At 35.9% G+C, this 72089-nt stretch overlaps 1 protein-coding gene across 2 annotated transcripts; it reads left to right on the forward strand.

Moving 5' to 3' along the window:
- The first annotated feature begins 5480 nt into the window (after positions 1–5480).
- Positions 5481–58522, forward strand: LOC100892488 (protein sprint). 2 transcript variants are annotated; one of them, XM_011681774.2, is made up of 18 exons: positions 5481–5682; positions 13207–13350; positions 22664–22791; positions 23645–23693; positions 29457–29714; positions 34473–34587; positions 35121–35285; positions 37836–39353; positions 41242–41341; positions 44785–44968; positions 45108–45226; positions 47601–47676; positions 48911–49042; positions 51017–51068; positions 53207–53350; positions 54439–54582; positions 56403–56477; positions 57735–58522. In XM_011681774.2, the coding sequence occupies exons 2-18, from the start codon at positions 13276–13278 to the stop codon at positions 57869–57871; spliced, it is 3471 nt and encodes a 1156-aa protein (XP_011680076.1). In that variant the 5' UTR covers positions 5481–5682; positions 13207–13275; the 3' UTR covers positions 57872–58522. The 2 variants fall into 2 exon arrangements, with proteins under 2 accessions (XP_011680076.1, XP_011680074.1); XM_011681772.2 differs by having other exon boundaries at positions 5481–5666.
- The last annotated feature ends 13567 nt before the right edge of the window (positions 58523–72089 follow it).

Genomic DNA, 72089 nt, shown 5'->3' on the forward strand with positions numbered 1-72089 from the left:
TTTTGACGGGGGGGGGGGGGGGGGGGCGTTTTTTCCCGGCGTCTATGGGTCCTGGGGCGGAGACCCCAGAAGCTCAGGGTTTTAGGCATTTAATTACGGTCAGATGAGCATATTTTGATACATTATTTGTGACACTGGCAGGTCACTAATTGGTGTGGGGTCCATGAGCGGAGCGGCCGGAGCCCCCAGGAACTCAGGGGTTTTAGGCATTAAATTACCGTCAGATGAGCATCCAGGTGCCCGCCTTAGGGCCCTAGGTGGAATCCAGGAGGCAGAGCCCCGGCAGCTCAGGGATCTTAGGCATTTAATCACGGTCAGATGAGGAAATGTTGACACCTCATTGTTTTGTGACAAAGGCAGGTCACTATTCTTTCTGCTTTTTTTTTTTAGGAATTTGCCATTTTCCAACAAACGCATACAAAAGTATAATTTACTAAAGATTGAGGAAAAATCTCGGAAAATTATGTCATTTCAGCAACGTTAATCACCGGTATCGAATTAAAAATTAACCATGTTTGAATAATATTTAGGGGCATCTGTTTCCCCATCGGTACGCCAGTGCCCCCACCCCTGATCTACACCTTGTACTGATCTCCCCTACCTTTCCTCTTTCTCTTTTTGTTCTTTCCCTTTCTCTCCTCTTTTCCTTTTACTTCCCTTCCTTCTCTCTGTTTTAGGTGTGCTGGGGGGGGGGGGGGGGGGCAAGGGCCTTTCGGCCCCCCCGATCAACTCGTTGTTGGCGGGAAAATTGCAACTGATATCCCCTTCTTTTCTTTTCTTCTTCCTCTCTTATTTTTGATGGGGGGGGGGGTGGAAGTAACATTTGGGAGGCAAGGCCCTTTCGCCCCCCCCCCCCGATTTCCTTCTTCCCCCTTTTCTTTTCTTCTTCCTCTTCTTTCTTTCCCTTCTCTCCTCTTTCCCTTTCCCTTCTTTTCCTTCCTTCTCTCTCTCTTTTTTTTGCCGGGGGGGGGGGGGGGCAAGGCCCGCTCGCCCCCTGGACCCGCGCCTGATCAGGACTACTCTCATGGAGGGTTCAAAATGTTGAATTTTAAATTATTTGTAAAGGCGCGACGTTTGATGTGGCTACAGTATTTAGATAGGGATGCTGGTTGGAAACTGTATTTTGAATTTGTTTTAGAACAGTTGAAGGAAAATTTCTGTTTCTATGCGACTTTGACACGTCTAAATTAACATTTAAATACCACAATTTTGTTTTAGAAATGCTAAAGGCTTGGCAAGATATGAGGAAATATAGATTGTCTGAAGAGGAGGTCGATCCAGATATATTTAATGATCATAATATATGTATAAGAGATTAAATGATTTTTGATTGTGATCTATTTAATAAAGGTATACGCACTGTAAACCAAATTTTCGAAAATGGATATAATAAAGCCCTTGGCTTATTTTAAAAATCCTGGGATTAATGCAAATCAATTGCTCCAAATAATCGATATTGCTCATACCATACTCATTCCAACTCATTCCAACTATAGCTGGAAAAATGAAAAATGCTACCCCTTCGGTTAAATCAAATCAACAACAAAAAAGAAGAAGACTTTGTAGCATAGGCGCCGGAAGTGGGGGGGGGGGGGGGGGTAGGTGGGAGTGCCCCCAACCAAAAAAGTGTGTGTGTGTGTGGAGGGGGTGCATTTTGCCCCCCCCCCCAAAAAAAAAAAAAAAAAAAAAAAAAAAAAAAAAAAAACGTAAAGGAGTAAAGATGGTTTGTATTTTTAACCCAAAAGAACTAACAATAAATAAAAACCTGAATTAAATCACATATAAAATTCCATTCAAAGAGAAGGAAAGTTAACAGGAATTAAATCTCATAAACATTCAGCAGGCCACCTAAATTCATCAATGGAGGTTTTTATAATACTTATAGCGATACGCGCATATCGTGGAAATATTGTGAGTGGATGGGAAAGCGCGTGTTTTTTGTTGTTATAGGTGTGAGAAGACATGAGCCCCTGAACGCTGCCGTACTGATGAGAGGAGGGGGGGGGGGGGGGGGGGTATTTCTTATTCGATATCAGTGATTTACAAATGTTGCTGAAATGACATGATTTTCCGATATTTTTTTCTCAATTTTGTTGTAAGTCATACCTTTTAACGCGTTTGTTGGAAAATTAGAAATTCCCAAATCTTTACACTCGGGCGAAAAATATGCTTATTTAGAAGCTTTCATGTCAGGGCCTGCAGAACGGCTGGGCTCGGGGGCTCGAACCCCCCTCACTTTTTGAAAAAGTTAGTTACAGAGAAAAAGAAAGAAAGAGAGAGAGAAGAAATAAGTGACCTGCCAATGTCACAAATGAGGTATCAAAATATGCTCATCTGACGGTAATTAAATGCCTAAAACCCCAGAGCTTACGGGGGCTCTGCCCCCCGGACCCCACCAAGGGCCCTATGGCGGGCCCCTGGATGCTCATCTGACCGTAGTTAAATATCTAAAAGCCTCTGAGCTTCAGGGGGCTTTGCCCCCTGGACCACATCAATGGCCTTATAAAGAGGGCCCCTGCATGGATGCTAATCTGACCGTAGTTAAATATCTAAAACCCCTGAGCTTCCGGGGGCTCTGCCCCCTAGACTCCCCGCCAATTAGCGACCTGCCAGTGTCACAAATAAGGTATCTAAATATGCTTATCTGACCGTAACTTAATGCCGAAAAGCTTCCGGGGGCTCAGCCCCTGGACCCCACGTCAATTTACGATCTACCTGATCGTTAATACTCCACTTTGAAAAACGTTCCGCGGGGCCTGCATGTAACGTGTAAGAGTGGTGGTGATGCAGATTTTTCTTTTGCACCCCCCCCCCCTTCCAAACGTTTTTGCTCATTACGCCACTGCCCCTGGAAGGTGAGCCCCCTAGAACGTTTGCTCCACCAATTCAAACTGCTTCCGGCGCGCCTGCTTTGTAGAAAAACTTAACATATACATGAATATTGCTGGGCAGGAAACAGCTTTCCAGTAGTTAAATCTAGAACTATTTATAACTGGGAATTCAGTAGAAGAAGGGATGGTAATCAGGAGTGGGGGGGGGGGGGGGGATTGACACGCCCCCCTCAATTTGTTTAGGGGGTTCGTCCCTCCTGAAATTTGAACTTAAGTGCACTCACAAAAATTTATATCAAATACTGACTAAAGACTGAAACCCACTTTTAGGCTCTGGGGGGCCCAAGAGTGCAGCGTTTAGACAAATAAAAATGCAAAAATCTTCTCGCTCGGTAGCTGCGCTCCCTCGCATAATATCCTTCAAAGTGTACATGAAAATATTGTAGAAAAATGAAGTGTGAAAAAATTATATTGCTTTTTTTTTTTTTACTATACTTTTGCTAAGGACAAAACTTCAAAAACATTTTGATCCATAGATAATAAAATGAGAAATTTACAATTTAAACTTATTCATAGAAAAATTGCAACACAAAGTTTCCTTTAAAAGAAAAGTACTTCTTCAATGTGTACTTTTTGTGAAAATCATGAACAGACGTTGTCTCATTCATTTGTAAATTGTGAAAAAGTACGATCTTTCTACAATGTTATATTTGCATGGTTAAAAGAAAAGATCTTACGAAATGTTTTGTTCACAGATGAAGAATATTTTTTTGGTACTCTCATAATCAATAATTTTTATTTCGTCAATACAGTTACTATTTTTGCAAAATATTGTATATTCACTTGTAAAATGCAAAACGTTATTCCATTATTTCCTTCTTTTCAACGAGCTCTCAAACATTTAGAAAATATGGAACGTATAATTTCTTTCAAGAAAAATCGTCTCGATCTTTATAAAAAGAAATGGCAGATATTTTGTTAACTTTTTCTTTTATTGCTGATGAGTTAACTATTACACTATATTTTTATTATACATATTCTATGTCTATACGAACATGTTATTATTATTATTATTATCATTATTATCATGTACTATTATTATTAAGAATGAGATTTGTTTTCAATAAATATTTTGGAAAAAAAAGACAAAAAAAAACTTCAAAAACCTGTGAGGGGGTAGTCACTTCCGTCACCTTCATCCCTCTCGTTCACTATGCTCCCTCGAACTGGCGTACTGATAAGGGGGGGGGGGGCTTGGGGGTAGTTGCCCCCTGAAATGGCATGGTTTTCCCTGAGCTTCCGGGGACTGTGCCCCCTGGACCCCACCAAGGGCCCTAAGGCAGCCCCTGGATGCGCATCTGATCGTAATTTAATGCTTAAAACCCCTTAGATTCTAGCCCCTTTACCCCACTCCAATTAGTGACCTGCATTCCAGTGTCACAAAAATATTATCATCCGACCGTAATTAAATGCCTAAAATCCCTGAGGTTCCGGGGGGAATGCCCCCTGGACCCCACCAGGGGCCTTAAGGCGGCCCCTGGATGCTCATCTGACCGTTATTTATGCTTCACTTGCTTCGCTCACTTTGCTCTACCTGATCGTAAATACTTTACCTCTCCACTTTGAAAAACCCTCCACGGGGCTTGCACGTTACATGTAAAAGTGGGGGTAATGCTGATTTTTCTTATATAGCCCCCGGCCCCCAAAAGCCGTTTTGCTCATTACGCCACTGCTCGCTCGTCCCTCGCACTTCGTCCCCCCCCCCCCCCGGTCGTGAGAATTAGAAATCGCCGCCCCTGATGGTAATAACTATAATTCAGTATATTAAACAAATTAAGTGATTTCATTCCATTATTCTCTGTATTTGCCCTTTTTTTGGTGAATTTTATGTATCTGTGTTATAAAAATAATTATCGAAATGAAGATTTGTGTTTCTATGGAATTATTTACTTTGTTAATGTTTGGTAATGTTTTATTTCGAATGAAATCTCTATAATAAAAGAAATGTGTAAATACAAAAAAGCGTGTGGGAGTGGGGGGCGTGGCTTGCCACATGATCATCTTTTGGCCATTGTAATTGGTAATGGGGTACGGGGGGGGGGGGGGGGAGGGTAATTGTCCTTGGGGTGTATAGTTTTCCTAGGGGGTATAATTTTCTGGGGGGGGGGGGGGTAATTGCGTGTCCAGGGGGTAATTGTCCTGAACTCCTGATACGGCATTTTACATAATTTCAAGGATATATGCAAGGGGAGATTAAATCAAACGTAGAATCCTCGTTAATTTTCGCGTGTTAACCTATACTATAGCAGACGGTTCCCTGGGGATTTAGGGTGGCATTTATTGGAAATAAAGGTTTAAAATGTTTTTTGAAGTCCTAATTTTTTCGCCTGTAGTACTTTGATTTGAACAGATGGAATTATGGAATAGGGTATATGATACTCATCCAGGAGACATGTTTTCACGTGCTATGGCGAACATAAGATGCTCACTTGATACATTGATAAGACCTACAAGCTAGCATCGATGGACTAAAGTAAAGTATAACTTTTAGAGTCCGTTTTCTTCACACAGCAATCTCAGCTTGCCGAGCGTACCATAGACTACGGAAGTATTCAGAGTAAATTGTCTTCGCTAGTCGTAGCGTATACCGTGTAGACTACGTAAATGTACATAGCTCTCTGCATCTTACACTTTATAGTAGCAAGTCTTGAACTTGATTGAACTTGAAGGAAGTAGACTTAACATTACACCGAAGAAGCAGGAGACAACAAACGGTCGAATGATCCAGCAAAATTAAAAAAGTGAACGACACGACGGAATTTTTAATCTGAATAGGTGAATATAAATAGTTGTAAGTAAGTTGTAATGCCGATGATGATGCCTAGCCTGCGTTCAGAAGTTGAACTGACACTGACACTTTGCATGTGTCAGAAGAGTCAATTCTAGCAAAACCGGTACCGCCTACATACCGCTACACCCCCGTGCATTGACTAGGCCTACTAGACCTACCTAGAGTGGCGCTAGTGTAGTTCCGTATCCGTTTTTTTAGCAGTCTCATATCGATTCTTAGCAAAGGAATTTTAGCCCAATTTTTACTAATTTTAATCATAATCATATATTGCATTTTGCACCTGAATTTGGATCACATTCGACATCGGGAAGCCTCCGTTTGGGGCTTCGATGTCGACGTCGTCGCTCGGTACCGTCTCCGCGCTATAGCTTTGCAACTCAAACTGAAGCTATCAGTCTAATTCCGGCTTTTTTATATTTTGGGTATCAAATTTCTTTCCGGTTTTCTTTCCAACTTGGAAGAGCACCAGACGTGTGTGTGACACGAGCAACCTTGTACGAAAGAATTAGAAATGTCCAAGTCGTTAGTAGAACACATTCACACTTTGCATGGTACGGGCATTGTGCATAATTGTTAATTTGGGTAAAACGACTGTACCGTCAGTCTAGCGTCCACCATGTATTTTCGTGCATGTTCGTGGCCATGTGAGTATCGCGACTCGACGATCGTTGGTGCGGCCACGGTCTGTGTTGATATATGCAGAGCTGCCAACTAGTACAGATTTCCCGTAATTGGTACAGAAATTAACGGTCATTACGGCAGTACGGAATGTTGTCTAAAATTTTTTTTTTTTTTTTTTTTTTGGGGGGGTAAATATGATGTATCATAGCGAGTGCTGTGCAGTATTGCGGCCATCCAACACTCGCTGAGAAAGACAGAAAATAAAAAATGGAAAACTGATGTGTTGTGATGACCTGAAAATCAATATTTAGCACCTTTGTGTGAGTAAAATCACCAAAAATTTCAGATAATCATGCGCGCATGCGTCCGTGCAGTGTTGGCATGCTGTTTTTTTAAGATTCATAGCGCCGCATAGAAAATGACTGATTTATTCCCCAAATTACTGATTTTGAGCCTTGTTATTACTGATTTTTTGTTCTGGAGGTTGGCAGCTTTGTATAAAAATTGAAATGAATACAATTGAACATTTTAAGCAGATGTGCCCCTGCATACCGTATGTAATTGATAATAATACCCAATCTCAAATAACGGTCATAAATTTAGGTTGATTTAACAACTAAAAAAATAGCTTGACTTCAACAAAATTTGTTAACTCTTTCCTATTTTGCACTCAATTGAGTTTACACACTGTAGTCGTACATGTACATTATCTTCACATGTTGATTTTCTCTGAAATATGTCTGGATAGAGGCTTTCTGACTTAAACATTATCCTTAAATTGGGATTGAATATGAGGGAAAATGATCTCTAGAATAGGATCAGATTACATCAGTGATCATCTACAACCCAGAGCTGTACCCTGGCCGAATGGGACTTCACGCTTTGCGCACATTGTTTTATCCCTCCAAAAATTTTCAGGCCCTGGAGCCATTTGCCATTGACATCCCTAATTGGGCCTAAGTCCTGTGCACAACCAATTAACGAGATAGCAAATCAATAGCAAACTTCTGTAGAGGAAAGTAGAAAAATCAGAGAAGTAGACAGGTGAAAGTTTTAATGAAATCAGTCAAAAAATGAGAAAGTTATAAATTTTTGAAAGTTAATTGGCTTAATTGGTAATGTGTCTGTGGTGTAGTGGCAGACAACTTTCCCATGTATACAAAAAGTGACAAAATTTGATCCCCAAAATTAATCACTCTGGAGGGCCATTTCTTTTCAGTGGACATATATTATGTTATTTCATAATATATTTTGAGAAGTGCCCCAAGGGAAAAGGCTCATAAAAGAAAACAAAGAAGTAAATGATATGTTTTGTACGTGTACACAAAAAAGGGAGAGTTATCTTATCCTATTCTTAATAGAAACCTCATACTTCTAGACTCCTTTAATTAAACTTAATGAAAAATAACCATTTAATATTAATTGTTACCATCGGATACCACTTAAAAGTAATGCAAAGTTTTGGGAAATTTTGAAAATTGGATGGATAGTAATTCTGTATTATTTTTAATATATTTTGATGCCCCTGTGGATGTATTATAAGCACTAAAAAAATTAGCCCCTAAAACATTTCTGCTTTCGAGTAATTGAATAATAATTTTTTTACCGTGCTCCTGGTAAATTTCCACTATTTCAAATAGCGCCTACGGCTATTCCATGGTACTCCTGCAATCATGAAAATCTCAGAATATGCAGTTCTGATATATAATTTTCAAACGGGAATGGCAAATCAGACGATTGTATAAAAAAAACGCTGTTCTAAAGCTTAAGTAATATCAGTCTTGAGAGGGAGCTATACAACAAGAACAGTTTATTATTTACAATCAACAACAATCATTGAATATTGTAAAATTGCATATACTTCCAACTTCAAATATGTTAATTTGAACCAAATTTATGACCCCATATCAAAACTTTGTATTACCTTTAAAGATAATCTTGAGTTCTGGTAAAAAAAGAAAATGAATTCTCACAGAATCTAACAAAACTTACACTGGATGTTCAAGATTACAAGTAAATGTCATGTGCCAAACAATTTTGGAAGAAAATGTATACTGGCTCAGTAATGAGCATAGAAAGATAAGGAAACCAGGGTAGTACCAGCCTCGACAACATGTGTGTTGTCCCATGTACAGCTTTCTGTGTAAGTGATTGTTACTTTACCAAGACTATGCCAAATTTATGATGATTTTGATGACTCCAGAACCTTGCATTACACACCATAACTTACATGCTATATGATCAACTTTTCTGATCCATTCCACACCTTTTCTTTCACAATGCAATCGCATTACCAGAATTCAAGTTTATCTTTAAGCTACATGTACTTTGTATATACATGTAAGCCTTTAAATTTTGATGACAAGTGAATAATATTCATATTTTAGTTCCCAAATTATTTTTGTTTGTGAGCAATATTTAGATGTTATCATTATACATGTATAGTTCCTTTCATTTTTAAAAATAAAGTATGTATTTCTAGAATATTGTCTATGATTCTTCTTAATTCGTATTATTTTGTTAATGTTTAAATTCTGTAAATTCATTTGCACTTAAGCCTTTGGCTACAATAAGTGAATAAAATACCTTGAATTGAATTGAATTAAATGGAATTGACTGCGTCGTAATCCACTGACCAAACTGGTTATTTGAGATTTGCATAGACTTAGTGATCTCATATTTCAAACACGCTTAACTTTCTAATTATTGGTCCGATTTATTTCAGACGTTCACCATTCTGTTTTTCTGCTTTCATACAAATGAACTTATTACAAGGGTTGGATTGCCTTTTAAGAAAACAGACCCCCCCCCCCTTTAAAAAAAAAGGTACTTAATCAATGCAAAGCAATTTCCAGGAAATGGACTAGAAGAACTACACTTGTGTGTATGAACATATAGAGCATCTTTTTTTTAAGTATGGGTATAATTGTAAAAGTGTACAATTCTTAGTTTTGGTTTCAGTGGTATTTCTTCATGTCTGTACATTAGACAGTACGTGCATGGGCTTTCTTTTAATAGCCATCCCTTAAATGCTTGTAATCCAACCCTTCACTCTCATACATGTATTGTTTATAGGGAAGCATTTTTGTAATTATTTACTCATAAATATTCTTATGGACATCAATACCAGTATAAAACAGAAAATCAGAAACTGTGAACAGCAGAATAAGTAGTGAAAGTATTTGACAAATTAGGTACTCATGAATTCTTTCTATCTTCTGATTTTTTATAAGCAGAGCTCTTCTTTCTTCCATACTTTATACAGTTGATTAGACTTTAGCCTCTGCCTTTATCCTGAGTTGCCTCAAAAAGAATTGATAGTCCCGTCAAGTTTCCAAAATTGAGACCTTGCATTGTCTGCATGCCAAGTTTGTGTTTCCTTGTTATTACAAATCAGATTTCATTTTGTGTCTTGAGCTTGATTGTGCAGTGTGTACATGTATATCCATGAATTATGTGTTCCTTTGTTGCATTCAAGGAAATTTCTAGTAAAGAGGAAGTGACAGTCTTAAACTATTGTGTTGACATACTGGCTTTATTTTTATGAGAAAATTTAGTCTATTTGCTCTTGACATATACATGTAGTGAGTGAGTCATGTGTTTTACACTGACTGGATCACAGATGTCTTTGAAGGATGTATCTTGGAATTAAGCATATCTTTTCAATAAGCTTCTAGGTCTATAAGAAAGAATTAAACATATTTCTTAAAATGAATTGAATTACCGGTAGCCCAAAACATTTGGGAAATTTTCTGTATGCCATCTTTTTTATAATTATATTGAGAGAAAAAAAAAAGGGGGGGGGGGTGGGAGCAGATGGAAAGTATGAATTAATAAATGGATTGATTGAAGCGTGAATTAACCAATCGATCAATTAACTTTGTAACAACATTTTGCATACATTTTTTGTTGGATAACTGATTATGTGATAAAGAAGTTATTCATTCTCTTAATCGACTTACCTCAGAAAGTTATGATGCAAGTACAAAGGTACAATTAGATAAAGGAGTGATTCGTCATGTAAATCAACCTACCCCCAATTCATGTACATTCCCAAATTCTTTAGGAAGGTCCGACGTAAGTCATCGTTAGATAAAGAAGTGATTCGTTATGTGATTTGACTGATGTTCGATTCACTTTAATAGGTATGTCAATATTATTCCTTAAGATGGACTGTGTATTATCAACGATGATTATTAAATAAAGGAATGATTTGTTATATCAATTGACTAATACGTTATTTCTCATTTCTTAAGGAAGGCCCGACATAAGTGCCATTGTTGTAAAATAGTGATTCAAATGTTGATTTACTTTCATCTGATTCATGTACATCTGTCAGTTCTTTAGGACAGGAAAATGAGAGAAACCATTTGATCTGTACGTAAAGTGTCAATAAACTTTAATTTCCCTAATGATGACGGAATAGATTTGTCTCATACAGGAGTTGTATAAAAACATATTTGCATTAATTATATTTAGGGCGATTGGATGATTGACAAGGGGAAGGGGAAAATAATTTATTAGTACTGTACACAGCAAACAGGAGAAGAGCTCAAAAGATATGTCACAGAGTAACAAATTAGTATTTGATTGATAAAAACTTCCAAAAGTTCATAACTTTCTTATTTTAAATTGTTTTGTGCTTAAATTTTTCGCTGACCTGCTTCTCTCATTTTCAGCTTCTAGTAAAACCAACTTAATATCAGGGTGGACTTCTGTTTTAGCAGTTTAAAGTTTAGTTAGAGGTTGATTTATTTTAAACATTGATTTAATTTGTACCATTGCAAGGAATGGTTAGATCTTACAATTTTATCAAATTTCCCTGCTTGGAAATATTCAAAGTAAGAATTATGATCAATTTTAAAACAGTAAAATACTGTCCAACTTTTGTACTTGAAGAGCTTTCTGAATACTGCTGAGGTTTATGACGTCACCCAAGGGCCTGAATTACATGTAACATAAGCAGACGATGTCCAATAACAATCCACAAATTGTAGTACTTGTTTTATCGTCTCCTCTTCACTCTTTTTTCTTACTTCACCCATTTTTCTTACTTCACCAGCTTGTTGTAACTTTTTGATCTGTTGCCTCACTCTAAATTTCGGACATGGTTTCATTTCATGAAAAAATGCAGCTTTATGAAGAAGAATTTGGTTGCAGCTTAATTTCTGCTTGTAAGAAAGATGCCATTGTACATTCAGCTACATACACTAATGCATGCATGGAATGTGCAGCATTTCAATGGGGAACGTCTACTGTCCATTCTATTATTTGGCAGGCTTTTGATTATAAAATGGGCTGATAGTTCAATGGTATTTTTAATCAATAATTTATCTTTGAAGCAAAGAATTATAAGTATCAGCATCACTTCCCTTTTAAAATCAATCAAATATTTATTATTGAGAATTGATTGCACTGAAACTATGTAATTAGTCATAGGACATTGTCTGGTTATGCAGAATTGGTCCCTGATGTGACATCATCAAAATATCGCTTAATTTTCTGTTTATCCCAGATCCTGAAAGGTGATTTTATTTGTGTTTATTTTATTGTCAGATACGCAGTTGACTAACATATTATCATACCCTTCAAGCTTCTTAGTTTTTAGTGATAAATTATCGGCCATACCGGTGCTTGTAATTTAATGAATGTCTATTGCCTACTTTAAATTCCAGTAAGACAGAGCTCCTTCATGTTTCATCCTGGTCTACACACACAACCCAATATTGTATTTGGATATGGAAAGTGAATTGAAGCGGATAAAACATGTAGAAATCTGTCTTACAAAACTTGTATTGGTTAAAAGGCCAGACTCACATCCAGTTCAAGATACTGTCATTAGCTCTTGGATTTAAATGGACGAGCTCCCTCTTATTGCAATGAACTCACTGCATATAGACCAACAAGAGATGTTGTTGCAGAGCTGTGTTAAGCGTATGCATACTATGCATAGGCTTACTGTGAGTATACTGTGAAGGTCTTAAAAGTGTCAAAAATTGCCAAAAAATATCGTTGCCTCAATAACTTGAAAAGTTATGAGCAATTTAAACCAAACTTGGTATAAAAGGATGAACTGACTAGATTTAGGGCAGAAAAAAAGGTGAAAGGTTCACAAAAGTGTTAACAAATATCTTGTTACAGTGATAACTTGACAAACATTCAATCAAAACAAACGTGGATGAAGTATGAAAGAACTTGCAAGGATGAACTGATTTGACTCTGGGTATAAAAGGCCATAGGTGAAAGGTGAAAGGTTACAGGGTCATAAAAGTGTTTTATCATTTTTTAAATAATTAGCTATAAAAAACTTACTATATATATATTTCACAAAAATTGAAATAAACAATGTTGTTACTGTAGTTAGTCCAACAAGCTAAAACCCTTTATTGTAGTCCCATGAGTGAGTATTATAGACAAGTATTCCCACTTGCCAACGAACACAACCAAAGAAATTTGACGTCATCATTTCTATGCTTCTATTTGCTCGCTTGCCCATCACACATCCAAATATCTTAGTATTAATTAGTCTGTTTAACAATATTTACATATGTTTTACTGTTGGAAAATAAAGTACACACTACATAATCAATGCAGGCATGCACAGCTCAACCCCGCAAAAATATACCAGAAGCGACTTGAAATGAGGCCCGAATGTAACATATCAGTATTTTTTTAATATACATGTAGTGATTATAGCAAGAGTTGTAACGCTTGCCTTTTCACTGCTTGAATGCATCACATTCTTATTACGTTAAATTGCCTGATTACGGTTCCACCTAGCATTGCTAGCAAGTGCATTCAGCTACATGTACTGAGCTAAAATTGTTGAAATATTTAGATCCCCTTCTGACAATTGATCATTTTTCATTCATTTGATTTTTTTTGTTTCTTTTCTTTTTAAAGATCTGTGACGGTTGAGAGGACTTGAGGAGGATCTGCTTTCACTGTGTCAGATGTATATTGAGAATTACCATGGCATACACTGGAGAGTTGGACCCCCTTCAACCAGAAGGTGATAAACTCGCCAAGAGAGGCAGCTATTTTGAGGTAATTATACTGTTTTCACACTGGCAAAATTTGCTTAACCCCGGACTAAAGGCGGGGTTAAAGAGGGGTCTTAGCTTGGCCTGAGTCGGTACGGTCAGTCACACCGAATCCCGATCGTCACCGTCGGGTCTCGGTTTCGTTTTTTGGAAACCGACGCTCCAATAAAAATAATAAAATATGTAAGAAGCTGCAGAAAACCCCTAATGAATATTCACGTTTTACAGCTAGTCCAGGGCTAACAAAATTTCTTATCCCAGGAAAGCCGCTTAGTACGGGACTAAAACAGCATGTGTGAAAAGCCAAAAAAGTTAGTCCGGGTTATTAGTACGGGGTTATTAGTACGGGGTTATTTCATTTCATTTAATTTCATTTATTTTCCACATTAAAAACCAGAAGAATATACAAGGTAAGAAAATACATTTTATACATTTGACACAGAGCAAATGAAAAAAAAAATACATAAGCATAAAAGAACAATGAAAATCTACATCAGTTAACAAACATCAACATTAAAACATAAAAAGGTGAGTAATGTAGATGGGGCTAGAAAAAGCGAGGCTTATCGAGTCTAGCCCCGGTAGCAATGAAGGGGAAGTCCACCCTGAGAATGTGTGTGGCCAAGTAAAGGCGGAGTAAACCCATCCTCAGGGTGGACTCTCCCTTCAAATGTCTGGTTTTATAATTAGATTGAATTGACCCGATGATAACATAATTGCGATTTGAAATATAATAATAATTGTTTTTAAATTGATATGACTATTTAGAATTGCAAAGATATTGTTTATATTTATACTTAAATTGTCGTAATGATGCAGATTGTTTGAGACTGTCATTTTAAGTAGACCATGTAAGGTAACCCTAATACTTAACACTTCTTTGGCCAGTAGCAGTTCTGTAATAAATGCTATTCAAATTCTTGGAGTTTCGGGTGTTATAACAATGTACATCACTGTTGCATCTAAACCAGTTTTGAAGTGAGTTTGGTAATAGTCCCTTTTCAGACCTGTACATAAATTCTCCCAGTTGTAACCTACCTAATTCATATACATGTACAGTCAAAACCCTTCATTGTTTAAAGATATTGTTGGTATGGGCCAAATAATGAGACTTGGCAACTATGCGTATTACACGTTTTTGCAACAAATGTATAAAACGATTTACCAATGTATTTGATGCATTTATCCATAGCATATTACCATATTGTAAAAGAGGAAGAATTAATGAATTGTATAGCAAAAGCAGTACCTTTGACGGTAATACATACAGTATTTCAGTTTTGACATAACTCCAGTAATCCTCGAGATCTTCAATGCAATATCATTAATATGTAAAGACCATGATAACTTGTCATCAATATTAACTCCCAAGAAGCGGGCACTGTGTACTTGCTTTAAGGTACGGGGTTATTAGTAACAGGGCTAAGCAAAGTAAGCAAAGTATGGTGTTGAGCAAAACCAATGTGAAAAGAGTATTAGTATAGAGAAATATTTGTTTAGAGTCTGCTTTCCTCCCTCCCCTCCCCTCCCCTCCCCTCCCCTCCCCTCCCCTCATTCACTCCCTCACCATTGTATAGGCCCAAGGCTGAGTCCAAAGTAAATTTATCTCCTGAATTCAGTTAGTTTCATGTAAAAAGGAAATTGAAGAAGAGAAAAAAAAATAGTTAAAACTTTGATGATGGGAAAGATAGGAAAATTGAAATATTTGCAAGTGATAATTAAATATCCACAAATTAGCCATACTCTGATTTCATTAATATCAATCAAGTTTCCCTCACAAATTGATATTTTTCAAACATTCACTGACCTCTTGTTAAAGATTTCCTGATAGTATATTGTCAGTTGGTCATGTACAGTCAATCAGCAGCACGTGATAATTTGTTACCATTTATTCATTTTTATTCATTAAAAAAAAATGGTGCGTGCATACATGTATGTCATGAGCAATGCATGGGGGTTGTTCCGATCTTTGATTATGATTCTTAGAATCACTCATTTTGCTTGATTTTGGTCTCATTTGAAGTTTCTTTGCCAATGTATGAAAATCATGTCCAGGAGGCATTTCAAATGGATATTAAGGTTTGGATAAAATTGGCAAAGACAGATTCAATTATTTTGCAATTTAGTGGTTATTTTCACCATTGAAATACTCTTGCCTCTACAAAAATGATTTTAAAAACGTTGCAATCACTATACGTATGCACTCTTCAAATTGGTTGAAATAGCAGTTTCATTGTGATTCCCATTCGTTCCAACACAGAAATCGACTAAACTGTGAATTTTTCATAACAATTTTTAATAATATGTGTAAATATTTGTTGATAATATTTTTAATAACATGCTGACCACAATATACTTATAGATGGTTCCCCAAGGGAGAAGGCACTTCTAGAAGAAAGAACAGAGTATTTTTTAACACGACAAACAGGAGGGTTGTCCGTGAATACATGTACAGTGTACATGTCACAATCCAGTGGCCAAATTGCAAATTTGGGCTTCACATAGATTTAGTGCTGATCTCAAATTTTTCACACACTCATTTTTTTTTTATCATTAGTCCAATAATTTAAAAATGTTGCCATTCTGTTTCGCTCGCCAATTGCACTGAGCACTACATTATGCCTGAAGTCCAAGATCAGTGAGTTTTGTAAGTGTACTAAAAACCAAAACATGTTTAGCTCTTGGTGTGAGGGGTCCCTTCTCAATGAACAGTAAAATGTTTTGTTGAGTAGACTACCTAACACACACATAGGTACATGTACTCACATAGAATACGACTCATATGTAAGGAGCCCAAGTTGGACTTTGGATCTGTGTGAGCCCTTTATGCAGGGTTTAATTTTATCCTTTATTTTCCTCATACTCCTTTAAGCGTTTACGTGTAGATTGCCAGGTAAAGTGTTTTGAGGTTGCTTTCATACATTCTAGCTACATGTAGATACACACATTTTTTTCCAGGTGACTACAGGGTAGTTAAAAAATACCAGAAAATTTATTATTGCCATGATAAATTGAAGAGTATTTATTGAAGCAATTTAAACCAAACTTGGATGAAGGAAGCTGGATGAGCATACAAAGTTGAATTGATTATATTTGAGGTAAAAGTCACACGATCATAAAAGAGTTCAGTCAAACTAGCTTAAGTATATGATGATGAACTGATTAGATTGATGGTGAGATTTGAAAGGTGGGCTAAGGTCATTGAAGTGTTTTATGGAAGATACAAATATCACAGAAAATATGTGTATTATTACTGTGACATTAAGACCATTGAAGCAATTTTAACAAAGCTTGGCTCAAGCATGCAAGCATGTGATATGGGAATGAACAGATTAGACTTTATCAGAGATCAAAGATGCAAAATCACTCTAAATATTATTCAGTATTGTTGATAGATTAACAAAAAATGAATAAATTTGACCAAACTGGGATCAAGCATGTATGGGCATAAACAAATTAAAAGAAAAAGTTTGGTTTTGTGAGATTATATGCTTAAATGTGATATTGTAGGATGGTTGAACATCCATGTAGGTGGATGCTATTGTATGCATTTATCTTGTTTGTTGTTAAAAAAAACCCAAAACGTTTTGGACAAAGGAAAGCACCATTGAGATGTGATAAAGGTTAGGCTACTATAGCTTATCCTCTTACTAAGTTCATCACCAGTTGAGTAATATATACCGGAAGCAAGTGGATGTGTACCTCAATTGGAGGGGGATGGATCTGGCCTTTTTATGTCATATCAACTTCCACTCTCTGGCATATCTTACTCATAACTGTACCTTACTGTGTCGGACTAAACAAGAGAGACAGAATAGTTCAAGGGAAATGCAGGCCCTAGTTTAGATGTGCTTCACAACTATAAAATACAGGAGTGTTTCTGTGTCAGGTTAACTACATTGTGTATACATGCAAGCAGGGAATATGACTTTGATAGTTGAATTAGAGCTGGATTAGAGCTGGGAGTTGGCTTTCATTATAAAGACGAAGAAAACTTCTGATTTGTGTCTCACCTACATGTACTAAATAGTGAGGAGTCTGAAATGAACAATTTATCTGTGATTGCAACCCATGGATATGTTTTCATGATGTGAGCCTCTCGATCATCTGCACTGGAAACCTACAGTACTTTGATTAGCAATAGGAATGTGCTGTATTTTGTCTTCTTCATTCAGTGCAAGCTTCACTTCAAGCTGATGAGCTTTTTTCACTTTGGAAAATTCTGTGCTGAATTTACAGTATTGAAAACAGTCTCATAAAACCTGCAAGGTCTTTATAGGAATAAAGAAAAGCTTGTACGTGCAGCATCATGTTTGGGTTATCCAGCATTACTCCACAATATCAACAGCTTAGAGTTCTACTACGTACATGTACAATCTCTATACCTTTAATACATTATGCATTGTTTGTGGCACGTACATGGATCAGCTCTAAATAACACATCACATGAAGGTCAATTGATACTCAAACATTTTCAATCTGATCTAGAGGGGATTGTGTTGACAAGACTCTCTTGACATTGTAATAGAACAGAGGAGAGTTTTACTTTTAGCAATATTGACGTCTTTCCTGTTGGTAGCCTTTTGTGATAAGACAGAGGCAAGCATCCACATTATGTGAAAGCTAGGCTGCAGTTCACCAAGCTTGTGAAGCAGGGATTGTTCTCAGATTCGTTGTGAAGAGAGTCCTGTATACCACCAGGCTACCATGTCTCTAACAAGCAAGATGAACCCGTCAGCAGGCTTGTCTAAGTGGCCTGATGATGACTCCTATGCCATGAAACGGATGCAATCTATCCAAGATGTATGTATCATGCAATCTGCACATTTTTTCTGCAGATCAATGAATGAATGATGTATCTTACCCATCCTCTCATATTTACATTTTACATACTGTAGTGGATAGCGGGTACATGTACTGTATGCTGTTATCAGTCTCTACATAATAATAATAATAACAAATAAGAAAGTAATCAACTTTAAAGTTTTAATAGATCAAACCAAAACTGTCATACCTTTTGAGCATGGATTTGCTTTCTACTGAAATTTACATAAACTTTCACTGGTAATTAATGAAGTATAAGATTTACAGTCAACTTCGCATAATTAGATCTTGAAGGGACTAACTTACATGTACATGTACAGTATGCCCTGTTGACGTACAATGTATACAATTTTTGACTTATGCTTAAGACATAGAAAAATCACGCGTCGCACTGTGGCCGGTGTCTCAGGCTATTCGTTTCCCGGAAAAATATTGACTGAAATCGTCCATTTGCCGATACATTCCAGATCCTATCTGACCTTGGCTCAGAATTTCTGCTAATAAAATGACATAGATTTTTGTTATTGATGTCAGCTAGAGAAACATACATGTTTAAAATAAACATTACCAATGTTTTTTAGTTTTATAACTAACTTTATGACAGACCCTTTTTTTTCCATTTTAAAATTGGACTTCTGATTTAGGTGTCGTAGCCACGTACACCTACACCTTAGATTCAGGGTTGGCGTTTTCCCTGGAAATACCTGGGAAACACTCATAAATGTACCATTGAAATTGTACAAAGTGAAATAGCAATCTGACTAAATTCCATCAATTATACTTTAAAAGGTTTTTTAATTTTATTTTCAATAACTTCATGGGTTTCATTTGGTTATACTATTAATATATAATCTCTTTGAAATGATGTCAAATGATACTGATGTGACATCCCTTGGTAAACAAGGCATGTTGTTATTATTATGATTCTTTTATATTGTTATTGTTATAATTATCATAATTAACTTTTTTCCAGATTGTAGCGAAAAGTAGCTAGTTAACCCCCCCTCCCCCCCATTGTAAGTGTTTCAAGGGTAAAGGGTTACCATGTTTGTGGGGAAGGTTGACAAACGTCAGTTTTATTAAAGAATTCCCCCATACCAGATAATATTTTCTGTGTACAGTACATCTATCAGAGCCTTTTTTTTCAGAGAGATGTTTGTTGATTCATTTATTCTAGATCTACTGTGTGTACTAATAGAAAGGAGGAGCTTCAGGATTGAGCCATTGCCCCCCTCCCCCTCCCCCTCCCCCTCCCCCCCAGCCAGGGGCTCTGTCCCTTAACCCTGCCAGGGGGCCTAGGAGCCACCCTTAAAGGGCAAGTCCACTCGAAAAATAACTTACTTTCAATAAAAGCAGGAAAATCAGACAAACCAATCAAAAAAAGTTTGAGCAAAATCGGATAACTAATAAGGAAGCTATGAATTTTTGAAAAAGTATGTAAAACTATGGAACAATGAGAATCACAACACAATTTGCCAAGATGGTTATCAGTTTGTGACGTCATGTCCTCACAACTTATCAATTGCTTTATATAGTTTAATCCCATTAATTTCCCTTTTCCCGATTTCCCCATGCCTTTGCCCAGGTTATATCATTTGTATCATATTGCGTGCATGACATTTCACAAAAACTTTTATGAATTTTGAAGAATTGATACTAATTTCTGAATATTGTATTTCATAATTATTGATTTTTATATAAATAGTTTATCAAAATTCAATTCTTCATGATTTAACTGGACATAAATTACTCTTTATTTGTGCATCCACACATAAAAAATATTACTAACAATGTGACTTGGATGCTGGTGTGAAGAAAGAGGATTCTTAGGGTGAAAATAGGAAATTTACATTATCAATATAAAGAAAATAATAAGTGCATAGTGAGGACCATACGTCACAGACTCATGAGTGAGTTGCCAATTTGTGTAGTGATTTTCAAAGTTGTTTATGTCATTAAAAATTCATAACTTTCTTATTAGTTATCCGATTTTGTTCAAACCTTTTTTGATTGGTTTGTCTGATTTTTCTGGTTCTATTGAAAGTAATTTATTTTTTGAGTGGACTTGAGCTTTAACCCCCCAGTTAGTGATGTCTGTATTTTTTTAGCCTACTGGTATGTGACTGTCATGCCTGCTGTTTATGTGTCCATGCATAGCATAGTATAGTATAGCTAGTCACCACTCTCAAAACTCTCTGTATCAGACACATTGTTTTTGTCAGGCAGCTTTATTTTTACATAAAGGTTCTCATGTTGGCAACTGCGAGCACTTTGTTGGGAATATGATTTGCAGAAGTTTAATTTGCTGCAAAAGCAGACCAGAAGAGTAAATTTAGCCTAGGGGGTGTTGTAGAGATGCATTTTGAATTGGCTGGTAAATATCCAATGGATTCCGGCGGAACCAAATTACCACGGTGTACATCCATTTGCAATTTTTTTTCAAGAAAAGTAAAAAGAGAAGAAGAGTTTAAAACAACAGAGGAAGCTAGTACATGTACAGAGGGATCCAACAAGGCATTCCTTTAGGCAGACCATTATTCACAAGTATAGGAGATATGTACATAAATATGATCATAGTCACATTTGTATGTGACTTAAGCACTAAAGAGCGCTTAACACTCCCTTTCTAAGAACTTTACATTGTAATTATTATTATCCCTTTCATTGTACTCGATTGCTAATCCGCACATGATGGTGCACATGCTCCGCTCCCTGGTGAGTATTCCGGCCAGGCATCATTAACCAGCGCTCTTATGCCAGTCCACCCACATTAACATTCCCTACCAGGTACTCATTTAACACGAGGGTGGAGAGTTTCAAATGTAGATAAACGTCTCGCCAAAGAACATGAGTGCTGCGGCGGTATATGTGATCCACAGTCAAGTGATGTATCTAGGTAGCTCCTTCCAATAATAAGGAAAAGCATTGATAGCGGTGTGTCCATGCCCAGAAATAAAAGGACATACAGTTTCAGCATGGCAAGAGTATTCTCATTTCTCTGTGATAAATGCTCGATAGAGTCACATTTTACTTTGACAGTTTGTGGGAAGGGTTTGAGGCTTCAAAACTTCCACACCTTAATATGTACAGTATAGTATTAATAACTGCTTTGAGAGAAACAACTATTTCTCGAATATTAAAGCAGTCATTAATACTTTTATATGCCGAAAACAAAAGAGTCAACTATATAATGACACCACCTTGGCCTTTCTCTAGTTTATCTGCACGGTTGTTTTTTATGAGTGTATCTCTGAGAGTAGACTAGATCTAGATTCTAGTCTAACCAAGATATTTTTACAATTTTGGGGGTGGGCCGGCCCTGTGGGAAATATGGAGAAAAGCCTGCGCTTTCATATGACACCTCACTTATTGAGTATCACCTTCAGGATCACAACAGATAAAGGTTTGAATCTCAAATTGAAAAAAAAAACTTGACTTTTTTTGCATGGTCGCGCAATGCACGTAGACTGCATAGAGACTGCATTGCGTGCAATCTCTATGGGAAGAATTTCAGCACACAAAATCGGGTGCGCCTTTCTCTAGTTTATCTGCACAGTTGTTTTTTATGAGTGTATCTTTGAGAGTAGACTAGATCTAGATTCTAGTCTAACCAAGATATTTTTACAATTTTGGGGGTGGGCCGGCCCTGTGGGAAATATGGAGTAAAACCTGCGCTTTCATATGACACCTCACTTATTGAGTTTCACCTTCAGGATCACAACAGATAAAGGTTTGAATCTCGTATTGAAAAAAAAACTTGACTTTTTTTGCATGGTCGCGCAATGCACGTAGACTGCATAGAGACTGCATTGCGCGCAATCTCTATGGGAAGAATTTCAGCACACAACATCGGATGCGCGATCAGACACCCTGACTACTAGACCCTAGATCTATTTTCGTCTACGTCTATGCTGGTACTCCATTTTCAGCAACTAAACGAACATGTTTATGGATAATTTCACGTACCCTTTTTGTTGTTCTTGCTGTCAGCAAGTCTTGCATTTGATAAGTTGAAATCTTGGGAGAGTTTCTTTAGGCATTTTTGTCTTGTTTGGAATTGTCTTGTCTTGTATGAAAATACCGACCAATTCTTCGCACACGTACGGTATCGCAATCGCTTGAACCATTTTTTAACATGTAAACCTATGGGTATTTTACCGAGACTGAACTATTTTCCCAGTAACCATGGTTACTGGGATTTTAGAACTATTTTTTGGAACTATTACATGGGTTTGGAATTTTACCGGGAATTTTACAGGAATAGTTAAAGTTTATGAATGCAATTTCGACCAATCAGATGGCTGGATTTCTTAAGTGAGGTATATAATACATACTATTCTGCCAGTTCTTATAAATTCATTCAATATCACAAGAAATGCTTTTATTAATTCATCTTTATTTTGTAACAATTGGTCACTCTTGCAGAGACATCATAGATTATGCATTGCAGAGTTCACTCACACACTTGTTTATGTTCTTTATTCTACCTGTAGATGCTTTCTAGTATCTCTACTGAATTGGATATAATGCTGAACGATCTAAAGAAGAAGGAGTCTTTTATCCCAACGTCTCCCAGGTCACCACTTAGTACTTCTCATGTGTCTTTTGAAGCCAAAGACAGGTAATTAGTTCCCAGACTGTTCTTCCAGCACAGACCATGCACTTATTAGTTTTGTCTAAAAATTGTACTCCACCCACCAAAGGTGGTGACGGGTAGGTTTTGTAGAAAGTAGGTCAGAGGTCATACAGGTCTATTTCCATGAAATATCAGGATTTTAACTCTTTTATTGGGATTTCTCAAGAACTACTTCATCTATTAAGTGGAAGCTTAGCTGAGATTAGAAGTAGGTCATACGTCAGGGGTCATATAGGTCTTTTTACATTAAATAGCAGGGTTTTAGCCCCGTTGTAGCAATGTCTCAAGAATGATTTAAGCCAAGAACTTCAAACTTGGTTGTAGTATACCTCACCTTGGTAGTGTGAGAAACTAGATTTCAGGTTAAGAAGGTTAAAGGGCGAAGCTCATGGAGTCCATGTATTATATGAAATTAAAGGTTTTTAAATCTTATCACCAAATCAGTAGCTATTTTAAGCCATTTTTGCTGTGAACTCAAAGCCTTCAACCACTGTAGGGAGACCAGCAATCAGATTTGGGAATTGTTAGGTCAAAGGTCGAAAGTAATGAAGATCTATTGAAGTATAGACGTTTTGTTCTCATCATTATATTCCAAGTATAATTCAGCCATGATCTTAACAGATTTTGGCAAAGTCATTTAATTGAGATGAAGTCGCATTTATCTTATTAAATATATTTTCATGATGTTCTATACATGTGAGGGACAAATCGAATGCCAACATCGATACAAACTTGCAGGTGAGGTGAATGTTATCAACTTTTCATTTATTAAGTTATAGCATTATGAAGACCTTTATTCTATTTGACCATGAACAACTTTTTTTTTGTTCTTTTGTAGGAGCTTACTCAGAAGCAGCAAGGCATTCTCATTCTCAGACACAGATGAGGTGAGCTTTCTTTGGATCTTTTCTTAGTGACCCTGTTATCAAAAACACATAGAAACACTAAGTATTGTATATGAAAGGTATCCACTCCAGAGGTATGGCCCCAAGTTGATCCAACCATGTCATTTCTAACTAATATAACTAGTTTGAGGTGTCACAAGTTGAATTGACTTCACTCTTTCACACATTTTGTACAAACCAGAAAGTTTTAATACAGATTTGGCGACTCGCTAAACTTCACTTGCACACATATTGTAGTAATACGTCAAGATGCTTTATGTCTCTGTCACCAAAGGTAGTGCTGGAAGCATTACCTTTTTGGATTGTCCATCCATCTATATGTCCTGCTTTAGTTACCGTGATATCTTCATAACCAGGAAACAGAGTATGTATGAGCATGCAAGATGAACTGATTAGATTTTGAGTGGAAAAGGTCAAATGTCACAGTGTCATAAAAGTGTTGAAAATTACCAGAAAATACTTTGTTACTACTAATAATAATAATAACGTTTTATTTACCCAGGGTAGCCACTTCAGTTGTGAAACTGCTCTCCCAGCGGGCCCTGCATAACATAACATGTTACTATTACCCTTCTCCAATCTAATATGCTGAGCGCCTAGCTAGAAGGCAGAAGGTCCCATTGTTATAAGTCTTTGGTATGACTCGGCCGGGGATCGAACCCACGACCTCCCGTTCATGAGGCGGACGCTCTAACCATTGAGCCACCATGCCCGGTTATCATGATTTATACTTGAAAAGTATTGAACCAATTCAAACCAAACTTGGTTGAAGTATGTGTGAGCATGCCAGGATTAAATGATTATATTTTAGGTGGAGAGGTCAAAAATCAAAGGTGCATTTTGATTGTTGGATGAGGTCTAGTCCTTTGATATTTCCCAGTCCCCCCCCCCCCCCAAGAAAAAAACAACTCATATATAAGCTGGATGATTGACACAATACTGTAGTACAACAAATTATCTCCTTGTATTTGATTGGAATGTATCTTTAGGTAAGTATAGAACAATTTGTGATTTAACATTTTTACCTCTTAAGCCTTTACCTCTGTCCTTTTTTTTTATTTTTTTAAATTTTTTTTACCTCAGACCTTTTTACCTCTGACATGTTTGGGTCATTCCATCAGGTTGGGTCATAAATTGTGACATGAAGGTGCAAAATTCAGAGTTGGTAAATAGTTTTGTTATTGTTATATCCTGTTTCTAACACCAATTCTACAATAGATTCCATTACAATTGTGTGTATTCCTTTGCACACTTTAATTAAAATGAAGAAAAAAAACGGACACAGCAAAATACCAATGTTACATGGACATCTTTTTTTACTTGCTCATTTATTTTCTGATCAGAAACTTTTTCAAAGTCTGTACTCCACTTTTTGTGTGTGGAAAACATTAAGATGATGGGAGCAATAGTTCAGAATACTTAAAACTTGAACTCAGCAACATTATGTCAATTTATAAACATGAAACAAATGAGCAACTAGCAATTTTCAGATCATGGTTTTTTCTAAAGGGAAATTTTTTTCTTGCATAGAACATCTTGGCTGCATTCTAAGAAATTTTACCAATTAATTGATGCATGAAACATGTTTAATGAGATGATGACACAGATGAAAGGAAACCTGCAAGATTTATGGTCCATATTCACCTCAACACCTTAAGTTACCAATGTTACATGTCTGAGTAACATTGGTATGTTATCAGAGTAACTATCATCTTATACTCATTGAAACATGACAGACTACATCAAATGTCATCTGAAATATATTTCATCTATTCATCAGTAAAAAAAAAAAAATAAAAAAAAATATTCATACAAGAGGAATAATGATAGATATTAAAGGGATAGTTGAGTTCTGTTGTAGAGGGCGCTACACAAAATAATTGTTTTGTGAGATAATGACAAACTGAGTGTCAAATTGAAAGAACATAATATTTACATGTAAATGACAAAATCATCTTTGTTTGATCAAATTCGGTTCAGAGATGGCTGAAATATAACGCCTTTTCCGTCGTATTTCAGCCAATGCCAATGTTGACTTTTTTGGTGGCATTTTTGTGTTGCCTATATTACCCACAATTAACCGGCCCATGTATTGTTATTTTTAATTAAAAAATTAAATAATGGTCACCATGTTTTTTTGAAAGTGGAGCTGAATTGTATGATTGTATTGGCTAAATTTCACACATTTTGGGGTCTAAAATTACCTTCATAGCAATTTTAGGTTCTAAAAGGGCACTATAAATGTCATAGATAAGAATAAGAGTAATAACCATGCACTCTGAAGGTATTTGGGGTCTGAAAACAGAACTCAACTATCCCTTTAATGACTAACTTTATATCTTCTTCAAAATAGTGACTAGATTGGAAAGATCTTTGTTTTCCAGGAAGGTTTTGATAACTTGTCATTTTACCTGCTCTCTCTCTCTCTCTGCCAGAGCTGAATCCTCAGGGGAGGTAGAGGAGCCATGAATGAAATGGATGCAGCAATCTAATAAATGTGCATTAAAATTAATAAATAAAAAGAAATGAGGAAAGAATATTAAATGAGATAAAAATAAAACAAAACTGTAAATTGCTTCTGTGACTTTTCATTTCAAAATGTGTGTTCCGTTTAATTATCATAAGTACTTCTATCTAGATCTGTTGTAAAATCACATCGTAAGAAGGATGGAACAAAACTACACAGAGGATTGCAAGATGGATAGGGAGGTATCATCCTCACTGTTGGCTTGTTGCATGCCCAAAGAGAAGTAGATTTCGGAGCAAAATATTGGGTTTTCATTTTGTTGAATTTTATTAATTTCTTTTTTAAAATGATTTTTGTTATTTAACATTCTTTTTGTTGTTCTTCTTATTTTTTGGAGGGGGAGGTATTATGTAGGTGTTGAAACCCCTTATCCCTCTCTTAACCCTTTGGAGGAGGGGGAGTGGGAGCCACATGCCAAACATCAATAATTATTTTATACAAAAAATAAAAGGCTCATTACATTATGTATCCAAATCTAATTGAATCGGGGAGGGGGGGGGGGGGGCGTATGCCCTCCCCCTTTAGCTCTCTCCATCCTTCTCTATCTCAACCCCAACCCCCTTTTTTGCCCCAAAGTTGGCCTTAGATTGAACTTCCTAACTGGAAGGAAACAATATTCAATAACTTGTGTTTTTCCTTATAGGCTTATAGCCATCATTGTTCAATGGCAATTAATGACATATAAATAGTATTAAATAATTGAACAGTTGTAAGAAAAATTCTGAGGTATAGGCACATCATTTATATCTTTATTTACGGGATTCTTATAAAAAAATTCAATTTCTGTCAAAGAAACTAGCTTCATGAGGGAAAAAGTCTGGCATTGATTTTTCATGTTTTGTTATAACAAATATATTGTTATGAGGGACAACAGTAACATTTTCACTCACATTTAGTGGTTATAAGTTATAAATAACACAATTTTAAACGGAATTACCTTAAAAAAAAAATGAAATTTCATTGTCCATGATAAAAATTTGAGACAGAAAAAAGACTAAATAAACATAATACCTACCAATTTGGGCGCTGACTGGCCAAAATGGCCTCCCAACGCTTATACATGGAAATTGTCACGTTTGTGATTGCAGTGTAGGGGTAGGTCGTCGCACTCCGGCAAAAAAAATGTCCGCGCATTCGAGCAGGTCACTAGCAGGTCATTTAAACACAAAAACTGAAGCTAGGGGGCTGGTTTGGATCTCAAACACCATAATTTCATACCTACGTTAATAAATTACGATGGACATCGCGCCCGATTTTTGTGGTAATTTAATTATTTTCTTCTTGTATAATAATAAAGTATTTATATAGCACAGGTATCCGTCATGCTCTGACGCTTATGGCGCTTTACACATATTACCCTGGTAGTAGAGGAGCTGCCAAAGTAACTACATGTAGCGCTCAAGCCCTATCAGGTACTCCATTTACACCTGGGTGGAGAGTGGCAAATGTAGATTAATGTCTTGCCAAAGGACAATAGTGCCGCGGTGGGACTTGAACCCCATATCTTGTGATCTGCCGTCGGGTGACTTATCCACTAGTCCACAACACCTCTATTAACAGACCGATTTAATCGTTAATCGTTCTACATATGAGGGGTTGTACCTTTCTAGTGCTGTGGTGGGACTTGAACCCCGTACCTTGTGATCTGCCGTCGGGTGACTTATCCTCTAGTCCACAACACCTCTATTTACAGACCGATTTAATCGTTAATCGTTCTACATATGAGGGGTTGTACCTTTCTAATAACATGAAACTTTCTGAGAAAATATGCTGCTAAATTTGTGGAAAATGTAAGAATTACAGACGTTACAAAAAAAAGTGCCTAGGACATTGTTTGTAACGTCAGTTTTGTGTTTTTTCAATATGGGCTAACTTGCCGATTCTTAACTCATTTCACTTGAGGTTCTTAGACATGGTACAGGTATTAAAGGTTACATGTTTTAAATAGAAAACTTTGCAGAATGATGTATTTTTTTCAGAAATAACTTCATGAAAATGACATGTTTTGATGTCACAACTTTTACCCTCAAAATCGCTGAGACATCAGTAGTAAACCTTTTACAAAAAAAACACATGATGAACAAGTTTCTGTTTTAATGTTTATTTATTCTATCATACATTACTCTTAAATAAAACATACTTTTAACTTTCTAAAATAACATTTGAATTTCAATAAAAGCTTCTCAACATTCAAACACGTGAAAATGCTGTTTTGACCCAACCCGATGGAATGACCCTTTTATCTCTGACAATTTACCTTCTGTACATTTTTTTAAATATCAAAAGTGTTTAATAGTTCTTGATATATATTTTTATCGGTTTAAATTCATGTTCTGTAAACTGTTCCTGAGATTAGGTTTTAACCTACCCCAGTACACCTCAGAGGCAGTTGTGGCATTGTATTTTTTGCAGTCATGGTTATTATAATGCACTACTGGTAATTCTGTAAAAGTAATCTTGAGATTTTCTAAGGAAATTACCACGAGGTAGGATAAATAAATCTTGGATGTTCCTCATCAATAAGATATAATATAAATGTAAGTTACTCTTTTCCCGTGAAATAAATTTCAAGGTCACATACATGTAGGTTATCTTTTTCCATGAGAAGCTCCTAAAATTAGGCAACTAAACAGTATGGTGTTGATGTGCACTGTATACAACGGTATTTCACCAGTGTCTTACATGTATGTGAGCACTCTGCCAATTTATAGATTTGATTGAGTTGGATTTCTCTTCTTTCTTCAGTGGAACTTGCTCTTGAGAAATTTAATGCCCTTTAATAGCCTATTCAGACTTAAAGAAGTTTATACGAAACTCATTTAAAGAACATTGTATAAATAATCATCGTACAGCGAGCGAGAGGAGCATATTGACTAGATATCAAAATATTTTAAGGAAATGTTTTACATACAGAAAGTGGTTTTGACAAGGTCAGAGGACAGCTTGTCAGTGATGAGTACACGGTCATGCTAAGCCCCGCCCAGTTATACAAAGTACAATCCGATGTTAACACTAGAGCTGGATGCTGGATCTTTATGCTGTTATCATTCAAAACCATTCCCAAACAGCCATTTTATTACACAAAGTTTCATTATATAAGGTTCAGACTACAAAATTGTAATTACTTATCGTATTGCTATACAATTATCATATCCCTCTATGAGGAACTTTGGTAATCTGAGACGGATTTAATTGATGATTGATTTCTTTTATTATAGTGTGATTCAACTGGGCTGCCATCCATGAGCAGTAAGCATACCTCCACCCTAAGTGCTCCGGAGTCATTAATTCAACTACAAAGTTTAGACAGTTCAACTCCTGATAGAACAGGATGTAATGCTTCTCTTAGCCACTCCTCCCTGCCTGATAGTACCCTCACTATGATGACCCGCCTGGTTCACACTAAACCAATTTGGTTTCTACCCTCTACACAAAGGGCAGCAGCAGCCCATTATCTGCAGAGTCAACCTGTCGCAGTGAGTACCTTACATTCAATTTTCAAAAGTACCCCCACCCCCTGTCTATTGTCCTTCAGTTTTAATTCATCTGAAGTACCTGGATGACTCCAGTTGCTTTAATATGCTGTGGTTTCATCATTCATGCTCCTATCCTTCATTCTACATGTATATGCTGATTGTCCATTCACAGTGGAGATACAGTACAAATTACATTAAATGCTTTTTGTAATTTTCCTTTCCATATTATTTTTTTTTGGGGTGAGTAATACCCAGGGGTATTACTCACCCGTGTTTTGAACTAAAGGCGTAAGAAAAGCCTCATTCTGGTTGAGCATATCGCATAAACGCACCCTTAAAAAGGCAATGGAAAGTTGGCCGTTTGCAATTTCAACAAAAATTGGGATGTAGATTTTACTAGGCCCTAACTGTGAGGGTCAAATTTTTTATCTTTTTGTTATTATATTATTATAAGTGTCATCTTCCTTTAAAAAAAAGAATAAGCTTGGTAAGGGGAAAAGTGAAAAGAAAAATTGCTGCATGGTAGGTCTTTAATGACCCAAGATCTAGCTTGGATCATAGATACAGGTATAGAATTTTCAGAGTCTGGCCGGGCCACACTGTCAGGGGTAGCAGGGTAGCGATGGCAGTCGAGCTGAAACATTTGACAGAAAATGTATTGACATTTTTAGAATTGATTGCCCCTGGATTAACCACAACTCTAAATCATTTCAAAATGTACAGAAACTTTGGCAGATGCATGCTTGCATTAAGAGCCCTTTTTATGACTGTGATTCAATTCACAAAATTTCAGCTTAATTACAGCTGTACTCAGGGCAAACTTTACTCACACAAAACAAACTGTCACTCTGTGCGGGTGACGTCATACATTTACTTTGCATTCCAGTGCTGTAGTCAGGTCAAATATTTGACCTGTCGACAAAATGATGATCGGTAAATTTGAACATTGAAGTCAACATACATTCATACATCCAATATGATATCCATAGACTGCCAATGTCTAGGGGTCCAATGTCCTGGTTTTGTTTACAAAAGGAATTATTAACTTTAGAAGTCTACATCTTACAACATACCGTAGTATTGATAACTTTTGACATTGTAATTAATGTCTCAAACCACTGTAGTCGACACCTAATTCTATATCAGATCCATTCAAATATGAGTCACTGACCAAGGCTCACACAGAATTGCTGCTGGATGAAGCAAACAAAACTAGGAATGGATAAACTGGATATATCATAAATATACTTTGGTGAATGGGATAGTAACTGGATATATCATAAATATACTTTGGTGAATGGGATAGTAACTGGATATATCATAAATATACTTTGGTGAATGGGATAGTAACTGGATATATCATAAATATACTTTGGTGAATGGGATAGTAACTGGATATATCATAAATATACTTTGGTGAATGGGATAGTAACTGGATATATCATAAATATACTTTGGTGAATGGGATAGTAACTGGATATATCATAAATATACTTTGGTGAATGGGATAGTAACTGGATGTATCATAAATATGCTTTGGTGAATTGGATAGTAACTGGATGTATCATAAATATGCTTTGGTGAATAGGATAGTAACTGGATATATCATAAATATACTTTGGTGAATGGGATAGTAACTGGATATAGAAATCTACATTGATGAATTGGATAGAAACTGGACATTAAACGTGTAAAAATAGATCAAGCCTCATCTGGATTGAAAAATTCAATCTAAAAAATATGAAAACAAATGCAATATAATTTGTTATATCTCAAAATATGTGTCGAGGGACACGGCAAGCTTTACAATCGAAGCAGGCCTATAGATGCCTGCCTCCTAACGCCTGCTCCAGCGGCCTAGCGATTTGCAGGCCTATAGATGCCTGCCTCCCATGCAACGCCTGCTCCAGCGGCCTAACGATTTGCAAGTTCTGGTAAAAAGGTTTTGTGTGATTCAGGAGCAGAAAAATAAGAAGGGAACTCTGCACATGCATTAGAAAATGCAAATTAATGCCGGATGCACTGAGACTTTTTACCAGAACTTACAGATCGCTAGGCTGCTGGAGTAGGCGCACGTGTTGAGAGGATGGGTATGAGAAGGGGGAACTTAACAAAGGGCCATTGATAATCGTTTTATAAAACATGTAAACAATGTAGTTTGTAAATGTAATTATCATCTCTGGAATTTATGGAAGAGTTATATATTATTGACATTGAGATTTGTCACCATGCTGTTCATGCCTTAATTCTATCCAAGTTTTATACTGTATTGTCTGCAAAAGATAGAAGGAAACTTGACCAAAATCAAGCCGCTAGATTAGTCATTTGCCTTGGATCTCAGACCCATACTTCTTCCTTGATTAAGGAACTCCGCTGGTTACCTCAGTCTATAAAACACATTCTTTTTAAAGCCTGCTTGGGTGTCTTCATAATTGACAAATTATACCCGAAACGAGACTGTCATCTACCCAAAATGTTTTACATGGGCTGCCTCAAAAATAAGGAACAATATCCCACTTTCCTTCAGAGAATTAATCTGTCTTGCCTCTTTCAAAAGATTTCTTAAATCATACTTCTCCCCTTAGTAACATAATGTAACTAACATAATGTGATTCCCAATTGTGAGTTGATAGTTGGTAAGCCTGCATTAAATGGCAGAACTTTACAGCTTTCTCATAAGAAAGAAATTCACTAAATGTAAACTCATCCACCATATAACGGACCAATCCTTCTCTTACTCAACAGACTCCTTTAAACAATAGTGTAACTAGAAAGTAGAATATTGAGATATGAAATAGGCATGGGGACTACAAAGTCCAAACTCTGTGTTTCAAAAACTAATCATACTCTCTGTGTGGTTTATTCATGTTCCAGAGCTGCCGACCATTATGTTTTTTCCGGAATTAATCTGTTTTTTCCTCCAAATTACGGTAGTACTTTTTTTCTTCATAAAATACATTTTTTTTAATTTTCAAATTTTTAAATTTTAAATTTTAAATTTTAAAATTTAAAATTTAAAATTTTTCAATTTTCAATTTTCAATTTTTATTTTATTTTTTACACACCGCATGTCAAACAACTGCCCTAAAATGTTGATTTGATCACAAATTCAATATAAAACTAAGGTTAAAACAAACTAGAAGACAAAAATATTCTCAAAAAGAATAGATAATACCAAAATAACGGAAAACAAATACTTACTTAAATATATTGCAATGTACATGCTATTTAGTAACTCCTTGGATTCATTACCCTCTGACATTATTTTTGACAATACCCCATTGAAACATGTCCCTCTTACCAAATTCTTGGGTATAACAGTCGATGATAAACTTTCTGGGAAACCACACATTGATAATATCTGTAAAATCATTTCGCGCAATATTGGTGTTATTAATAGACTAAAATTGTACTTACCACAATCATCATTATTTATGCTGTATTCTTCATTGATCTTGCCGTATTTGAATTACAGTCTTCTAGTTTGGGGCAATACACATCATACATTGTTGGAACGAGTCGTATTAGCTGTAATGCCCCATACGCTTTCATACTGATCCTCTGTTTTTTGAAAATAACATCTTAAAAATTAAGGATTTGTACTTATTTCAGCTCGGTCAATTTATGTTTAATTACAATAGTGGTATACTGCCCTCTGTGTTTAATGATATGTTTCATATAAACCATGCTGTTCATAGATACCCCACTCGACAATCTGATGAGTTTCACTTACCTCTTTTGAGAACATGTTCTGCACAAAACACGTTCATTTTTGAAGGCCTAAATTTTGGAATAATCTGCATAACGATTTGAAAACTTCCCCTTCACTAATTGCTTTAAAAAAAAAGTTAAAATTTTCCTTATTACAATCTTTTAATATTTAGAAATTTATAATATTTAGAAATTTATTGTGATAGAACATCTCCTTCCCAATTTTTTTTCTTTCCCTCTTTTCTTCTGTCCATCTCTAAAAAACAAAACTACTTGCCATCATGTTCTTGCTCTTTTTGTTTCAGCTATCTCAAGGATTTTGTGCGCTCCCTATTTTGTGCTCGACCTCTACAATTTTCCTTTTCTCTTCTCTCCTTCCCTCCAAACGCAGCCCACATTTTTTTTCTTCTTCTTTTTTCTGTTCTTTCTTCGTCATGTAATTTGTGACGTCTTCTTGTTTACAGTCATTACGTGTATTAATAAATATTGTCTCTGTTGGCCGCTATTCTTCTTTCATTGATTATGTATTCCATATTTTTTCACACTCATTATTATCTGAGGGGTCCACAATTTACAAGCTCTGTTTTTCAGTGGACCTCTCCATTTCCTCAAAATATATATGCAGTTAAATTTAAAAATTCAATTTTTGTCTTCCTCAAAAATTCCAAATACTATTAAGATTAAGATGTTTTGTATACATTTTACATTGTATTCGTTATTATGTATTGTATTTTGTTGGAAATGAAAAAATAAAAATGAAAAGAAATGAAATGAAATGAAATAAAATGAAATGAAATGAACTTGTATATAAACTAAAGGTCCTGATATGGAAACAGCATGAGGAATGGACATTTCTGCATTGGAAGTGTGTCACGCGTGGTTGTAAGTTTCGTCTAAATGAATTCCTTTTTTTGTTGCTTGAAATTCCCTTTTTTGCCATCTTAGTTCCTTTTTTGGGTGGCACAAGGTTGGCAGCTTTGATGTTCTGTTGTTAATAATCTGTTCATAGTGAAGCAAAGCTTGTAATATAATTTCTTTTGTTTGCAGACGTTTGTGGTGCGGCAGGCCAGGCAGAAGGATAAACTCTCTCTGACATTGAAGCATCCTGGTACAGGGAAAGGTCCATATATTGAGAGTTACCCCATCGAGAGCACATTACAAGGTAATCCTACATTTACACTTATTTTATGTCTAGATAGCCATTCCTAAACTGTGGAATGCTCTACACATTACCAGTAGAGATGAAAAACAAGATTTAGCATACATGTAGAAATGCCAACAGTGTTTTGAGTTTGAATTTGAATTTGAATTTAACAACAACACATCACAATAATGACAGTACATATGAACAACCATACAATGCAAAAAATAATACTGATACATGTATACATAACATAAGAGTAATATCGATTGAACAGTAAAGGTTTTAAAACGATATTTAGACATACACCTGCATACTATTAAATGTACAAAAGATATATACATAAATATGTGTATTACTATATTTAGGTGAAGTTGTTTAATGGAAACTAGAAGTTAGCACAAGTTGATGCAAACTGTGTTAACCTCTATAAGTTTGCATCACATTGAAACTTTACGAAGACAGGTTTGGGTGATAGCATCAATCTGGCATACAGTCTAATGTATTGCCTAATATATCTCTTGATTATCTTTTGATTATATTTGTCATTGCAGGGGTAAAGTTGTTGATTGAAGACATGGTGTTCCCCGCATTGGATAACCTTATAGCATACCACATTCAAACTCAGATTGGATTGCCATGCCGATTGGCTCTTCCAAAAGCTGTTATGGCTGCGAGGAACTTACGGGAAATTCAATCTCTGGCACTGCTTGAGGAAGGTATTACCCCATTATTGATGAGGAGATTTTAAAAATAAGGTGTAATAAAATGTGTCGTCATGCCTCCGCCCACATTCATCATGCTTCCTCATTACAACAATATCTGAAGAACCATTTGGTGATTGTATGTATCACTATAGAACATGATCAGATTAGATTTTGATATCTGAAGAACCATCTGGTGATTGTATGTATCACTATAGGAACATGATCAGAGTAGATTTTGGCGTAAATAGGGGGAAGGTCAAAAGTCATAGAGATTAATTTATGAAATTTCAGGTTTTAGTCTTGTTATTGCAATATCTCAAGAACTGAGTGAGTTTAGTACTTCAACCTTGATGATGAATTACCGAAGGAAGACGATCTGATTAGGGTTTGGGTAAAGTAGGTCATAGACAGAAATTGGTAATAAAGAATTAACAGAATGCAGGCAGAGGCATATAAGAGATGCAATTGCACTTGTCTTGTTTCAATGTACATTCATTAGCATTGATACAAGATCTGAATGAAGAGTTTACAAAATAACATGAGCAATTTAATCTCCATTAAATATAGGTATAACTGGCAGGTATCTGTACATAGACGTAGCTGTAAATGTTTGGACTCAATTCATTTTATTTTATTTCATTTTTTACATTTTTGTGTCACTTTTTCCCCTTTTTGTGTCCTTTAAAAAAATTGTTAATATCATTTTTTGCTTTGATATAAATACTCATGTTATCCACTTTGATAATGTAGAAAATATATTCATGTACTCTATATTCAAATTTGAGTCCTCCATTTTAATACAGTACCTGCTTAAAACAAAAAAAAAACTACTGCTACATATCTGAATGAGCCTAAATGGTGAAGACATACAACTTAATATGAAAGATGAAATGGGTTGATTAATTACTTTTGTCCGCAAAATAACTTGATCATATTTTATTCCTTATTTGAAATTATGCAGTGTATTTTAATCACATTAGAATTGTATCCACTGACAGATGCATGAATTTGCAATGAAAAATTGTTTTAGATATAAACTATGAAATGTAACCAAACTTTGTACCACTTGTTATAATTGCCATTATCTTGAATTAGTTGCTTTAGAATGAATGCAAACAAAATGAAAGCCATGTATGGAATGTATGGCTACGTATGTACATGTAATGACCAGGGCTCAAATTAAGTTTTGTCCACGGGGGCTCTTCCAAAAAAAAAGAGCCCCCGTGAGAAGGCTCACGGGGGCTCTTTTAGTGCTGACGCGGGCTCTTATGTTAATACACATTTCCATTGAATTGGTACCCATGAAACTTCTTGGTATTTTATCATTATCATTTATTAAGTCGGCATTTTCCCTCTTAGAAATTTACTTGTTACATAGCTGTTATCAGGGCTGGCTGTTATTGACTTTTATCCCTGTGATAACATTCTTTGCACTTCTTCCCGTTCTGCACATAATTTCCTCCTCATTATTCTGAGCAACCTTATTTACATTCTTTCTTTACTTTTAGTCTTTACCATATCCTTCCAAAACACAAAAGCGGATCTAGCTTTTTTCTAAGGGTGAGGGGGGGGGACCAAATTTCGATGTACGAGCCGCATAGCGGCGAGGCGATTTTTTGGTGCTTTTTTGAACCCCCGTTAGTGATGTTTTCCTGGCATCTACTGACATCTACTAATATTATGTAGGTCTGGACACATGATAGCATTTTCACATTTTCACTTGGCAGCCCAAAGGGGGAGGGGGGGGGGGGGGGGGTTAAACCCCCTAAACTGCCTAGATCCGCCCCTGCAACATCTTTGGTCTTCTTCTTCTCAATATTGATTTACTGGTCGAGTTACATTATTTGATGGTCTTTTAGAATCACCAGATTTCAGAGGATTCACACTTTTCACAACGAAAAACTTCTCCATGTTTCAGTCCTTGCGCGATCGTCTCCAGCTCCAGCAGATATTGGGCATCAGCATACACACCGGTACTACCCGCGCAGTATAGCCACTGCTGACGGCCGCAATTGCTGCACTGCGAGCTTCCGTTATTTGTATCAGTAATACTCATACAAGTTAGAGATGGGAGAGAAAGCGCCATCTAAGTTCCATTTCGGTTTGAAAATTGATACTCAAAATTGTCTTAAAGTTATATCAGAAAAGATAATCTTTATTTTATAATTCCACGGGGGTGATTTTAAATTTTGCAATCGCCCCCGTGAGCAACCTGACGGGGGCGATTATGGAGCTCACGGGGGCGAATCGCCCACAGCCCCCGTGTATTTGAGCGCTGGTAATGACATCATATTCAGCCTTACATGTATATGACTATCCAACAGTTTCTACTTATTTCCTACAAAAAAAAGTTGTCTTTTATTTAGAGATTTATTATGGATTCATGAAAAATGTGTGTATGAAGATGAGCATTAAAAAAAAAAAGTCACAAAGTCATTAAGTCTACAAATTGTGTAGAAGTTTACTTCTCTCTTTGATGTTACTGTTAGTGTTGAAGAGGTGCCCCCCATGTCTTATTTCATCTATTTTATTTACTCTGTGAATTCTTTTTTGTTGTTGTAGATTTCTGGAAATCAGCACACAGCAGATCTCCAACTTTGCCAACTCCAAAAGATGCATTTGAAATGGATTCTTTAATGCATGTTACCCAGGGATGTGTTGAAACTCCAACCTTTTCAATGCCATTCTCAAAGCAAAGCCTGTCAGAAGCCAGCTCTGTGAGACAGCAACGTGATCAGTTGAACGTAACATCAGCTACTTCTTTTGAAGATGGGTTCACAAGTAAACCAGATGTATGTGGCATGTATGGAATCATTACTACACCACAAGTCATTTATCAAAATGCTAATACCATTGATAAGGATGATCCTAAGAGACCTGTAAGCAGCTCATCACAGACTTTGTTGGCAGATAGAAAGAGTAGCATGAATCCAATCACAAGCTACCACAGACCTCTATCAGAGTTTGACCGTCAGGACATGCGCTTTAGCAGTGCCAGTGAGTTTGATTTTGTCACATCGACAAGTGAGCAGCGCTACCCTCCACCTAAATGTGCACCTCCTCCCCCTCCAACAGGAGAGCAATCCTCAAACATTTTCATGATGCCATCCTTGCCTGCAAGGTACACTTGGTCTCTAGTCAAACCTAGTTCAGAACATGTGGAATATTGTTTGCCCCATGACCAGCCTCAGTTGCCACCAAAACAAAACAAGAAACCAGCAAATCATGAAGGATATAGAATGCCAGCTTGTGAAAGCATGACAAAGGATATATACCCAGCACAAGAGTGTGGTGTCACCTCATTGATTACTCAGCAGCAACAGTGTTTATCCCACAAACATGATAATTACAGGACCCCTCCCCCACCTGCTAGTTATAGACAATCTAAATCCTACGCTGACTCACAGCAGCCTGCTCCTGCTGCTGCTGCTGCTGCCCCAAGGGCACAAGAGCAAATCCAAAACATCCTGCAGCCATTACCTACTTATAACAGTACTAAACAGGAGCCTGTAGCCTGGCATGCACTTCCAGAATTTGATCCCCTCTTTTGCACTAGTGAGAACAAGGAACCGCCTGCAAACACAGGTATTACTCCGGAGTCACATACACTTATGACAGACTGTACGCAAACAGATGTTCATTATGGGATCAAGGCAGTAACAGACAGCTCTCCATCAAATAACAATAATAGGACATCAAACCAAATGGCACCCATGTCTAATTTTCCAGACAGGACTTTATGTGAAATATCAATACCAAAACTTATTAGAGTGCATGATGTGGAGTCAGGAGAGGAGGACACATTTTCTGATCATGAAATTGAAGACATTCTAACGAATGAAGCGGGACATTTGTTGGATAATTCTTCCCAGTCAGACTGTGAAGTAAATCCAGCAAGCTCATTTTCTGCAGGTGTTCCTTTCACAGAAAATGAAAATGGTAATCACCTGCTTCTCAGCCAGTCACTTGAATTCAGTACAGTGGAAGCAAATGAGCTTGAGCAATCAAGAGAAGCACAAAAGAAGGACTTTAAAAGGAATAAATCTGGCCTTTCAAATTTCAACAAGCTCAGATTACTTGGTAAGTTTCAATCCATTTTTCCTAAGGGCAATTCCAGCATGACATATGTCACATCCAATCCTCTCTTTTTATAGTATGTAATAATGCTGTTGATATTTAACTGAAATTAAAATGTATTAATAAGAGATGGTACTGAAGCCATGGTGAAGATAAAACTACTATTAATTTGCTTCATGAAATCTTTGGTCAGTAACATGACACAACTTTGTAGATTTTTTTAAAAGTGGGAACATTTCAAAATCTATTGGTATATTTTAAAAGTATGTACCTTTAATGTTTTCATCTTGTCGAGCAGTCTATTAAAGTAAACTGCTTGCATGTAGCGGTTGCTATATGTCTTGCAAGACTGTGACTGAATTCTTAACTTTTGTTTGCAAAATTTCAAATTTTTGAGGTGCTTTTATTTTTTTTCCTTTATCATAATATCTTGGGCAAGCCATTATTTGCGGATATTTTGACAATTAATGCCTATTTATAAAATTGTATTGTAATGTTAAATGTACTATGTCCCATTTGCAGGCCAAAAAAATGAAAATGTTAAAATTCAATTGCATTTGAAAGATAATGCTAATTTAGAACTTCCCTAAAAAAGGTGAGGCTTGAAAATGTCTTCAAGTGGGAAAATAATGACTATTAGTTGTCAAATCGACTTAGGAGCTATAGAGCCAATAAGTAATAGTCTTGATTTTCAGACCATTGTACCGAATGGTCATACGTTTTATGCTGGGCAAAGATTCAATCAGTTTAATTTTGGCCATCACAAGAAGTGGGTTATTGATGTAGACAAATGCTCATGTACCCTTTACAGCTCATTTTATGTATGTTATTACCAAAGAAGAAAAAAAAGCCAGTCAGTCACTCAATAGTGTCCGACAGTGAAGTCTAGCAAGTAAACGGGTTTCCTTGCGTAATTCGAATATTAGGACACTGCTAACGTTTAAATTTCACAGGTAGGACATACATGACATATTCATAATTCCTGCAAAGTTCTACAGAATTTGAGGTTGGCTGCAAAAGGGACATAGTACCTTTAATAGTCTGATCAGCATTTTGGGCAAGTCAGGAGTGTGTGGTAGCCTAGATTGTAAAATTGCTCAGACGTAGGCGGGTCAAATTTTTAATTCCGTCCTGAACATGCTCGACATACATAGCACAAAGCTTGACTCTTTCCAAGTTTAGAGCCACAAAAAAGACCTAACGTCCTCGGAAATGATATCTGTTTATTTCTACAGCTTGTACATTTAATTAAATTGAAATTCAATTTGTAAATTGTATATTATAAGTTCTGTATAACAAAATATCATTGTGGAAGATAATTTTGAAATACCCAAAATCAAAAATTCAATCCCGGGTTTCAGCATGACGATCAGGGACAGGGCAGGGAACCGTTTGGACTTAGGCCTACCAGTATATCTTGAGACATTTCAAATTCATACTTGTTTATAAATATTAATGAATAGCAGAAATAAGAGGAGTGGATGATGACACCTCTAAGGGAGATGTTATTAACACATCACAGATTTCAGATCAATTAAAATTTCTCATCTTAGCTAATCAATGCTCTTCTTACCAAATATTCTGCAAAGAGTTTGAAAAGAGATAGAGATACATGTAGTATACATGTACATCCTGTCTCTGATACAACAAATAACTGACATGTTTGTCAGTGCCAACATTCATGTAATGTATGCTAATGTTCATCACACAGATCTACAAATCAAATATTCTCATTTCCTTTAGTACAGTCCATGATGCACTTTGTCACAAATCTACATTTGAATAAATTTATTGTATTACATAGTTCAATATAATTAAATCTTCAAGATAATTAATACAATATTACATACCGGTAATGTTCCATTTGTATACATTTTCCTTCGTGTCACAGCTAAAAAAGGGTCGCGTGGGGCCACCAAGAAACTGCATAGGATATCAGGAAAGAGCAAGAAGAGAGATGCCAGCACAGACATCCAAGAAGCAATACTAAGGTAAAATACATTTTATATAGATCATAATAAGACATCTTAAAGGTAATATCCCTTGTAGAGAGATCATAATAAGACATCTCAAAGGTAATATCCCTTGTAGAGAGATCATAGTAAGACATCTCAAAGGTAATATCCCTTGAAGAGAGATCATAATAAGACATCTTAAAGGTAATATCCCTTGTAGAGAGATCATAATAAGACATCTCAAAGGTACTATTCCTTGTAGAGAGATCATAGTAAGATATCTCAAAGGTAATATCCCTTGAAGAGAGATCATAAGACATCTCAAAGGTAATATCCCTTGTAGAGAGATCATAGTAAGACATCTCAAAGGTAATATCCCTTGTAGAGAGATCATAAGACATCTCAAAGGTAATATCCCTTGTAGAGAGATCATAGTAAGACATCTCAAAGGTAATATCCCTTGAAGAGAGATCATAGTAAGATATCTCAAAGGTAATATCCCTTGAAGAGAGATCATAGTAAGACATCTCAAAGGTAATATCCCTTGAAGAGAGATCATAGTAAGACATCTCAAAGGTAATATCCCTTGTAGAGAGATCATAAGACATCTCAAAGGTAATATCCCTTGAAGAGAGATCATAGTAAAACATCTCAAAGGTAATATCCCTTTTAGAGAGATCATAATAAGACATCTCAAAGGTAATATCCCTTGTAGAGAGATCATAGAAAGATATCTCTAAGGTAATATCCCTTGAAGAGAGATCATAGTAAGATATCTCTCAGGTAATATCCTTTGTAGAGAGATCATAGTAAGATATCTCTAAGGTAATATCCCTTGAAGAGAGATCATAGTAAGACATCTCAAAGGTAATATCCCTTTTAGAGAGATCATAGTAAGACATCTCAAAGGTAATATCCCTTGTAGAGAGATCATAGTAAGACATCTCAAAGGTAATATCCCTTGTAGAGAGATCATAGTAAGACATCTCAAAGGTAATATCCCTTGTAGAGATCATAGTAAGACATCTCAAAGGTAATATCCCTTGTAGAGAGATCATAGTAAGACATCTCAAAGGTAATATCCCTTGTAGAGAGATCATAGTAAGACATCTCAAAGGTAATATCCCTTGAAGAGAGATCATAGTAAGACATCTCAAAGGTAATATCCCTTGAAGAGAGATCATAGTAAGACATCTCAAAGGTAATATCCCTTGAAGAGAGATCATAGTAAGACATCTCAAAGGTAATATCCCTTGAAGAGAGATCATAGTAAGACATCTCAAAGGTAATATCCCTTGAAGAGAGATCATAGTAAGACATCTCAAAGGTAATATCCCTTGAAGAGAGATCATAGTAAGATATCTCAAAGGTAATATCCCTTGAAGAGAGATCATAGTAAGACATCTCAAAGGTACTATTCCTTGTAGAGAGATCATAGTAAGACATCTCAAAGGTAATATCCCGTGAAGAGAGATCATAAGACATCTCAAAGGTAATATTCCTTGTAGAGATCATAGTAAAACATCTCAAAGGTAATATCCCTTGTAGAGAGAGATCATAGTAAGATATCTCTCAGGTAATATCCCTTGAAGAGAGAACATAATAAGACATCTCAAAGGTAATATCCCGTGAAGAGAGATCATAAGACATCTCAAAGGTAATATTCCTTGTAGAGATCATAGTAAAACATCTCAAAGGTAATATCCCTTGTAGAGAGAGATCATAGTAAGATATCTCTCAGGTAATATCCCTTGTAGAGAGATCATAGTAAGACATCTCTAAGGTAATATCCCTTGAAGAGAGATCATAGTAAGACATCTCAAAGGTAATATCCCTTGAAGAGAGATCATAGTAAAATATCTCAAAGGTAATATCCCTTGTAGAGAGATCATAGTAAGACATCTCAAAGGTAATATCCCTTGTAGAGAGATCATAGTAAGATATCTCTCAGGTAATATCCCGTGAAGAGAGATCATAGTAAGATATCTCAAAGGTACTATCCCTTGTAGAGAGATCATAGTAAGACATCTCAAAGGTAATATCCCTTGTAGAGAGAGGTCATAGTAAGATAACTCTCAGGTAATATCCCTTGTAGAGAGATCATAGTAAGACATCTCTAAGGTAATATCCCTTGAAGAGAGATCATAGTAAGACATCTCAAAGGTAATATCCCTTGAAGAGAGATCATAGTAAGATATCTCAAAGGTAATATCCCTTGTAGAGAGATCATAGTAAGACATCTCTAAGGTAATATCCCTTGAAGAGAGATCATAGTAAGACATCTCAAAGGTACTATCCCTTGTAGAGAGATCATAGTAAGACATCTCAAAGGTAATATCCCGTGAAGAGAGATCATAGTAAGACATCTCAAAGGTACTATCCCTTGTAGAGAGATCATAGTAAGATATCTCTCAGGTAATATCCCTTTTAGAGAGATCATAATAAGACATCTCAAAGGTAATATCCTTTGTAGAGAGATCATAGTAAGACATCTCAAAGGTAATATCCCGTGAAGAGAGATCATAGTAAGACATCTCAAAGGTAATATCCCTTGAAGAGAGATTTCTTTAGTGGTAAAGTAAAATGCTATTATAAAGGCTCCATTATATTTGAATGTTCCCCTCAGTTCAGTCATTACTTTAAATTTTCAATACTAATATGAAATCTCAGATATTTAGTTTAGCAGTGCAATATAATTATTAGAAGAATGTTTTTTAAGCTGGTCTGCCAACATGCCACAGCAGGTATGACTTATAAATTGTCGATACATATTTTCCATAGATTTTACCTTAACTTAATAATTTCCTATTCACTTGGTCAGTATATTATTGAATGACCTTTATCGCCTTATGTTTCTACATGTATGGTTTCACTATTCAGTGAGTCGGTTCTTTCAACGTCCATGCAACTTTCCTTTAATTGTATGTATACCGGTATATGCATTTACTCTATCTGTGCAATATTAACACTGTTGTAATGTCACATTTTGCATGTTGTTTATATATGTATTATGTTAAATACATGTATAGGCCTATAGATTTTTTTAGGGTTGAATCACACTCCGGATACAAAATTTTCCCTAATGATCATATTGTGCCACTTTTTTCTGCTGGTGTGTTCAAGAGTCTCTGGTGTGTGATTCAACATCTCGGGAAATTTGTAGGCTTTGTCTCGGCGCATTTTAATTATTTGAATGTGGTACATGTATCTCTTAGATTGTCCTTGTCACATAAATCTGCAACACTGATTGCATCTGGTTGGGATATACATGTAGGTGAGGGCGGTCTGCGGACTATAGTTATTTGGTTAACTTTGCCTAAGGCCTGGCAGCACAACTGGGTGCACCCAGTGTTCATGTATTTGTGTGTGATTTGCTATCAATTAATTATTTTCAAATCTGTATTTTGATATCATGTCACTTCATGTGTTTTCTGCCAAATAAAATAATAATAATAATTTTTTCTTTCCTTGCTGTATAGAGTGGCTGCAAATACAAGCATTGGTCTTGGAGCTCTGGTAAATGGATTTATCAGGACACAGGAAGAGAAATGCGAGACTGACAAACCTGACATTGTACTTCGAAGCATCAGACAATTCATGAGTGGTACAAAGAATTATCTTCTCAACAAAAGAGAGCCAGAGATTGATGCTGTCATTGACAGGGTTAGTATACACACCAATAGTAATATTTCAGTATTACACTACACTGTACATTGTAGGATTCATTCATGTATCAGTATAGTGTTTGACAGCCGGTACAGAGATCACACTTTGATGAAATGGTTTTTTTTTTTAAATACAGCACATGGACGAGTTGGATCTAGCAGGTTTGGAAGCCATTGTTGAGAGCGCTTTACATCAGTGTGTCCTGGAACCCTTGAAGTCAGATATAGGCATGAGCTGTATCAATGAATATAACAGGTAAGATGTACTACTATGACTCGGAGAACAAACAATTTGTCTACTTTACTGTTGCATGGAGCTCAACTTTGATAATTTTAATAATTGGGTCATTCCATGTCAAATCACAAATATTAATAAAAATACAAATCACCATGCTCATATCCCCTTTAATTGGCCCAAATTGTGTGTTTGGGGGCATTTGAGGCTGTTTAAGGTAATGCAAAAGTTGGGAAATTTTGAAAATTAGATGGATAGTAATTCTTTATTCTTTATTATAAGCACTAGAAAATTTAGCTCCTAAAACACTTCTGCTTTCAAGAAATTGAAGAATAAAGAATTTACAGGTGCTCATGGTAAATTTCAAATATTTCAAATAGCGCGCCTAAGGCCATTCCATGGTAGCTGCGACCATGAAAATCTCAAAATATGCAGTTCTGATATATAATTTCCAAACGGGAATAGCAAATCGGTTGATTGTAGTCAAGAAATATTGTTTCAAAGCTAAAGTAATATCAGTCTTGAGAGGGAGCTATTCAAACATAAAGACTTTATTATTTACAATTTCATCACTTTAAACTCCATTTCAACCGCGACAACGATAATTGAATATTGGAAAATTGCATATGCTTCCAATATGTTCATTTGAATCAAATTCATGACCCCATAGCGAAACTTTGTATTACCTTTAAAGCAGATTTAATTTTTAAGGTTTTCAAACCAGTTTCTGGTCATGTTATCCATTGAATTTCGGTGTTTATTCCTATTTAAAATGATGTCATATTTGTTATGATTTTGTATCCATGGAGTGAGCAGTACATCAGAACAAGGGGCAGGGTCAATTGTGAAAAGTTGTAAAATGAACTGGTAAGCACTGATGTTGTTATGCTGAACTCTCTTCTTCCCTTGACACTAACAAGAGAGTGTGACAGTGGGGCTATTGTTCCTAACTGGTCATCCATGAATGCCAAAATCTAATGAATATAATAATAATAATAATACACAATATTTATAAGGCGCTTAATACTGGTGTCTCTAAGTGCACCATATTCTGACTAAACAATTATTTACCAAAACTTATAATAAACACACAACTTATACATCTGTTCTTTATTCAATAAATCATGCATATATAATAATAAAAAATAAGATAAGAGTGAGATCAAACATACATACAAGAGGTCAAACATAGGATCAAACATATGATCGAACAAACAAAAAAATAAGACGGCATGCACTTCCTTTGACCGACTCACAACTGCAGAATATTGTTTATGAATTAAAAAGGTGAGTTTTCAGCAAGGACTTGAATTGGTCAAGAGAATGAATTAAGTGCGCTGGTAATTTATTCCAAAGGATAGGGACATTTACTGAGAAAGCTCGATCGCCATATTTTGTTACGGTACGATATTTCATGCAGTATTGTGACATGTCAGGCAAGATTTGTTACTGTTTGGTCATCAACTTTCTGCAGCATTGTGCCTAGGTTAACATCCGTTCAAAAGGCCCAGGCAATTTGAATGCACAGTCGAACAAAATCAGTGTACCGGTATTTTGACTTTTTACCTTGCCCCTTAGTTGGAGCTACTGCACATTCCATGACTGAAAAAAATCACAGCAAATCAGGTATCATTTAAAAAAGGAATTTACCCACTTTCTAATGATACTAAATAGGCCTGAGTCATTTCGGGATTTCCATAAACCGGGTCCCGACGGTTATTTATCTCTTATTTTAAACATCGCATGCTTTTTTTAAAAGCTGAAAATTACTTGGTAATCACAAGAAGTTTCGATACAGATAGCTGTTGCAAGGCAAGTTCAGACTAGTCTCGGAAAAATGCGCAGTGCTCCTTGTCGTCAGCTGTAATGCGTGCCAGAACGAACCCAAACAAAGACGTGATCGTAACGAGAAACAAATCATTAAAAACTACGAGAGCACAATTGGAAAGACAACTACTTTTCCATAATCAGATACATAACTTGGACAAAGAATTCAGGATGAGCTAGAATATGATTGGTAACAATTAAATACTTAAGTTTTAAGGTGGATTGATTTTAGTGGTGTGCAAAACTGCAATTTCTTACATATTTCATTTTTTTTCTTCGGAGCGTCGATTCTCAAAAAACGAAATCGGGACCCGACGGCAAGGGTCGGGTCCCGGTGTGATCGACCGTACCGACTCAAGCCTAACACTGAAGACTGTGATGATTATGCCATTACAAGAGAGATTTCATCGATTACTGGTGTTGAGTTTCCAAACTTTTTAAAGGGCTTTTTATGAACATGCATCCTATTACATCGACAGGTGATTATTTAAACAAAAACAAATCCACTTTTCCCTCTCTGTTATACTGAAACATGAGGTATGATGTCCTGTATCTTTCTTCATATTAGGAATGGATCAATGGCCTTAATGGATCATAATATCATGCAAGCAAAGAAAAGGACCCCTGAGGAGTTAGGAATAAAGGTAACACAATTCTAACTGTTCAACAATTCAGGAAAATTGTTGCATATTCACCAGTTTTCCAGTCATGACCTGGAACAAACAGAGGGCACCATTTTTTTTACTGACATGTATAGGAACTTCTGACAAAAAAAGCAAGAATGACACCTTACGGATACCTGTTTGTAGAATGCCACATTCCTTATCCCTATAATAAAATTTGATAAATATCAGAATTTAGAGAATTTCTAGGTCATATTGGTACTAATATTTGGAAAAAAATTGGCGACTATCCTTTGCAAGGAACCTTTGATGTTGGAACTAGAATAATTTAGATGTTGCTATGAAATCCTCTTCTCAATTTTTAATGTATCATTTATCACGTTTATACAATGTAGTGAAGTTAATGAAATTAAGTCGGATAAAGCTTGAACAATGATTAAAGTTGAGCATTAGAATTCCCCACCACAACCTCTTGCATAGCATATGGTGAAGGTCGTGCCGTGGCTCTCCTGTATATATGTGTGGAGTCTACACAAACGATGTAACATTACTTTATGGATCCCAAACCAAATTTGTATGAGCAATGTCTACATGGAAAATATGTAACAGAATATTAATTTTTAATGTTTGAAAGATTTATCATACATCATTTCTAGTGTTGTTGTCAGTTGTAAATTACTTTCCATGAAATTTAGGTTAAGATTTGTACTTTTTTCTTTTGTTGGAGTGCTCCTAAATCAACTATTTAAAGGAAATTCCTTTCATGGTTTTAGCTTTAACCTTGAAGTCTGAAAATTAGAATAAATAAATGTCAATATATATTTTCAAACTATTTTTCATTAATATGATTCTAAATTGGAGTCTTTTTAAACAGTGCATACTTGTATAAAGGATTGTATATTTTAGAAATACAGGCCTAAGTATGAATAGTCTAGACTCTATATTTATCAGCGTTACATTCTTGGCATTCTAAATTTTTAAGGGTAACATTTAATTTTTTTTTTAATATTCCATCAAGTGCCTCAGAGTAAGATATTTTAATTTTCAAATGTTGGCAAGTATGTGAATATTATGTTTGTTATGCTGGATTTGACATGATGTGAGTTGCTTTATACTGCAGTCAGGTCAAACAGTCTTTGTTAGTGTCACACTATAATTGATGGATGATATTGTGTGATAAGAATACACTCAGATTGATATAATAATTAATGTTATTTTAAAGGATTAGTTTACTTTTGTCATCATTTGTTTGTAGTCGAACTACATGCCACCCGAAGGGGAAGATCTAGATGAGATTCGACAGCTCTTCTTACAGCTTCAAGAGGCTTACTCCCCTCTCAACAAACTGGATTTACTGCTCAAGATTGTAAAAGCAATATACAAATCAGTAAGTAAATACCTCAAATATTAAGTGAGAAGGAGTTTGATTTGAAACATGTTTTTAGAAAGCCTATTATATCCCTTCAGAAATATCATTCATTTTATGCCCTCACCCACTGAAGGTAGAACCATGCAGAGGCATTATGTTTTTGGGTCGTGTATCCATTTGTGCCGTTTTCTTGTTATCGGGAGACAATCCTCTATAAGCTTCTAAAAACAGGGCTCTATCTATATTTCCATATCAATACTTCATAATCTACCGCTGAGGTATCGCGCATTCACTGTGTAGTTAGTAAGCAAGGGAATGCCCGTATATATCATTCACTGTCACGGAACCAACATCAGTCAAACAGACGTTTTCAACATGACTCTGCATGGATTCGAATTGCGCATCTTGCACAACTATATACGTGTATATGCAACATACCTGTATGGCTTTGAGTGCAGTGAATCCACATTTATCTTGCATCTAGCTAGCCAGAGGAGTTGACTCTACTTGGAATCGAGCATGTACATGTGTCGGAACCAGAATCACTTCTTGTCAACAAGAGGACCACCCAAGCCTTCAGCAAACAGCTGATGTACAAGTACTTGGATTCAGAGAGCTATTTAGGATAGGGAGAATTGCTTCTAACAGAATAATGTACTTCTTTCATGTATTGTCTATATGTTTTAAAAAAAAGTGACTTAGAAATTTCATTGTATAGGATTTTAGTGCTAATTCTGGTCAAGATTTTATGTAATTTCCACAAACATATAATAATGACAAAGAATACAAGTAAATGAGTAAAAATAATAAAAGAAAAAATAACATCAAGAAATGTCTGTAAATCACCCAAAGTAATCAAGTTTCTTTATAAAGCTCTGCTCATAAGCTGATGGCTTCAATATATTGAAGACGTTGGTCAGCTGAAGGTAGATAATCTTAATATCTGTTTAAAAAAGGGTCAACAAAAGGTAAAGATAAAATGTCACTTGATAGGCAATTCATCAAATGAATTTGACTTCAAGTTGATAGTAGGTTTTATATTCCTCATACCGGTACTAAGAATCTTGCTCTACGATTGGTCAAAAGTAAATCACGTGATGAAAGATAGTTCGCCCATCATTGATGGGAGAAGAAAAGTTTGTTGTACTGTGTAGGTAGAAGTACTATCTACAGAGTGCAACACACTTTCTTGTAATACGCTGTGTATTGCTCTCCTCTTTAAGCGCTTTTAGTGTTAGTACGCAACTTTGGACACGCGCGAACTATGGTCACACCACCTGCATGCACTGTACGTATCGTACACCGTTTGCTAGCTTTTAATTGATGATATGTTGCTCTAAAATGACGGAAGAAGTGGAATGTTTCTGATGTGGAATGTAAAGCAAATAATCACCTTTTGGTTTCAGGCGATGGTAAGATAGCTACATCCAGATCGCCTCGGAAGTGATAGTTTGTCCCATCACCTTCACCAACAGTAATTATTTGCTTTATACCAAGGCCCTTGCTGAAAGATTAAAGAAAGTTCATCCAATTTGATTCACCCTCACCAGGCAGCTTAGATACATGTACAAAAAGTGGATGAGGCTGGACAGTTTTGGACAAGACAGGATTCATCCGAGGTCCACTACCCTAAAAATTCAGTTACCTGTTATATTTTAGGGCACTTTATAAACGAAAATGGACACAAGATATTATGAATATAAACACTAAGACAGACATAGTGTAGCGTTGCGATTAGTGAGCGAATCTTTGGTGATCTGACCCCTATTTGACCTCCTAACTTTGGCATTTCCCCACAATCTACTTATTTTGTTTACACCCGCAAGCTAAAATTTACTGTATTAAACACATTATTATGGAAATATAAAATGATAATAATAATGATGATAATGATAATAATAATAATAAGATATTTATATACCGCAAATAGCATAATGTCTCTAAGAATTCTGTTGTTTTTTCAGCTTTTTAAAATGATGTTTTCATTTGCAGGTCCGAGACAGAATCACTGGACAAGAAGTTGCAAATTCTATGGGAGCGGATGGTATGTACATGTATAATGTGAAAATTAAAGTTTCCTTAAACTTTTTTCCCCCCTTTAGATGGAGTTCCGTTCATTGTCCTCCTTTTGATAGCTGCATGTAAATTGAAACCACAAAATCATTAGGATATTGAACAATTTAAAAGACTTTGGTAAAAGTCTAAATCCAAAATGGAAAGGGGTATAAAGCCTATTAAAGTCACAGTAAGAGATGGAATTGGTTGCTGACTTCTGTCAGAGGTAACAGAGGGGTTTCAAAGGTTATCAGTGGTCTCTTTATCTTTAACAACCAAGACTGATGAGAGCAAAACCTCTGTATATCAGGTTTCTCAAAGTGTGGTTATAAAATTTTCTTTTGGTTTTGCTCTTTAATATATGTCTTTGTTCTTCATTTTACTCCACTTTACCATTTAGATATAGTAAATAATTACGCTAGTATTTCAGTGGCTTGTTGGGCCTGTCGTTATTCAGGCTCGCAGTTTATGCCAAACTTTATCATGTTTGTGTTCTCTTGTTGTGTTTTGTTTTCTGTCTTGTTTGTCTTTTATTGAGGTAGTTTGTTGATCTTTTTCCTCTTTCTACTCTTGTATGATGATATTACTTTTATTTCGATGAATTGTCACAGCTTAGCAAATGATAAGAAAATAAAAAATATGATGTATGTTGTATCCAAAACACATTTCACTCCTGAAATAGAAGCAGAAATATGTTGCGAATGTGGAGGCTAATGTTTGTTCTCTTTATCATACATTAGGCTCTAGAGGGCGCCTCATTTTTACACCTGACTTGGGCCTACAGAGAACCCCCCCCCCCCATATGCAGATGACACTTAATGATTCAATAGATTTAAAGAGTGCACTGAAAATATTAGATGATTTTGAAAAGATGTCCAAATATTATGAAACCACAAGTGATATAGATGAGGACAAAATAAAAATAAAGCATGCAAAAATACAAACAAACAGTAGTTACTGCCAGAACACAATGTTACCTGAGGTATTTAGGAATAGAATGGTTGATCATTGGCTAGATTAGAGAACAAGCCGAGATGAGCCCTGTTAGAATGAGATAGTCCTACTAGTGTAGGTTTTATTCAATTTCTGTGACGGGACACAAATAACCTTGCTGAATACAAGCACAAAAAGACGATGAACTGCTAACACCTTCGTTAACGTGTTGCAATGAAAGTGAGAGTGACGACTGATGATGTCGTACTTTTGCCAATGTGTAACAAATTTCTTAGGTATCTTTAGATTGAAAAATCAAAAACATATATGACACTATAACCCGCATGACAATCAAGCTTTTAAAAGTCACAGGAAAAATTGCTCTCTAATTAAATACCCTTTGCATTGATTGAATTTCCTTAATATGAAAAAACCAATCTCATACCAAAACAATCATAATCATTGTGAATGATTTGGAAACATAAACTGCCAAATTATATCATGGTCTAAAAGAACCTGAATTGCCCTAGGGAGAATAATTGTAAGGTAGTTAAGTCTTTGTAGGTACCAAAACTAAATTATTAATTGCTATCACTTCCAGAACCAATTCACAAATTATGCATTTATATAGGGTAACAAACCTGATTTGAGATCAGTACCCTTTTTAATAGATTGATATTTTGATTCATTCCAAATCCCTTAAAATATCATGGATTAGAAGATTTCTCCTCTTTGTATGGTCTACCAATTGTTACAAAATGGTAAGAGAGTAGAGATTTTTTAGGGGGACCTAACAATGTGAGAAGTAAAAATGTCAGAGGTAAAAATACCAATGGTAAATATGTCAAGAGGTAAAAATGCCAGTGGTAAAAATTGTCAGAGGTAAAAATGACAGTGGTAAATATGTCAAAGGTAAAAATTGCCAGTGGTAAAAAATGTCAGAGGTAAAAATACCAGTGGTAAAAAAATGCCAGTGGTAAATATGTCAGAGGTAAAAATACCAGTGGTAAGAAAAGTCAGAGGTAAAAATGCCAGAGGTAAATATGTCAAACGTAAATATGCCAATGGTAAATAGGTTTGGGTTTGCTAAAGGTCACAGGAGGTCACAGGATCATTGAACATATATATGGGCTGAGCCATATTGGAGCTGCAGTCACAGTAATCTTGTTCTCTCTCTCTCTTTATTGTTGCCAGATTTCTTGCCCATGTTAATCTATGTGTTAGTGCAGTGTGAAATGATAAGCATGGAGATTGAAGCAGACTACATGTGGGGACTTCTGGACCCTTCCATGCTATCCGGGGAGGGTGGCTATTACCTTACTACCCTCAGCAGTGCAAGTAAGTTGGATGTATATAGACCCTTAAAAGGGACTTGGTAACATTGGTCAGATGAGAGAAAATGGTGCTAAGGTAGTGACTTCAATGCTAGATCTACAGTTAATGATACCCCTGTAATCTTACCAAGTTTGAGTGAGAACAGACCAGTATTAATGATAACAATTGGGAAAAATGATCTGATCAATTCCTAAATTCTTCCAACTATATTATTATAATTTAATTAAATTTTAGGTGAATGTACAGTACACGCCGAAAATCTCAGCAACACGATTACACAATTTGATTGCTCGCGGGAATCGTGTAACGATCTATTTTTACATTATTTGTCTTTTGCTAACTAAGTGAAATTTTTTGAATCATGTAATCGTGTAAAATTACAAGATTCCTCAACTCGGGTCGAATCATGTAAATCGTGTAATCTGCACCCCGAAAATCTCTGCAACACGATTCAAAATTTACACAATTCGATTGCTCGCTGGTTACAATATATTTTCAGTGGTGATGGTGAGCAGGTTACGATGTCTAGTTCAGTAGAAGCAGGAATAGCCAACAGCTGAGAGGGGAGTGAGGGTTGAACAAAGACAACAGAGATGAGAGGAGAGCAAAGATTATGTTTCCTGTCTCTCTTATATTTATTTTCATTGCGGATTTTTAATTGTGCTTCTCTAGTTTTATTTTAGATTGAAAATTAAAAAAAATCAGTCCACTTCCTGAAAAGCACTCTCGGATTTAATCCTTGGTGAGAAAAAAGAAAATAAAGCGAAGAACGACGAAGGAAGGGGGGGGGGTATATTCCTAAGTTGTAAATAAATAAAATTATTGGAAAACTTTAATAAAGGAGGGCTAACATAACTAAGTATGTTGTGACACTTTTACATTACAAGGTATTACATTTACATTTACGTACAAGCATAACTTCTCTGCTCATTAAGAAGCTGAAATAAATGCGTACAAGCAATAATTGTCTGCTCATTGGACATATGGGCATGGATGTGCAATGGTTTAATGTGGGAGTTCAGACCATGCTTTAAGGTGCCTAAATTCTGGCCTAAAATGTGTTTATTTAAAATTATGTTGACCCTCTACAGTTTGTGTCTTGAAGCAATTTGAAGAGGACAATACTAGAGAGACACAGGGCTTCCTTACTGTGCTAGCTGCAGTAAGCCAAGATCCTACCTGTATTAGCCTCAAGACTTTACCTGTATTGCCTGGTATGCTGGCCAGTGAAGTGTGTAAGTATTTCATGTTATTATTTATCTAATCTTGTGGACATTGTTTTCAACATTTGATGTTCAATTTTAAAACATCAGGCCAGTAACATAAAAAGTTTGGATTGATTGTACATGTATCTCCTTCATTCAAACTTTACAATTAATTTATGGGATAGTTAGATACAGTGCATCTTGATTTTTCAGCAAAACTAAAATTATATGATTGATTGCAACTGTTTATATTATGATCGAGGTACAGATCAATGGTATTAACATTTAAACATATTTAAACATATTTCTGGCTTACACCCAGTAAATAGGATCAATTTTCCCCTTTTTTTTCTGACTTGTTTTTCAATACAGATCGATCAATCAAATAATTGAAATTTCTCCCAGGAAGCATTACATTTATAAAAATATTTATTTGTAGAACGGTATGTTTGTCCTATTTTTAATTTTTTTTGAATATATGTATAACTATGTGGATTATTTTTCCACCTTGTATTGTCTTGTGTATTCAGGCAGTTTCCTAGGTTTGAATGTTTCTTTTCTGTTCTTTCTCTTGCTATATTAACCAAATTAATTATGTGACAAATCAAAAATCAAACTCTGTATATACATTGCCACAAGAATTACTAACAGTCGAGAGGAGAAATAATATCCTCCCAAATTAGTAATATCCATATCAATTTTAAAGTGTACCAATCGCCTAAAAAGTAATATTTGTACTTGACTTAGGCGCAGCCATTTTTCTTGATAATGTGGCGTACCAGGCGAATTTTTACATGTATCATGCACCACGCTGTAGTCAGAAATGATACATGTACAAGTTTGCATAGTACATCACATGATCAAGAAAATGGCTGCGCCCATGACATGCCAAGAATATCTTCATTTATATATCTCTTGTACATTTTTATTTAAGAATATTGTACATCAATAGCGAGGAATATAATCTTATATTGTAGCAAACCTACACTTAGTCATTAGGGTGAGGATTCCTTAAACATACCGTATAGAGTTTACAATGGTGCAGTTGTGGATGACAATTTCTTGAATATATGCACGCCAGCAGACCTGCCAATCAGTACGATTTAGTCGTATTTAATACGACTTTTAGAAGTAAATACGACAGTACGATTAAAAAAAAAAAATTTAAATTAATGTTTTGTGTGTGTGTCCGCCATTTTCAATGGCAAAATGTCCATTCTGTCATGTAAAGTATCCTACAAGCATCTCACATCGGCAATTTGGGGATGTTCATTGGTTCATCGAACACACCAGTCATGACGAAATCATGCATATTCAACCAATGATCAATAAAAAAAATTCTTCCTGTAGGTAGAAACTGTAAGAGGCATTGATCCGCGTAACAATCCGTGTTTATTTTTAAGAATACAACTTTTGTCAGTAAAATACAACTTTTGGGACTAAAGAATACAGTTTTTGAACTCCAGAGATTGGCAGGTCTGCGCCAGGTCAATGCGCTGCACTACCTTATGCCCTTAATGTACAGAAATATCATTTTCTTCTCAGGCTGGCTCTCTCGTCACTAAATTAAAAGCTGGTTACAATTCTGAAATAAAACCACTGGCAGTTTCCAACTTCCTGTATGCTTGCTTTTGGTCAAGTGCTAATTTGTACTTTTCTATGTGATTTTATTTTTGTTTGATGAAAAACAAAGACGAAGAAACATGCAGAGCTATAAACCATCTGGAGATCTGTATTTCTTACGTTTGATTATTATCTCTCTATGTAGGTGGTAACTTAGTTCAAGGAATGAACTTGAGAGATGCTGATGATCTGTTTTTCTTACGTTTGATTATTATCTCTCTATGTAGGTGGTATCTTAGCTCAACGAATGAACTTGAGAGATGCTGAAGACTACAGGTTGTACTTACTCCGAGACTCTATTGGTAACTTACTCTTCAACTAATATTCACTATGAATATGACGGACAAAGAAAGCGGACAAAATATACAGTTCCTCATTAGACAAAGGAACATCCCTTCACTGCTATTATGTACAAATGTGTAGAACAGGTGTCACATGCATATTCACCTGTTCTACACATTTTTACATAATAGCAGACAGTGAAGGGATGTTCCTTTGTCTACCATAGCAATTGTTGAGGGTAGAATGAGGAACTGTATATTTTGTCTGCTTTCTTTGTCCGTCATGTTCATAGTGATTATCTTGGATATTAGTTGACAGTATTTGTACATTTTTCATCTTCTAATTTCGTGCTACCAGTGGAATAGCTAAAAAGGAGGTAGAGAAGTCTCAGCCTGGAGCAGTTTAAGCAAATGCAAAAGGACAGAAAAGAGAAAGAGAAAAGGAAGAAAAGCTCAATTGCTTGCTGTCTCACATATATATGTGATTTGATTTGATTTATTTATCCACCAACAGTAACATGTGTACAAATATTACAATAGTAAAGACATTTTACAGAATCAAACATGCTAAAGTATGGTAAATGAGACCAGAAATACCACATGTGCTAGGCAAGCCTGGCTTCTCTACACAATTTACATAATTTTTTACAAGATGTCAATTTACAATCACAAAGCAAAAAATACATCAATTACAACAATTTTAACTCACTCACATGGCGTTATATACAGAGCCATAAACAATTAGTTATTGACTGTTTATTAGTGATTTCCAGAAATTGCTTCTAGATGTAATTCATAACCCTGGGTATTCATACATTTTGACCTTCTTTTTGTCTTGCTGAATACCTGAGCTGTATTTTATCACGATAGTGTATTAAAGAGTGGGGTATGTTATTATTACTCAGGTCAAATATGAAGGTACTAATAGTACTTACACACTTTAAAATCTCAAAAAAGAAAGCCAGTATGAGCCTGCCAATGACTAAATGTGATGGCATGTACTGCCATTGTTATACCTCCACCACCGTAGGTGCAAGGATGAACTAATTATATTTTTGGTGAAAGAGGTCACAGGGTCGTAAAAGTGTTAAAAGCTACCAGAATATACATTGTTTATACTGTGATAACATGAAAATCCTTATAGCAATCCAGCCAAAAGTCTATGAAGTATGAATGAACATGCAAGGGGGAATTCTCTAGCATGTCCCTGATTGTACCAAGCGCAAAGGTTACTTTTTTGTAATATTGTAACTATATTTTAATTGATCTATTTTGCAGAAATTCCGGTGGAAGGTTTTGAGTGTCCATTGAATATTAAGAATGAGGAGGAAGCTGATGGGAGTAGGGGCTGTCGCTTTGGATACAGACCAGTACATACAGAGGTCAATTGGCCGCGGACTAGTGGATCGATGTAGTAACTGATCAGGAGCTGTTACTTTCAGTCCAGAGCAATACATAGAGAGTTCTTGTGGCCTACTGTATGAGGAGTGAAGACTGGTTCAGCTAGTGATATAAGACAATGTGGCCTACTGTATGAGGAGTGAAGCCTGGTTCAGCTAGTGATATAAGACAATGTGGCCTACTGTATGAGGAGTAAAGACTGGTTTAGCTAGTGATATAAGACAATGTGGCCTACTGTATGAGGAGTGAAGACTGGTTCAGCTAGTGATATAAGACAATGTGGCCTACTGTATGAGGAGTAAAGACTGGTTTAGCTAGTGATATAAGACAATGTGGTCTACTGTATGAGGAGTGAAGACTGGTTCAGCTAGTGATATAAGACAATGTGGCCTACTGTATGAGGAGTGAAGACTGGTTCAGCTAGTGATATAAGACAATGTGGCCTACTGTATGAGGAGTAAAGACTGGTTTAGCTAGTGATATAAGACAATGTGGCCTACTGTATGAGGAGTGAAGACTGGTTCAGCTAGTGATATAAGACAATGTGGCCTACTGTATGAGGAGTAAAGACTGGTTTAGCTAGTGATATAGGACAATTACTTTGGATTCAGACTCATGAATATTAAACTCTGAGGTCAGTTTGCGTTGGACTTCGGATGATGTTACTTGTGAGTCATGTATTTATTTCATACAGAATTTTTGGTTATTGTAGATCAACTACAGGCCATTCTGTATATTATATTGTATTGGATATTTGGACAACGTTTTCTAGCTATTAAAGAAAAGGAATCAGCATCAAAGATTTGCATTATGGTAATAGGAAATTATTACCAGGAGGCCCTATGAAAATATGATCAGCTACACATTTTCCTTTCTTGGTAAGAAAGAAATTTAATACTGTATGTTGTACCAGATGCAGAAAAAGGGATTTTGAAATTTGTTAGTTTATGCACAAAACTGAGTTGCTTCGAAAATATCACTAAAAATATACTGACAGGACAGTCAAGATATTATAGAAGATTTTAATACTGGTACACCTTTAAAGGGGAAGTCTACCCTAAACTTACATTAGTTTTAATGGAAGCAGAAAGAGAAACAGGTCAGTGAAAATTTGAGCAAAAAATGATTAAAAAGAAGAAAGTTATTAATTTTTGAAGTTGCGATCAATCAAGCACAAAGTGGCATCTCTGTGATGTATCTTGCTAGGTCCCCTCCCTTTTGCTTTGTTCTTACAATATCAGAAAATGTAATTTTCCTTCAAGAAAATTTCAATCACACATGCACCCTTAATATAATTATTGCAAATACAATCCCTGTATGGAAAAAGTCTATTGCGTCAACAATAACAAAGAATTCTATGAATTTTGTATGTACAGAGCAAATTGGAGAGGACCTCCCGAAGTTACGTCACAGTGTTGCCAAATTATGTTTGATAAAGCGATTGATTGCAACTTAAAAAATGCATAACTTTATTCACTTTAATCAGAATGTTAAACCTTTTACTGACTTGCTCCTCTCTGTTTTGTTCTGCTTCTATTAAAACCAACTTAATATTCAGGATGGAGTCCCTTAATGTTGCAAATATCTATCATTTGAATAAAGCACAAGATTTACATCTTCAAGAAACAGTGTCGTACAGGACAACTTCAGTGCACTATACAATAACCACGACAATGTGTTTTTGATGGCCTACTGGTACAAGGTCTTTGACAATTCATGCTCTTTACTTGATGACTTTCCAGGAGCTAGAAGTGGTAACAGACATTAAATCAACATTTGAAAGTGAAAAATTGATGTTTAAAATTGCCTAAAGCAATTAATTTTTTTAACATGTAGGAATGACTTTAGGATCCTAAAATTTGATTTCCGGACAAACTTGAAAATGTTATTAATGAAAGAGGAATGATGTAAATTCTGACCGTTGTTCCATTTTACTGTTTGTATGGTAACTCCAGGACTAAAAAATTGTAGTCCCCAAATGGAAGCTTGTCAAAAACTTTTCCATCTCAATATTGGATAACATAGCAGAAATGGCTCAGCCAATATTGCTAAGTCTTCATGTGAATTACATTCTTTTGGTATACAAAGGAATGGTGCCCTAGATGATTACCCAGACCTGTAATTAATAGTATTTGGAAATTGGAAATTTTAATGCCACTCTGCTTTATTTTATGTGCAAGAACATGTATGTTGTTAAAAAAGAGCAAACTATGGAGATTCACTTGATAGACCTTAAAGGGATCGTTTAACAATGTTAAATCTGAGATACACGGCCCTACGTGTTATCAGTGTCTGTGATATGGTGTAATATTGAAGCTCTAAAAAATTGCGCTTCAAAATGATCAAGAAGTGCCTCAAAAAAGTAAAAATCTTTGAGTGACCGGTTTTACCATACTCATTTTCCCCAATAGACTGTAGTGTTATGAAAACCGTCAGGCGAACGGTTTTCAAAATTTGTAATTCCAATCATAAATATCTTGATAGTCAGACAGGCGATCGGCTTGTAAAAGTCATGGGGTTCCTGACTGACCAAAAGGTTTATAATTATCATTGCATCATGAGCTAAATCCAGAATTTTGTTTCAGAATCTGAGACAAAGTTACCGGATCCCTTTAACACTGTTGGTTGCTTTCTTTGCCTCTCTGCACTGTCGCTTGTTTGCCACAAGTGAAGTTTTGCACAGAACAATAGAATAGTCCTGCGAATGTGCAAAAATTTAGATGTGTATGTTCATAGGAAAACATTCTGAGTAGATTTGTGGGTAAGTAGGTCATAGGTCAAAGGTCATAGAGGTCAATTAAAAAAATGACAGGTTTTGGATTCATTATCGTAATATCTCACAAACCGCAATAGGTATGAGCCTCAAACCTAGTGATAGTGTGTATCACCATAGGAAGACCATCTAATCAGATTTCGGAGTAAGTAAGTCAAAGATGATAGTATATAAATGTACACTGTCTTGTGAGGTTCTGGTTAAAACTATGCGCAAGAGGGGACTCCAATAGTACTATACTATTTGCTTTGGGGCGCAGCCCTGAAGCAAATGGTACTTTTGGAGTCACTGAGGCCCATAGTTTTAACCAGTACCTCGAATAGAGGCATGGTATATTGTTTTATATCCTGCATCAAAAATTTATTTTATACAAAAACAAAAACAAAAACAAAATTGGGGGGAAAAAAAAAATGTCAATTTTTATCTAAAAAGATTTAAAATATTTTGTCTTCATTAAATTAAGATTTGAAGAAGAAAAAAATAATTCAATTAAAAAAAAAAAAAATTCACATTTTTTTTCAACTCCCAAGTAGTACTCCCAAATAGTACTCTCATATAGAACTTTCTAAAAATAGTTCAAATATTTCTGGTCATGTGACGAGCTCTCAACCAATCAAAAGCCAACAAATTTTTGATGCAGGATACAATAGCCAATATCTGAAAATTCATGTGCTATCCTCATTATAGCAACATGTCAAGAACTACTGAGGTAGCCGTAGGAACATCAAAATTGGTATTGACATAGGAAGATGATCTGATTGGATTTTGGGGTAAATTCATGTAGGTGGAAGACGACCGGTCATTAAGGGCCTTGTTATCACAATGTCTTTAAGCCATGAACTTTAAACTTGGTATTAGTGTACATCACTATGATTGATTTGATTTTGGGTGAAAGAAGGTCGAATGTCATAGGTCAGCAAGTCAAATTCCATGAAATTCAAGCTTTTAAACCTTGGTATGACCAAATTTATAACTATTTGGAGCTACATGTATTTTAGCTGTGAACTTAAAACCTGTGACTAATATTCATCACTATAGGGTCACAAGTGATCAGATTCGGGATTGTCAGGTTAAAGGTCATATTCATGAGGATCAATTGACATGTAATTATCTTAGGCTCTTTGTTCTCATCGTGATATTTGTAATACAAGATCTTATCTGAATTTAGGTGCATATTGGAGACACTGTTGCAATTGTCTTGTTCATAGCATAACACCTTAACACATAATGTAAACAGGATTATTTTATCATTAAAGTTTATCGATAAATCAAAGTTACTGACCTTCAAAATGAATTTGACTTTTAATGAAAGTTATATTTTTGTGATAGTAATACATGTATGTACACCGCCATGAGCGTCAGAGCCTGGCGGATACCGGCGCTATATAAATATCCATATTATTATTATTATTAATGAGGAATAAGATTATGCAGTAGTGCCTTTCCCTTGTGGCAGTACTCGTCTATCTTTCAAGAACGAAAAATATGATGATAGGTCTTCTTTCTATTGTACAATTTACTATTTCTCGTACTACCAGTAATATTATAATCCCATGTCAAAGGCTAGGTGAATTGCTGTTTGGTCTACGACGCAATTAATCTTTTCTCATATGGTCTACACCCAGCCCCTCTACTATCCACATGGTTTAACCCTATCTAGCCTAGGCTATTTTTAAACTGCATAGCCTGGTTGGGGGGGGGGGGGGGGGGGGAGGCTTCTAAGGCCTCCCCTATGACTTCCGCCATAAAACGTTTGGAATAATAATACCACAACAAAAATTGGAAGAGCCAGGTTATCCCTTATGTTGTCTGCTGTTTTGATAATTTCTTGTGTATTTCTTTGTTTTTTAACTTATGTATTTTGTTATTTTTGTTGTTGTATTACATTTCTAACTATATTTCAACTATTTTGACCCCCAAATTAAACACCTTAACTATAAACAAGACCAAATAACCAATATTTTATCTCTTTTTTGGAAAAATGAGATTTCCATATGTTTTGAACACAAATCACGAAAATGAGCGATTTTCGGGCTGACATGCAAAGACAAAAGGTCACGTGACTTTGTAACGGCCGCGTAGGTTAGATTTTCGAAAAATTTGTATCAAAAGATGTGCAAGACTCGAAAGAAAAAAAGTCATAAAATGTCAGGGCAAGATTTGTTTGCTAAATAGGGTTAAGATAGTAGACGGGCTGCGTGTGGACCAAATGGGAATAGACCAATTGTGTAGTTGAAAAACTGGCTGTAATCCAAGCAGCACTACCATAGACCATTAATATTTACTTTATATGATAAAGTAGATCAGTGGTCGTAACGACTTTTTTTACTTCAAAATTTTCATTCTACATTTTAGATTTTTTTTTACCATGGATATTTCTCTTTTAAAAACAATTGTATTCACATACAGTAATAAGCAAAATGATGAGATTGTTCAATATTTCTTAATCATTGTATTCTTGAATTTGTCATTTTCTTTGCGAATGTTAATGATACAATGTACATGTATAAATTGAGATATTGTTGTGAACATGCTCAAGTCAGCCTTTGACTGCAAGTATTGTTGAAATAAAACCTTTATTGAGTTGAAGTGAAACAGATCTCATCAGGTGATGTTTAATAATGGTAATCATTTTGAGTTTTGAAATAAACGGGAAAATTGCTAGCAATGCCATCACAGTGAAATACCGATTAAAATTTTAATGTTATGGTGATTACAGCTTCCAAAACAGTAGCTTTATCATTCTTGCTTTTAATTTTATTTGATTAGGTGGTGTTTTCTTTTTTATTGTGTGCTTGTAAGCAACCATGAAACTGACAGCTTTAAAGGCCTCTCCAAGGGACTTGGTAGTGAAGATTAAAGGTAATACAAAGTTTTGGTATGGGGTCATGAATTTGGTTTAAATGAACATATTGGGGCCATATGCGATCCTACAATATTCAGTGATCGTTGACGCGGTTGAAATCGAATCTTAAAGTTATGAAATTGTAAGTAATAAACTCTTTATGTTGTATAGCTCCCTTTTAAGGTGAAGATATTAATTATGCTATGAAACAATGTTTCTGGTCTAAAATCGACCGATTGGCTATTCCCGTTTTGAAATTATATATCACAACTACATATTCTGAGATTTTCATGGTCGCAGCTACCATTGTACGGCCGTTGGCGCTATTTGAAATCTAAATTTTACTGGGAGCACCGGTAAATTTTTATATTTGATTTTTCTCGAAGGCAGAAGTGTTTTAGGGGCTAAATTTTCCAGTGCTTATAATACATCCACAGGGGCATCCAAATATATTAAATTATAAAGAATCACTATCCACCCAATTTTCAAAATTTCCCCAAACTTTGTATTATCTTGAATGCCTTACCAAGTGGCATTACCACATTAACTTGGTTTCAGAACCTGGGAACTCCTGGTTACGAGACCACTGCTCAATCACTGAGCTATTGTTTCTCCATTGTTAGTAACATTTTGTTCAAATTTTACTAATTTTACTGTTCTCTGTATAGTCCTATAATTTTTAAGATAATCATTGACTCAAGGAGAAGAGATGAACTGAATTTCTAAGATTGAATGTTTTCTGTTCGATTTGATACTTGATACATCTTAAGCTTTGTGTACAATACAATTGAAATTGTAAATAGCGGCGACTGTATTAAAGCCCGAAACCCCCTTACCGATATACTCTACATGGTATGCGCTATACGTTTAGGTTTGTTCTGCCACATTGGTTGATATGCGCTCAAATAAGACCTTTTTATTGTCAGCTGCTAGAATTTTTGCACCCCGTATTGGGTGTGGTACATAATAATCTAAATTTCATGTGAGTTTAAGCACATTTAAAGCAAATGGGAAATCAGCAACGAATGTATTAACCCCCATCCCCTTTTATGTACTCTAGACGTTATATGCACCAAAAGTTTAGGTTTGTTCTGGACATTGGTTGATATGCGCTCAAATAAGACCTTTTTATTGTCAGCTGCTAGAAGTTTTGCACCCCGTATTAGGTGAGGTATATAATAATCTACATTTCATGTGATTTTCAGCAAAATTAAGGCAAATGGGAAATAGCGGCGACTGTATTAAAGCTCGAAACCCCATCACCGATATACTCTACATGTTATGCGCTATACGTTTAGGTTTGTTCTGCCACATTGATTGATATGCGCTCAAAAAAGACCTTTTCAATGTCGGCTGCTAGAATTTTTGCACCCCGTATTCGATGAGGTACATAATAATCTACATTTCATGTGAGTTTCAGCACATTTAAAGCAAATGGGAAATTAGGAACGAATGTATTAACCCCCTTCCCCTTTTATGTACTCTAGACGTTATATGCACCAAAAGTTTAGGTTTGTTCTGGACATTGGTTGATATGCGCTTAAATAAGACCTTTTTATTGTCAGCTGCTAGAAGTTTTGCACCCCGTATTGGGTAGGGTATATAATAATCTACATTTCATGTGATTTTCAGCAAAATTAAAGCAAATGGGAAATAGCGGCGACTGTATTAAAAGCCCGAAACCCCCTTTCACCGATGCTAGAATTTTTGCACCCCGTATTGGGTGTGGTATATAATAATCTAAATTTCATGTGAGTTTAAGCACATTTAAAGCAAATGAGAAATCAGCAATGAATATATTAACCCCCACCCCCTTCTATATACTCTGGACGTTATATGCGCCAAACGTTTAGGTTTGTTCTAGACATTGGTTAATATGCGCTCAAATAAGACCTATTTATTGTCAGCTGCTATAAGTTTTGCACCCCGTATTGGATGAGGTATATAATAATCTACATTTCATGTGATTTTCAGCAAAATTAAGGCAAATGGGAAATAGCGGCGACTGTATTAAAGCCCGAAACCCCCTTACCGATATACTCTACACGTTATGCGCTATACGTTTAGGTTTGTTCTGGACATTGGTTGATATGCGCTCAAAAAAGACCTTTTTTTATGTCGGTTGCTCGAAATTTTACACCTCGTATTCGATGAGGTATATAATAATCGACATTTCATGTGATTTTCAGCAGATTTAAAGCAAATGGGAAATTAGCAACGAATGTATTAACCCCCTTCCCCTTTTATGTACTCTAGACGTTATATGCACCAAAAGTTTAGGTTTGTTCTGGACATTGGTTGATATGCGCTTAAATAAGACCTTTTTATTGTCAGCTGCTAGAAGTTTTGCACCCCGTATTGGGTAGGGTATATAATAATCTACATTTCATGTGATTTTCAGCAAAATTAAAGCAAATGGGAAATAGCGGCGACTGTATTAAAAGCCCGAAACCCCCTTTCACCGATGCTAGAATTTTTGCACCCCGTATTGGGTGTGGTATATAATAATCTAAATTTCATGTGAGTTTAAGCACATTTAAAGCAAATGAGAAATCAGCAATGAATATATTAACCCCCACCCCCTTCTATATACTCTGGACGTTATATGCGCCAAACGTTTAGGTTTGTTCTAGACATTGGTTAATATGCGCTCAAATAAGACCTATTTATTGTCAGCTGCTATAAGTTTTGCACCCCGTATTGGATGAGGTATATAATAATCTACATTTCATGTGATTTTCAGCAAAATTAAGGCAAATGGGAAATAGCGGCGACTGTATTAAAGCCCGAAACCCCCTTACCGATATACTCTACACGTTATGCGCTATACGTTTAGGTTTGTTCTGGACATTGGTTGATATGCGCTCAAAAAAGACCTTTTTTTATGTCGGTTGCTCGAAATTTTACACCTCGTATTCGATGAGGTATATAATAATCGACATTTCATGTGATTTTCAGCAGATTTAAAGCAAATGGGAAATTAGCAACGAATGTATTAACCCCCAACCCTTCTATATACTCTGGACGTTATATGCACCAAAGTTTAAGTTTGTTCTGGACATTTGGTTGATATGCGCTCAAATAAGACCTTTTTACTGTCGGCTTTAGGAATTTTTGCACCCCGTATTCGATGAGGCATATAATAATCTACATTTCATGTGATTTTCAGCAGATTTAAAGCAAATGGGAAATTAGCAACGAATGTATTAACCCCCATCCCCTTTCATTATACTCTGGACGTTATATGCGCCTAACGTTTAGGTTTGTTCTGGACATTGGTTGATATGCGCTCAAATAAGACCTATTTATTGTCAGCTGCTAGAAGTTTTGCACCCCGTATAAGGTGAGGTATATAATAATCTACATTTCATGTGATTTTCAGCAAAATTAAGGCGAATGGGAAATAGCGGCGACTGTATTAAAGCTCGAAACCCCATCACCGATATACTCTACATGTTATGCGCTATACGTTTAGGTTTGTTCTGCCACATTGATTGATATGCGCTCAAAAAAGACCTTTTCAATGTCGGCTGCTAGAATTTTTGCACCCCGTATTCGATGAGGTACATAATAATCTACATTTCATGTGAGTTTCAGCACATTTAAAGCAAATGGGAAATTAGGAACGAATGTATTAACCCCCTTCCCCTTTTATGTACTCTAGACGTTATATGCACCAAAAGTTTAGGTTTGTTCTGGACATTGGTTGATATGCGCTTAAATAAGACCTTTTTATTGTCAGCTGCTAGAAGTTTTGCACCCCGTATTGGGTAGGGTATATAATAATCTACATTTCATGTGATTTTCAGCAAAATTAAAGCAAATGGGAAATAGCGGCGACTGTATTAAAGCCCGAAACCCCCTTACCGATATACTCTACACGTTATGCGCTATACGTTTAGGTTTGTTCTGCCACATTGGTTGATATGCGCTCAAAAAAGACCTTTTTATGTCGGTTGCTCGAATTTTTACACCACGTATTCGATGAGGTATATAATAATCGACATTTCATGTGATTTTCAGCAGATTTAAAGCAAATGGGAAATTAGCGACAAATGTATTAACCCCCACCCCCTTCTAAATACTCTGGACGTTATATGCACAAAAAGTTTAAGTTTGTTCTGGACATTGGTTGATATGCGCTCATATAACACCTTTTTATTGTCAGGTGCTAGAATTTTTGCACCCCGTATTCGATGAGGTATATAATAATCTACATTTTATGTGAGTTTCAGCACATTTAAAGCAAATGGGAAATTAGGAACGAATGTATTAACCCCCTTCCCCTTTTATGTACTCTAGACGTTATATGCACCAAAAGTTTAGGTTTGTTCTAGACATTGGTTAATATGCGCTCAAATAAGACCTATTTATTGTCAGCTGCTATAAGTTTTGCACCCCGTATTGGGTGATGTATATAATAATCTACATTTCATGTGATTTTCAGCAAAATTAAGGCAAATGGGAAATAGCGGCGACTGTATTAAAGCTCGAAACCCCATCACCGATATACTCTACATGTTATGCGCTATACGTTTAGGTTTGTTCTGCCACATTGATTGATATGCGCTCAAAAAAGACCTTTTCATTGTCGGCTGCTAGAATTTTTGCACCCCGTATTCGATGAGGTACATAATAATCTACATTTTATGTGAGTTTCAGCACATTTAAAGCAAATGGGAAATTAGGAACGAATGTATTAACCCCCTTCCCCTTTTATGTACTCTAGACGTTATATGCACCAAAAGTTTAGGTTTGTTCTAGACATTGGTTAATATGCGCTCAAATAAGACCTATTTATTGTCAGCTGCTATAAGTTTTGCACCCCGTATTGGGTGATGTATATAATAATCTACATTTCATGTGATTTTCAGCAAAATTAAGGCAAATGGGAAATAGCGGCGACTGTATTAAAGCCCGAAACCCCCTTACCGATATACTCTACACGTTATGCGCTATACGTTTAGGTTTGTTCTGGACATTGGTTGATATGCGCTCAAAAAAGACCTTTTTTTATGTCGGTTGCTCGAAATTTTACACCTCGTATTCGATGAGGTATATAATAATCGACATTTCATGTGATTTTCAGCAGATTTAAAGCAAATGGGAAATTAGCAACGAATGTATTAACCCCCAACCCTTCTATATACTCTGGACGTTATATGCACCAAAGTTTAAGTTTGTTCTGGACATTGGTTGATATGCGCTCAAATAAGACCTTTTTACTGTCGGCTTAAGGAATTTTTGCACCCCGTATTCGATGAGGCATATAATAATCTACATTTCATGTGAGTTTCAGCACATTTAATGCAAATGGGAAATCAGCAACGAATGTATTAACCCCCATCCCCTTTCATTATACTCTGGACGTTATATGCGCCTAACGTTTAGGTTTGTTCTGGACATTGGTTGATATGCGCTCAAATAAGACCTTTTTATTGTCAGCTGCTAGAAGTTTTGCACCCCATATTAGGTGGGGTATATAATAATCTACATTTCATGTGATTTTCAGCAAAATTAAGGCAAATGGGAAATAGCGGCGACTGTATTAAAGCTCGAAACCCCATCACCGATATACTCTACATGTTATGCGCTATACGTTTAGGTTTGTTCTGCCACATTGATTGATATGCGCTCAAAAAAGACCTTTTCATTGTCGGCTGCTAGAATTTTTGCACCCCGTATTCGATGAGGTACATAATAATCTACATTTTATGTGAGTTTCAGCACATTTAAAGCAAATGGGAAATTAGGAACGAATGTATTAACCCCCTTCCCCTTTTATGTACTCTAGACGTTATATGCACCAAAAGTTTAGGTTTGTTCTAGACATTGGTTAATATGCGCTCAAATAAGACCTATTTATTGTCAGCTGCTATAAGTTTTGCACCCCGTATTGGGTGATGTATATAATAATCTACATTTCATGTGATTTTCAGCAAAATTAAGGCAAATGGGAAATAGCGGCGACTGTATTAAAGCCCGAAACCCCTTACCGATATACTCTACACGTTATGCGCTATACGTTTAGGTTTGTTCTGCCACATTGGTTGATATGCGCTCAAAAAAGACCTTTTTATGTCGGTTGCTCGAATTTTTACACCACGTATTCGATGAGGTATATAATAATCGACATTTCATGTGATTTTCAGCAGATTTAAAGCAAATGGGAAATTAGCGACAAATGTATTAACCCCCACCCCCTTCTAAATACTCTGGACGTTATATGCACAAAAAGTTTAAGTTTGTTCTGGACATTGGTTGATATGCGCTCAAATAACACCTTTTTATTGTCAGGTGCTAGAATTTTTGCACCCCGTATTCGATGAGGTATATAATAATCTACATTTTATGTGAGTTTCAGCACATTTAAAGCAAATGGAAAATCAACAACGAATGTATTAACCCCCATCCCCTTTTATATACTCTGGACGTTATATGCGCCTAACGTTTAGGTTTGTTCTGGACATTGGTTGATATGCGCTCAAATAAGACCTTTTTATTGTCAGCTGCTAGAATTTTTGCACCCCGTAATGGGTGTGGTATATAATAATCTAAATTTCATGTGAGTTTAAGCACATTTAAAGCAAATGGGAAATCAGCAACGAATGTATTAACCCCCATCCCCTTTTATGTACTCTAGACGTTATATGCGCCAAACGTTTAGGTTTGTTCTAGACATTGGTTAATATGCGCTCAAATAAGTCCTATTTATTGTCAGCTGCTATAAGTTTTGCACCCCGTATTGGGTGATGTATATAATAATCTACATTTCATGTGATTTTCAGCAAAATTAAGGCAAATGGGAAATAGCGGCGACTGTATTAAAGCCCGAAACCCCCTTACCGATATACTCTACACGTTATGCGCTATACGTTTAGGTTTGTTCTGCCACATTGGTTGATATGCGCTCAAAAAAGACCTTTTTATGTCGGTTGCTCGAATTTTTACACCACGTATTCGATGAGGTATATAATAATCGACATTTCATGTGATTTTCAGCAGATTTAAAGCAAATGGGAAATTAGCGACAAATGTATTAACCCCCACCCCCTTCTAAATACTCTGGACGTTATATGCACAAAAAGTTTAAGTTTGTTCTGGACATTGGTTGATATGCGCTCATATAACACCTTTTTATTGTCAGGTGCTAGAATTTTTGCACCCCGTATTCGATGAGGTATATAATAATCTACATTTTATGTGAGTTTCAGCACATTTAAAGCAAATGGGAAATTAGGAACGAATGTATTAACCCCCTTCCCCTTTTATGTACTCTAGACGTTATATGCACCAAAAGTTTAGGTTTGTTCTAGACATTGGTTAATATGCGCTCAAATAAGACCTATTTATTGTCAGCTGCTATAAGTTTTGCACCCCGTATTGGGTGATGTATATAATAATCTACATTTCATGTGATTTTCAGCAAAATTAAGGCAAATGGGAAATAGCGGCGACTGTATTAAAGCTCGAAACCCCATCACCGATATACTCTACATGTTATGCGCTATACGTTTAGGTTTGTTCTGCCACATTGATTGATATGCGCTCAAAAAAGACCTTTTCATTGTCGGCTGCTAGAATTTTTGCACCCCGTATTCGATGAGGTACATAATAATCTACATTTTATGTGAGTTTCAGCACATTTAAAGCAAATGGGAAATTAGGAACGAATGTATTAACCCCTTCCCCTTTTATGTACTCTAGACGTTATATGCACCAAAAGTTTAGGTTTGTTCTAGACATTGGTTAATATGCGCTCAAATAAGACCTATTTATTGTCAGCTGCTATAAGTTTTGCACCCCGTATTGGGTGATGTATATAATAATCTACATTTCATGTGATTTTCAGCAAAATTAAGGCAAATGGGAAATAGCGGCGACTGTATTAAAGCCCGAAACCCCCTTACCAATATACTCTACACGTTATGCGCTATACGTTTAGGTTTGTTCTGGACATTGGTTGATATGCGCTCAAAAAAGACCTTTTTTTATGTCGGTTGCTCGAAATTTTACACCTCGTATTCGATGAGGTATATAATAATCGACATTTCATGTGATTTTCAGCAGATTTAAAGCAAATGGGAAATTAGCAACGAATGTATTAACCCCAACCCTTCTATATACTCTGGACGTTATATGCACCAAAGTTTAAGTTTGTTCTGGACATTGGTTGATATGCGCTCAAATAAGACCTTTTTACTGTCGGCTTAAGGAATTTTTGCACCCCGTATTCGATGAGGCATATAATAATCTACATTTCATGTGAGTTTCAGCACATTTAATGCAAATGGGAAATCAGCAACGAATGTATTAACCCCCATCCCCTTTCATTATACTCTGGACGTTATATGCGCCTAACGTTTAGGTTTGTTCTGGACATTGGTTGATATGCGCTCAAATAAGACCTTTTTATTGTCAGCTGCTAGAAGTTTTGCACCCCATATTAGGTGGGGTATATAATAATCTACATTTCATGTGATTTTCAGCAAAATTAAGGCAAATGGGAAATAGCGGCGACTGTATTAAAGCTCGAAACCCCATCACCGATATACTCTACATGTTATGCGCTATACGTTTAGGTTTGTTCTGCCACATTGATTGATATGCGCTC

The sequence above is a fragment of the Strongylocentrotus purpuratus genome, unplaced genomic scaffold (genome assembly GCF_000002235.5).
Source record: "Strongylocentrotus purpuratus isolate Spur 01 unplaced genomic scaffold, Spur_5.0 spur5_scaffold_5, whole genome shotgun sequence".
Taxonomy (NCBI): domain Eukaryota; kingdom Metazoa; phylum Echinodermata; class Echinoidea; order Camarodonta; family Strongylocentrotidae; genus Strongylocentrotus; species Strongylocentrotus purpuratus.

Bases quoted from the DNA above. Each gene is read 5' to 3' on its own strand.
- LOC100892488 (XM_011681774.2), top strand. From the start codon at position 13,276: ATGGCATACACTGGAGAGTTGGACCCCCTTCAACCAGAAGGTGATAAA. The intron at 45,227-47,600 runs GTAAGATGTACT...TCTTCATATTAG, and splicing joins TGTATCAATGAATATAACAG to GAATGGATCAATGGCCTTAA. The intron at 51,069-53,206 runs GTATGTACATGT...TATTGTTGCCAG, and splicing joins AAATTCTATGGGAGCGGATG to ATTTCTTGCCCATGTTAATC.